The sequence below is a fragment of the Spinacia oleracea genome, chromosome 3 (genome assembly GCF_020520425.1).
Source record: "Spinacia oleracea cultivar Varoflay chromosome 3, BTI_SOV_V1, whole genome shotgun sequence".
NCBI classification, from domain to species: domain Eukaryota; kingdom Viridiplantae; phylum Streptophyta; class Magnoliopsida; order Caryophyllales; family Amaranthaceae; genus Spinacia; species Spinacia oleracea.
The window spans coordinates 47,341,104-47,413,192 of NC_079489.1; the positions used below are offsets into that span (position 1 = coordinate 47,341,104).

The 72,089-nt window shown below is 37.7% G+C and overlaps 3 protein-coding genes and 2 non-coding genes across 6 annotated transcripts; 1 reads left to right on the top strand and 4 right to left on the bottom strand.

Moving 5' to 3' along the window:
* Positions 1-9,032: 9,032 nt before the first annotated feature.
* On the bottom strand, positions 9,033-17,462 carry LOC110786179 (GPN-loop GTPase QQT1). Of its 2 annotated transcripts, XM_021990712.2 has the most exons (10): positions 17,226-17,462; positions 16,156-16,200; positions 15,968-16,047; positions 13,060-13,134; positions 12,844-12,947; positions 12,576-12,732; positions 12,392-12,479; positions 10,225-10,297; positions 10,005-10,135; positions 9,033-9,297 (listed from the first exon to the last, which is right to left on the bottom strand). In XM_021990712.2, exons 1-10 carry the CDS (start codon positions 17,315-17,317, stop codon positions 9,234-9,236), a joined length of 909 nt encoding a protein of 302 aa, XP_021846404.1. In that variant the 5' UTR covers positions 17,318-17,462; the 3' UTR covers positions 9,033-9,233. The 2 variants fall into 2 exon arrangements, with proteins under 2 accessions (XP_021846404.1, XP_056696236.1); XM_056840258.1 differs by having other exon boundaries at positions 9,033-10,135; positions 17,226-17,461.
* Positions 17,463-17,500: 38 nt separating this feature from the next.
* TRNAP-AGG (transfer RNA proline (anticodon AGG)) lies at positions 17,501-17,572 on the bottom strand. The gene has a single exon. It is a non-coding gene; the product is annotated as a tRNA-Pro (tRNA).
* A 2,469-nt stretch (positions 17,573-20,041) lies between these two features.
* Positions 20,042-24,601, top strand: LOC110786177 (F-box protein At3g12350). The gene is made up of 2 exons (XM_021990710.2): positions 20,042-21,122; positions 23,845-24,601. Exons 1-2 carry the CDS (start codon positions 20,226-20,228, stop codon positions 24,289-24,291), a joined length of 1,344 nt encoding a protein of 447 aa, XP_021846402.1. The 5' UTR covers positions 20,042-20,225; the 3' UTR covers positions 24,292-24,601.
* A 937-nt stretch (positions 24,602-25,538) lies between these two features.
* LOC110786178 (LIM domain-containing protein WLIM1) lies at positions 25,539-27,230 on the bottom strand. Its single transcript, XM_021990711.2, has 5 exons — positions 26,839-27,230; positions 26,398-26,494; positions 26,258-26,298; positions 26,058-26,144; positions 25,539-25,975 (listed from the first exon to the last, which is right to left on the bottom strand). The coding sequence occupies exons 1-5, from the start codon at positions 26,974-26,976 to the stop codon at positions 25,775-25,777; spliced, it is 564 nt and encodes a 187-aa protein (XP_021846403.1). The 5' UTR covers positions 26,977-27,230; the 3' UTR covers positions 25,539-25,774.
* Positions 27,231-31,664: 4,434 nt separating this feature from the next.
* Positions 31,665-31,771, bottom strand: LOC130470969 (small nucleolar RNA R71). The gene has a single exon (XR_008931679.1). It is a non-coding gene; the product is annotated as a small nucleolar RNA R71 (small nucleolar RNA).
* Positions 31,772-72,089: the final 40,318 nt, after the last annotated feature.

The following is a 72,089-nucleotide window of genomic DNA, read 5'->3' on the forward strand; positions in this document are numbered from 1 at the left end:
TTGAAGTTTTGGTTTCCGTTTTTTCCTCCTTGATAGCCAACATTTTATTTCTTGTTGTTCGATTGATTTTCTTTGAAGCTTCCTTTTCGTTTTCCATATGATTCTTCTCGAAGCTTGATAATTCTTTCTACGTTATATGCTCGATTGTACAACTCTTGGAAAGTGGTAATCCTCGAACTCGAGAGACGATCACGGATTTCAAGGTTTAATCCTCCTTCAAAGCGATTCATCCTTTGCCTATCAGTAGTCACCAGGTCAGGGGCGAATTGAGCGAGTTCGTTAATTGTTGAATTTGACTGCATATTCCAAAACATTCTTCTTCCCTTGACTCAATTGGATAAATTCTGACTCCATTTGCAGTTGCAGAGAATGGGGATAAAACTGTTCCCGCATAGCTTCTGTCAGCTTTTGCCAACCAAAACTAGGCTCATTTTGGATTCCTTTTACACTTTTCCACCAAAGGTTGGCTTGTCCTTCAAGTAAAATACGGAGTAGTTGACCTTCCACTTCTCGGGACATTGTGTGGCATCAAATAACTTTTCCATATCGCTAATGCATTCTTCAAATCCGGTAGGGTCTGGCTTGCCATCATAAGTAGGGGGATTGTGAGAAGCAAATTTCTTGAACATGTTGGAGCATTCTTCTTGCTCTGACCTTGGCTTCTGGCGATTTCCTTGCAGAAGTTCTGACATTATCAATCTCTTTAGGTCCATTCGATTATCGCTTGTTTCTCCTGGGGTGTCCTCGAAAATGGGATCCTTGCTCAATTCTTCGATTATTTCTTTCATTCCTTCTAGTGTTAATGTTGATTTTTTATTACCATTTTCATCGTTAATGTCGTTATCATTCCTAGTGTCGTTAATTGGAATATTCTAGCTTGAAGCCATCGTCGATCTGATCGGAAAAGATATAAGGCTTCAGATAATTCCTTCTTCGTGAAGACTAGACTAAGATATTTTTGCAAATCATGCATAATAAGGAAAGCATTCCCGTTCCTCGTTCCAATCACTCACGCTAATAATTAAATTTAAACCATTTTACTTCTTTTAATTCCTTTTTAATTATTATTAAACCTACATTTGACCCTAATTCTTTTTATAACTATGACAAATTTGACATAAAACCCGTAGGATTTTAGTCAATGGTCGCAGAACCTCCGCTTTGATACCAAGCTGTAACGCCCCGACTTCTAGACATCATTAATTAGATTAATTATCTTTAATTAGCAGCGAAAACCCTAGCTTAGTCAGAGCATCACATGTCGTATCTCCCTCGCGGGAAATACAAGGCGACATAAACTTTTTAGTTAACTAAATATTGTTGAGTAACAGTAAATACTCTTAACTTCGATTAAATCTTAATATTGTAATTTAACTCAATTCTTGAAATTAAACTAGAGTTTAATTAATAAATTCGTGGTTACTAGTGAGATACTTATTCTTACTATATGTCAAACATTGACTTGACTGTCACATCCTAATACTAAGGCATCCCGTAGTATTCATTGTACCTAAAACATAAAAGCAACATCGTGAGCCGAGGCCCAATAACATACTACCCTAATAACGTAAATTCATTTCAATTCATTTCATTTACTTTCCAATCAGGGAGAATAGAATATAGTAAAACACTCTCATGAAATCATGGCAGTAAAACATCATTTATACTTGAAGCTTTAATAGTTCCCATTATCTTTCATAAAACATTCATTTTTCTTGGTAACTGACAAGTTAGCCTTGTGGGACGTCCCCCACCTTGCGATAGTCCTCAAGGAGCACTCTCCCTTGTTGGACACACGCTCGTACCCATGTAGTTTCTTTTTTTTTTTTAGCTTGCGGTAACCCTCAAGGAGCACTCTCCCTTGTTGGGTGTCTCGCGGTACGATGGTACTTGCACAACCTAGAAATAGTAACCCCACTAACTGCCAGGACCTGTTACACTTTTATTTATCATGTTTCGTATCTTATTCATAACTCAAAAAACATCCTTCTTTAACATCACATTTGAATATCATCATTCATAAAACACACTTATAAACACATTTTATATCCCACAATCCAATAAAAAACATATCATTATAAACACATTTCACAATTTTTGTAAAACACATTTCAAAGGGGAATGTGGGTGTTACCAATAGATGTTACCTCAACCGTAGTTTATACCTCCCGTTTGATGGACCGTTCTTCCTGAGGTCCAAGGACCAGTTTCTTTCAAAAGGTTTATTAAATTAGTATTAAAACAATCAATATTTCCAAAATAATATTTCAAGTTTATATAATCTATTTGTTTCAAAATAATATTTTCTAGTTTATAGTTTCCTAAATCTACTTAAGGAAAATACATTACAAAATCCATGAAGAAAACTCCTTAACAACTAGCCAACCAAACAATTTAAACATATACTTTGACTTTTTGTTTTATATATAAACAAATTGGAAACAAAAGAATTAATTAAAAGAACAACCTTATTGTTTGTGACTTTTGGTTTCAAAAACCAATGGGTCTCTCTTGATGAACAGAAGAGCGAAGGAGCAGGAGGAGAAGTGGAGAAGGGACTAACGCTAGACGGCGGCAACAAGCAGGGATGAAGGTCACCGCTTCTGGGAGGTTAGGTGGAGGTGCTCTGGTGGTGGCAGGGTTGCGGGGCGGTAGTGAAGGGAGATAGCTGGGCGAAGGAGAGAGAACATGGGGGTTTGCAGGCCGCAAGAAGGTGGTTAGATTTTTGGGGGGTGAGAAACGGCAACAGGAGGCCGGTGAGAAGGGTGGTTGTTTCTGGCAAGAATAGAAGGCGGCAGTGGTGGTGGTGGTTCAAAGCCGAATCGAAGGTAATAAAAATGGTTAAAACTCCATTGTTTTTAATGGTGGTTAAAGTTGATTGAAGATGAAGTTAAATTGATGTTTTCTGCTTCAGTTTGCTAGCTATTTATAGTGATGAATGATGTTGGATGACATCAGAGATGAGCTCAATTGAAGCTCCATTTATTGAGAAAAGTAGAGTTTAATTGATTGACAAATGTGAAGAAGAATTCAGAAATTGATGACCAAGGTATTGAAATTCTGATTAGTGTCATGGAATTGATGAGTCATATTGAGATGAACAAGGGTGGTGACAATTGGAAAATGAGCTTTGACTTCCATGGAGGAAAAGGGAAAGTGGCGTTAAGAAGAAGAAGGGAGGAAGAAAGAAACTGATTTTTGGTTTCTCAATTGAAAAAGGGTACTTTGGTAATTGCAAAATGTTAGGAAGATTTATGAATTTTACTCCACTAATTGAACATTAATCGCAAATAATTATAAAATAAATTTAATAATAATGTTACCATTAAAATATTTAAATTTTCAAGTCAAAATAGTTAAAATTGAAAGTTCAAAAAGTAAGATTTAAAACGGTTTTGCGCTAATAAAATAATTAAGCATAATTAATCGACTTTTAAAAATTCGGGGTATTACACTGACACCGAGAAATACCTCTGAACGTAATATGGATGACCAATCTTATCTTTTGTTCATGAGCAGGTATCAAGCGACAAAGGAATTAGGAAATGCACACTTGTCCCTAAGGACAAGTGGAAGACTGAAGGAAATAATGTCCTTGGTCCAAGTTTGCATTTAATGCATTTATTGATATGTCTAATAAATGTGGTCCAGTATTAATTAAGTAAGTTAATTTTTCAGTGAGATCAAGTGATCTGAATGCCTAGCTAGAGGTCGCTTCAGTGCAAATGGAATTAATATTATTAATGCCACAACTTTGACTGAACCCGTAGGGTCACACAAATATATAGTACGTGAACGGATCAAGTATTTAGGTGAATATTATATTCAGTAAATACTCTAATTATGGATATTGGAAATGATGGATGTTGGTTTCAGTGGGAGCTAAACAAACCATTAAAAAATAAAGAAAGAATATTTGCCGGAAATGAAGATATTACCGGAAACGGAAATATGGTTCATAACGGAAATATAAATATTGTCGAAGTCGAAGATATTTCCGGAAACGGAATTATAGTTTGTATCGGAAATATTATCGAAAATAGAAATATTGCCGGAAACAAAAATATTATCGGAATCGGAAATGTTGTCGAAATCGAAAATATTGTCGGAATCGGAAATATTATCGGAAACGTAAATATTATCGGAAACGTAAATATTGTTAAAATCAAAAATAAATTCCGGAATTAAAAAAACGAATCGGAAGCACGACGAGCGATAGGCCAGCGCAAGGCCGGCCCATCGCTCGACGCGCGGAAGCCCACAAGGCAGCAGCGTAGCACTGAGCACAAGGCCTAGCGCCAACGCAAGCACGCCAGGCGCAAGGCCCAGCACCTAGCGGCAGCGCACAGGCCCAACGCCCAGTGCACGGCTGTGTGACTATGTGGGTACGTTGTGTGTGCGGCACAAGGCTTGCAGCGCCAAGCTTGCTTGCTTCGAAAGCAACTTGGGCCACAAGTTTGTGTTGGCCGGGCACCTAAGGAGTTTTAGGGTTTTGGGATTTTTCCCAAAACTACCTAAAATTACTTCTAGGGTTTTGTGCATGTTTCCTAAAGTCGAACTTTACTAAACCTAATTAATTAGGGTTTTGGAAATTTTAGGGTTTTCCTATTTCCTATATATATGTGGTCTATGATCATAATATACACACGAGTTTTTCATACTTGGTCTATCACATTAAAAGTGAGATCCCGAATTAATAATACCTTAGATTAAATCCTAGTTGGTTGAACCTAAGGCGGATTAGAACGTGTTGTGGATTATCTACAGAGGGACGGCGTTTGGCGTTCTAAATTGTTCCTGTTCAGTTCGGGAGCAGCTAGGGAAGGCACGCATCACAAAGTATGTTTACTAAATTATGTTGATTGATTATGTGAAATTAATTTGGATTTTGGCAATTATGGTTTTTGCGCATGATATTGGATTGTTCATAACCTAACAAATTGGACCTGGTCTGGTTCTGATCTGAACATGATATGGACAAAATGGTTATGATCTGGACATGATCTTGACAAATTGATTTTGATTTGGACATATGAGTTTTGATTTGAAAATAGATCAATTATGATCTGGATAGGTCAATTATGTTTTGAACATATTAGTTTTGATCTGCACATGATCTGGACAAATTAGTTCTTATCTAGACAAGATCTGTACATATTGGTTTTGATCTGAATATATTGAAGGAAATAATGCCCTTGGTCCAAGTATGCATTCAATGTTAATTCTAATAAATGCGGTTCAGTATTAATTAACAAGTTAATAATTCAGTGAGATCAAGTGAGCTGAATGCCTAGCTAGAGGCCGCTTCAGTTCAAGTGGAATTAATGATATTAATCCACAGCTTACTCTTGACTGAACCCGTAGGGTCACACAAATAGTACGTAAACGGATCAAGTATTTAATGGCATTAAATACTCCATCTATGGATATTCGGAATCGACGGATCTTGGTTTCAGTGGGAGCTGAGATCGTCACAGGCAAGAAATGAATACTCCGGAAACGATGATATTGCCGGAAACGGAAATATGGATCGTATCGGAAATATAAATATTATCCAAGTCGTAGATGTTGCCGGAAACGGAAACATGGTACGTATCGGAAAATATTATCGGAAATGGAAGTATTGCCGGAATCGGAAATATTACCGGAAACGGAAATATTGTCAGAATCGAAAATATTATCGGAATCGGAAAATAATTCCGGAAACGGAAATATTAAATATTTGTTCGAAACGGAAATTGATTCCGGAATCGGAAATATTAAATATTGTTCGTATCGGAAATGAATTCCGGAATCGGGAATTTAATCGGAAGCGCATCGTACGAATAAACATCGGACGAGCTTGCTAGACGCAAGGCCTAGCACGAAGCTAGGCCCAACGCCTAGCAAAGCCCGCGCGCGACCAAAGCAAGCAAAGCCCAAACGCGAGAGCAAGGCCAGCAGGCGCGCGCCCCTCGTGGGCTGCGAGCACTTGCTGGGCCTGGGCTCAGCGCGCGCGCGCGCATGGCGCCCCTCGTGGGCTGCTGCGCCTGCGTGTGTGTTTGTGCTTGCGTACGAAACCTTGATCGGTTAGGATTCGTATAAGATTGATTCCCTAAGTCTACTAGATAAATTAAGTGATTGAATCTTAGATTAATTCAGATTCACTAAATCGTTTCCTAGTAGGATTCTAATATCCGATACCCATGCCCTATAAATAGGTGATCAATGCTCACAATTTATATCGAGTATTCAAGTATTAAAAATGATTTTTGAGAGCAAAAATTCAGTCATACAATTGCCTATATGTGCCGAAAATTCTAAGTACCTTAAGGGCGATCCTAGTTGGTCAAGCTTAAGGCGGATCCGGACGTGCTGTGGACTATCTACGGAGGGACGACACTTGGAGTCCTAAAGACTTGTTCTTGTTCGGTTCGGGCGCAGCTAGGGAAGGCACGCAACAAAGAGTATGCATCTAAACTATGCTAAATGATTATGTGTAAATAATATGCTTTCCTGGCTTTATGGTTTTTCCGCATGATTTATGAATTGTCATATGTATCATAACCTAACATATATGGTTTCTGATTTGGACATGATTGGTCAAATCGGTTAGACATATTGGTTCTGATGTGGACATGATCTGTATAGATCGGTTCTGATTTGGATAGATCGGTTTTGATCTGGACATGATTTGGATATATCGATTTTAAGGTGGATATGATTTGGATAGATCGTTTATGACCTAGACATGATCTGGACAAACCGATTTTGATTTGACAAATAGGTTATAAACTAGACATGATCTGGACAAATCGATTTTGATTTGGACATATAGGTTATGATCTGGACATGATCTAGACATATCAGTTTTAATCTATATAAATTGGTTTGATCTAAATATATGGGTGATGATCTGGACAGATCGATTAGACAGACCTAGTCTGATTTGGACATGATCTAGACAAATCGGTTTTGATTTAGACATGATTTGGACATTTTTTGCACATTGTACCAAATCTCAACCCTTTAATTGTAAGGATTAATCTTATCCGTTTATTCATGATAAAAATGTTTTTTTTTTAAAAAAAGTAAAAGAAAAATTAAACAAAAACGGCTTATTGTTATCAATCACAGGGGAAAAAAAACTGATTCATCAATCTATATTTTTACTGTTAAAGATTAAAACAAAGCATATTATCAATTTACCAAAGCACCCTAATTTCAAGATATGGTTTATGCACCCGGGTGCACAATGCTCACTGTGCACCCTGTTTTTAAATGAACATATTGTCCATACTCAAAGAACATATAGGCAATGAACATATAGTTCAAATCCATAGAACATATAGTTTAAATATTTCACTAGTACATGTACATTGAAATCATTCACAATGTTCATTAGATTTTCAATAAATGTTCAACAGGGTGCACAATGAGCAGTATGCACCCGGGTGTATAATCCAAATTGCGCCCTAATTCTCAATAATAATCTTCGTAAGGTACTTTACTCTATCACTCTCATCAATAAATGATTAAAATTTTGATTTTGCATTAAAGAATATTATTAAAATTTTGATTTTCCCATTAAAACATACTATTACATGAAGAAGAATCCAAAGCACTTTGCATCAAATTAATTGCAGAAACAAGTTTTTAACGAGCATCGTAAATGTCAAATATCAATAGATTAATTATAGTTGAATAAAATTTCCATTCATCATTAACAGATTTGGATACAATTAACAAATGGCGGTTAATAGATGAAATTAGGGGTGCTTATGAGCTCCCCAAACTCGCGAGCTACTCGAACCCGACTCGGTCAAAGCTCGGTCAAAACTCGACTCGAATCAGCTCGACTCGAGCTCGAGATCGACTCGAAAATTTAACGAGTCGAGTCGAGCAACTTGATACTCGACTCGAAAAGCTCGAGAAGCTCGAATTATATATAAATAATAAAAACTGTTATAAAAATATAAATGTTTTATTTTATCATTTTTATTAATCATTTTATGTTTTTTAATTCTTTAATAAAAATATTTTTTTTCTTCCTAAAATGGATGAATAAGTTATTAAGGACAAAAAATAAATCTAATTCGTCCATATGGATTACACTATTTGGCAGTCAAAATGTCTTCTACCGTTACTCCAACGTTGGTACATAAATAAGGGAGGAAAGAAGGAAATAAGTATATTCATTTTGTCCCACATGGGTAAATAAGTGAGGGAGGAAAGAAGAAAATGTTATATTAACTTTGTCCCACATTGGTAAATAAGTGAGGGAGGAAAGGGGAAAAGGGTATAAGTATTACTCTTTGAGTATGAAAGTGTACAAATCACTTCCATTGGGCTTTCATTTGGGCTAATGGATATATTGATTTGGGGTATAAACTTACTTTTTATAAGATTTAAATTTGATTTAAGTCGAATTTAAGCTCAATTTTGGGTTTTCAAGTCGACTACGAGTTGAGTTTTAGCTCGAGTGCTTGTGTTTTCGAGTCGAGTTCGAGTTGAGTTCAAGCCGAGTTCGAGCTTGAGTTTAGTTTTTGAGCTCGGCTTTGAGTTTTCGAGCTGATTTCGAGTCGAGTTCGAGCTCGGGTTTAATTTTCGAGTTCGAGTTGAGTTTGAAAATTTTAGGCTCGCGAGTTTTCGAGTCGAGTCGAGTTTGACTATGAGTTTTCGAGTTCGAATCGAGCTTAGCCAAACTCGAGCTCGACTCGGCTCATTAGCATCCCTAGATGAAATGATCAAATGAAAGTTACAATTGGAAAATGAAGGTAAGGGTAATTTATTTTGAAAGTTACAATTGAAATTTACAGTCTTATTTGATGTTACCTTATAAGTCCATGCTGCATAATAGGTCACCATTACAAAACCACAAATTGTCACCATTACTGACAGCAAATGATGTCTTGGCCTAGTGGTTAATACTGAGGACCTGTGTATAATAGGTCTCAGGTTCGAATCCCCTCGCCCCCATTTGTAATTTATATTGCCCTTGCGGCTCATTTGCACCCAAAAAAAAAAAAAACTGACGGCAGTCTAAAGATATCTTAAGTGTACAAGAATGTTCTCGATAAAACAATGCGATAACGGAGCTCAAAGTGCCTTATATCCAACACAAAATACAAAATTCAGTACAATGCTTCACAAACATATACAATTGGTACATCATTTTCTCTGCCGTCTGTTTTTAGCAATGAAGCTCCAATTAATTTGTCGTTCACAAAAGACCTTAAATTCCAGCAAGCTCCCTATGCATTCGAGTCATTATCAACTTCATCATCCTTGATATATTTTTCTTGTACTGCTGCCACTGTGGAATACTTTGTTAAGCAAAACAAACTACAATCTGCCATATCATGGAAATTATTCAAAGACTTGCAGATACTTTGCCACATATTTGTGACGAACCAAAGAAGATAATGTCACACAATAGAAGGAAACAACATTGTCAATAAAAAGAAGATAATGATGGCAATAACAATGACAGTAAAAAGTTTGATAACAGAACTCTTCTATGACCATAAGTGCCCTCATTTAGTCACTGGACATTCTCAACATTAGACATCTCATTGCTAGGAAGAATAACAAAAGAGTTGATCAACAGCTTCCCCTCCCCAATCCAATCAGTCCCATGAAGGTGTAGAAATCTTCATAACTACAAGTTAACTTAAAGCCAAGAAGTACTAAAAAGTAGCCTTTAATTAGACACCTTCTTCCAGTCAACTAGGTCTTTTTTTTTTGACGGGAGTCAACTAGGTCAATAGCAGCTTAAAGTTCCCCTAACTACTGTGCGAAAAAAGTAAATTCTAGGATCCATGTTTTGGACGACAGGCCAGCTAATTGCAATGAAAATTACTGTTGGTAAAAGCAAGTCATACCTTGAAGAGGCCACAACACGACTAAATAATGTGTAGCTTAAGCCCAACGTCTACACCTTTTTCACTACTCTCTAACTTTGCTCAAATGACTAGAACTACAAAAAATTTAGAACAAAAACAATGAAAAAAGAAAAAGGATATCTGTAATAATCCCAGTCAACTTGGCGAACTGCAATTTTACTATATTCTACTGCACTTCCATCTATGCCAGCAAAGATGTACCCATTGGTCTTGTCGATCAAACTCACAAGGTTTCCAACGCTTTCTTTATCCTGCAAAGGTCACAAGCACTGAAAATCATATCAAATACGGAAACAAAACGCAGCATCAATCCAAGAAGCATATGGAAACAACAGCATGCCTGTATGTCCAAAGTTGTGAAATTCACAAGACTGAAATCTTCAATGACCTCACATAGCTCCTTTGTGAGCTTCCTGTATTAAGTTTACATGTATAAACTTCAGGTCTTAGGTAATTAAGAATAAAATAAGAAAAAGTCTGATTTACCATACAAGGAATAATTTCAAAATGTTTTCTAGTATCCTTGAATACGAGAAAAGGACCAACTTGAGCTTTACAAAACGAGAAGATCCAGCAAGATTATTAAGAAGTTGAGTTGGATGTGAAAATACAAAGTTCAATTAACAATCTCGACACTGCCCATTTAATGGCTTTGTAACACACACTAACACACCCAGATCTACACATGCAAGCTAGATCCATGATTACAAGTACGAGCAATTCCCTCCAATCCTAATTCAATCATTTTCTTTTCCACTACCCCTCTATTCCATCAGAGTGGTCACTAGATTTCCACGCACCATCAATGAAAATATGAGTCAGTTAGGGTATTTATTATATTTCTCCCAACTCTATATGCTTCATTAATTTGGTTAAGTAACTGGATAGAAAACTCATAATTCTCAGTTCCGAACACACACTACTCTCAATTGTATGTTTGGTTTAATTCCTAAACCTGCCAAGCTGGATAGCGTCGTACCAGCCTTATATAAGCTTTAAAACCCACGTCTACTAGGAGCCTGAAAAGCTGAAACAAATAGAACAAGGCAGCAAAGAAATCTAATACAAGTATACAACATCGAATCAAAGATCTTGATACTTTGACCCAAAACGAATTCTAAATCAACTAGGAATTGAAAAGCAAATCCTACCTTACTTAGGGACTATAAAACTGAAAAACAAATCCTAAACAAACTAGGAATTCAAAATCACAAAATACGAGCTAAAACCACGAAAAAGTCACACAAGCGAGTGCCAAAATCATGGTAGCTAAACAACATGACACTTAAACACTAATTCAAGAACCGTGCTGCTGCACGCATCAGTTTGATTGAGGATAAAGTACAGCATGACTCCTAAATCATAGAGCACATGAAACTTTTGTGAACCTATTTGGAAGGTCTTGCTCTTACTAGTTTGAGGCCTTAGGTTTTAATAGGAGGAGATCTTAAAAGTTACAGTTCTTTGTTTTTCAAAAAGACTCATTATTAAGCACGATGTTTATACAGCAGTTCTTGAATTCTTTACATTTCATTCAGCAAATAAACTGTATTACAGTTACGCTAATTCCAAAGGTGCCTAATACATAGCACTTCTTATTTCAAGGAGTTTTGTCCTATAGTTTGTTGCAATGTATAAAAAGGCTCAAGGCGCACCAAGGCACATTGGAGTGGCCTCTAATAAAAATAAGAATAAAAAAATTGTGCAAAAATGGTGTCCGCCTCAGTGCGCCTCTGTGCGCCTCATCAAAATCGCCTCGCCCGGACCATAAAAGGTGCTGGCTCCAAATGCCTTGCACCTAGGCACGCCTTTTTATACACTGGTTTGTTGTTAAGTTATTTACAAATCATCTCTAACTTTTTAACCAAACAAACTTCAGAAAAGTGATTAGTGAAGTGATCCACCAAACTCAGTGAAGTTTCGTTCCAAATAGGCAGACTTCTGATAATGTTATCCTCGTTACTGAGCTAATCAAGGGATGCCCTAGATCTAACGTCTACTAGATGCATGATATAAGTTAATCTCAAGAAGGCTTATGATTTAATTGAGTGGTCTTTAGTCTTTACTTCAAGCTGTTGTGGTTTAGCAAAGGTTTTGCAGGAAGTTTGAAAGAATTGCCCCTTGAAACCTTCCTAGTGAATTTATCTTTGGTAGAGTACTAATCCAAGGGGTCAGCGTATGGGGGTATGGAAGTTTGTTTGGGTTGTGGGGATTTAATTGGGTGATTTCTGCTGTATTATGTCTAATCCATTATAGTTGATTAAAATTTTCATTTCCAAAAATAAATAAAGCAAGCTAACAATTTAGGATTTTACTTTGCAAACTTTATTTGAGTTGAGAAGAATTAATAAACAAATTGCAAAAAGAAATAGAAAAAGGTACAGAAATCTGCAAACTTTGTACTGCATAAAACATCAAGAAATAAACAAAAGAAGCAACTCAATCTCCTTTCTAAAGCGTAATTCATAATATATGTGACAAAGAAATTTCACAATAAACAACTTTACCTGTACTTTGCAGCACGAGGATCTTGATCAAGACAGTGTTGCAAATATGATAGATCTTGTGCGTCGGTGTAGAAATCCAGGTTAAAAGCTGCCATACAGCAATACAAACTTGTAAGAAACATGGGAAGCCCTATTTTCAAGAATTAGAAGTTGCCAATTAGAAGAGTGGAGCCCAAGGAAATACCTAATTTCCCATAGCTTTCAATCAGATCAATTTTAGAGAAAACATTTACATGAGGAAGCTCCATATGAAGCATGGTTGACAATGACAGTAGCAATGCACTAATATACTTCCCGGGATCACTGCAGAGATGGGCATCAACCAAATGCACGGCAGTCAGCTGCAAAATATTTACAGAAAGTAAGGTTCTGATAATTAATCTCGGTTATAAAAAGAACTTAGTTTATACTAGTATATAAGAATTTAAGGATGCTACTATGATGGAGCATACCCTAAGATTCAACTTCTTTATAAGTTTCATTATAACTGCCTTCGCACTTGAATGCAGGAAAAACAGCTCAACTTGGCCAGGAAAATCAAAAAGCAGATAGTGATCTGAAAAATAACAATATGCATTCAAAGAATCAGAAAGAAAAGCTATGTCTTTTTCACAGATTGATGACACCAAAACTAATATGGAAATAAATAACAAAAGAAATCATACAACCTTTTAGGAGTGGCTTCAACTTGGACTCGAGCCAATCGATGTTCTTCTCCAAGTAATCCATACAATACACAAGACCTACAAAATGAATGGAAGTAAAGGCAAGAAATAATAATACAATAACTATACAATATAGATCATAGAAGACTAAGTACATTCATAAAGTCTAAATGATGAGTCGCGACCAAACCGCCTAGGGGTGAGCAAAAAGTCAGGGTAACCTAAATCGGAACCGAGTAACAAATTGAGAACCTAAAAGTTAGGAACCTGTTGCCAGAGGATCAGATTCTCAATTTTTTGGAACTTACACTGTACACCGATTCCAATATTGAGTACCCGAAATCAGGAACAACAACCAAATAAAAATGTTGAATAAGCCCAGAATATAAAGCAATTCAAGCTCATTTTTAAAAAATATAAATATAGAACTACAATGTAAGTCCAAACTATAAAAAAATCAAACCCAAATCATAAATTAGTTTTTTAAAAATAAATTGGCAACAATTTATTTAAATCTGTAAAATGACAGGAACTGGAACCTGTTGCAATAGGTTCCAATTCTGGTCCTCAATTTTAGGAACCTGTTGCAACAGGTGCGTTTTCGTTTCCAATTTTCAGAAACCTGCTCCAACAGGTTACGGTTCCGGTTCCGGTTCCTGAAATTTTGGCATGCACCTTGTTATGCTCACCTCTAATATTTCATGCTACAATTCAACCAAAAGAAAAGCTGGAGGGGGCATGTCGGATGGTAGTATACTAAATATCAAAAACATGTGAATAAGTTCACCTTCTAACATCTCACTGTGGCTTTCCCTCCCATCCTCACAAGATAGGACCCCATTGCAAATCTTCAGGCTTTAGCAATAATACCTTTAATTGTCAATAACCTTGATCTTCCCTCTCGGAAAAAGCTAGAGGCATGGACAGTAGAAGATGTGGTTTTTCCAACCATAACCTTAACTCCTGGAGGAGCTCCCTAACTCTTTACCTATTTGAGAGACTTCATAACAAAGAAGCAATGTGCGGTATGGAAGTGAAAGCATCATGCACCTTAGCTGTATTAACTTATCCAAACTGCTTGCTGCATACTCTAGTGCTTCAAAATCTCAATGTTATGTTGCACTAGAAATTAAAGAAAAGAAAAAGAATAGAGAAGAAAAAAGACACAGCTATGTGGAGAAGAATAAAGAGATGGTCCCTAAGAGTTCAAGACCGTGCCTAGAGGACGAAAATTGAAGCTCAGAAGGCCAGCTTTGTTCCAATGACCGAAACCGGCCATCAGCAGAAATGAAACATAAAACAAAAAAATCTCCAGCAGCTAGAGAGACAACCGCGAGGGTGAAAAAGCAAACTGGAAGTTTTAGAGATTTAAGAGACCACAAGACAGGGAAAAGAAGTTGCTGACTAAGGAATTTGGATCTTATGGTATGGGTTAGATTTGATCTGGAAAAATCTTGGCGTTCTTGCTGTCCTCCTTTCTTCCCCAGTTTATCCTGGAGTGCACCTGTGGACCATTCATTATTCATGTATTGTTGGCTAAGAGGCGCATGTGCCATAGCAGTTCATGCTTCTTACAAGGCTTGACCAAGAAAAGCGCTTGCACATGCCTTCTAACCTCACTGTACCTAGATAGCTGGAGGTCCTCTTGCACCTTGTGGCTGACGAGAAGGCAAACCTCAGGTGTGCAAATTCGAACACCAGTGGATAAGCAAAGTAGAGGTACCATGAAAAGCAGCATCATAAACAACCAAGTGAACTCGCTCTTCAGCTAAGAATGGGTTCGATAACACAAATATGCATAGACATACCTCTAAACTGGAGAGAATTTGTTTTGTTCGTCCTCCAACAAGCATACAAAGAAAATTGAGTGTTTAGAAAAAAAAAATCTAAGTTATAAAAAAATCCACTATTATAATGACCACGCAGATTTGAAAGTAAAGGAGAACGCATCCAGAAGCAAACTCGGAAAAGAATACCCCATAAAGTAGCACCAAGGTGTTAATATGTATGCTAATGATATCCCATAAAGCCTCCTGGCCTGTAAATCTATTCTAAATAATTGTATCGCCTCTGAACATAAACTCGGAAGACAGAAAAATTCCCCAAAAAGTACAGATGTGGCAAAGAAAAGGCAAAATGCCACTGCATTCCATGATTCTAAGACAAGTTCTTCCAAAGATATGCAGCCAGCATAAGTGGGAGAGAAGTCTCCCATATCCCAGCTGTGAAGAGCCTGAAGACACAAGAAACATTAGGTAAAATACAATTACTGGGAGGCCGAGTTAACAAACTGTCATATTCATCCCAAACACTCCACACAGACTTGAACCTTCTTTGGGACCTCATTTCTCTAACTCTTTACTTGACCATGGAATCCTCACAAAAGCTAATCTTATTTCTCTAACTACGACCATAGAGGTAAAAAAAAACCTTGGATACAAAATTTAAAGGGAATCCTTACAAGTGTGTCTAACGTCTATAACATTCATCCATTCCAATGGAGTTCATAGCTTCTCTTGACACTCAATGCCAAAATGATCCGGTTGATGGAGAATCAACATAGCCCCTTTCTACAAAGGAGGTTGTCTAAAAAGCTTATTAATCGAAAAATCTCCCTTCGTTCCACAAACTTAGCACTATCCTACAAGATTGTCTCTTTTCTTTCCCTAAAAGCCAAGGCAAAAGGCCAAAAATGCTTATTGGATCAACAATGAACATGAAAAGAGAAAGCGGGGATTGGATTAGTGCATCGTCCTGCCCCAAGCCCTTCATAAGCATAACCCCAATCCATAGGATATAAAAAATTTATAAACCACCAGCTAGATATTCCAAATTTGTTCAATGTAAACTTTTCAAAATGGACTTCATATTCAAACCATAGAGTGAGCAAAATATAAAAAAGTAAGCTGACCTCCATTAGGCCCGAGTGAATGTTCATTCATCACATCGTTAAGCTTGATCAAATCCTCAATATTAACAGCACAGTCATAACTTCAGTTCATGTCAAGGAAATCATTTACAATCAAAATGAAATGACCATGATTACTTCCACATAAAAAGAAAATTGAAAAATTGTGCCATTGGTAATAAACAGGATACGGCAATGCATCATTGGCAGGGTCCAAATTGATTATAGCAACCTTCCTGCATTTGGAAACAGTAAAATTGTTACTTGTATAGAAAGCTAAGAACCAGAATAACAATAGCCAAGCAGTACTTCTATCCAAAGCTTGTAATGAAAGACAAATCCCATTCATACAACTCCAAGGAAATTAAAGGAAATCTAGATATTAACAGGACAAAAAATAGTAAAATTAGGGGTATCCCCATTACCATACTAAGATATGTAAGGTACAAGCTTGCCATGAGATTACAGAGTGAGGCAGGTATAACGAGTTGAAAGATTTGGTAGGATAGTGCACATGAGACATGGGTCATGACGCAGAATTGGCAGCAATGTCGTCCACAAGACAATAAAGTAGTACCTCAGAGATTCAAGTGAAAGTTGCAATATATAACCCCGAGACAGGGTGTTGCTAGAGTCTCATTGATGCATGTTTGGGTCCCTCCTCCATATATCCACCAAACTATAACCTCAACATAGGATGTCCAAATCTCTCTCACACAAGCAATGTTAGAAACAACAGAAATAGAGCATCACAATAACGATGTTCATAGATGTCCAACTCAGTTTTTTATCACCCATTATAACTTCTAACACAAAATCAGTTTCAAATAACTCTATAAGAATAATTCAAGGCCAATTGAATGTAACCATATTCTTCCAGGTTCATGTGCCATCACGACGCACCCGGCCCCGAGTACTCAGCAGGCAATTACAACGTAATACGGAGTATCTTAACTAGTAATATACGGAGTAATCTACAAAATCCGAGCAATCACCAGCCGTACAGAAGCATTAAACCCATTAAAATCCTCAAAATGAATTTTTTTGATATTGCTGAATGGGAAGAAAAAGGCTTTATCATCCATATTACACCCACCAAGTAAAAAAAAATAAAAATCAAACTTTTTACAATTTTCAAATGCAAAATCAGGGACAAAAGTTCAAATAAAATAACCCAATACGATTCATGGGGGGTGATTATTGGCATGTTCAAAACTAAAACAAATAAAGAGGGGAAAAAAAAAAAAAAGGTATATCATACCGTCCAATTTGGGGAAGAAATTGAGACATGCCATTGCAGTAAGTAGTTTTACCGGATCCTGGAGGTCCGATTACAACTTGCCCGAATACCATGATTGATTACTTTCAGTTAAATACTTAAATGTAATAAATAATTGATGTAAACTTAGAGGAGTTGATTAGAGTGGTGAGTTACGATGGCTGTGAAATCGAAGAAGGTGAGAGCCAGGACGAACAGAAAGGGTTTGGAAGAAACGAAATAAGTAGGAGCGAAGATGAGGCAAAAAAAAACTTATAGGGGCATTCCGAGAATTGAACTCGGGACCTCTCGCACCCTAAGCGAGAATCATACCACTAGACCAAATGCCCTTTTTACCTTTTGCTGTAGAAATTTTAAACATTAACCTATATAATGTATTGATTTGTAAGGAAAATTGATTCTTAAATACAATCTTTGGCCAGTCTCAAAACGGGCCGAAAGTTACGGAGTATTTAACTAAGAACTAGTTATTGCTCCGGGCGATGCTCCGGTGACTATATGTAATTTGAGAACTAATCGTGATAAAATTTGAGTTAAATAAAAATAATTACAATAGTTTGATATTAAATACTTACATATAACATGAGATAAATATTTGATTATAATTTATTTTTATATTTTATTTATGTAAGGGTGATTCAATATAAAATTTGGTTAAACATCTTAGTAAACTAAATTTAAATTTAAAATGGAGTAGTCTTTTATTATGTGTAATACTCTCTTTTTTATTGCTCTAGGTAAACTTACATGAACATGCCTGCTAAAAAACGTAATTATAAATGAACCTAAATGAAAAATTTAAGTATAGTTTAGTTTCATAAGAAAATTATTAAAATGTATAATTATGGTAGGCATTAAAATTTTAATGCAAGGTATTAATAAACATAACTTATATGTTTGTGATTGCTTAAATATCATAAGTTGTATTATTGGATTAGCGGTTAAAGTTCTAACTTATGAACATGAAGTCATGGGTTCAAGCAATTGATATTTGCATTTCTTCATCTTTTTGTAAGAAAATATTATATGTCAATGTGGTTATGTCATGTCACTTGCCATCTAATGGGGGCAACATGTAGGTCAATGTGGTTATGCCATGTCACTTGCCATCTAATGACGGCGACATGTGGCGAGATGGCATGAAATGCCATTGAGATTTAATAATAGTATAGATAACACAAGTTTTTGTATTAATCTGTTTTTAAAGGGCTCGTTTCAAATGTGACTTACTAGCTCAAGTAAATTGGTGACGTGGCATTAATTATGGCCGTTTTAACTTTTTTTCTTTTCTTTTCACCCGGTAACACCCCCTTTCCTCCCCCATTCTTCTTCGTCCTTTGTACTGTTCTATCAATTCAAAGAATGCTTTTTAGAGAAATAACTAGTTATTGCCCGGGCGATGCCCCGGTGACTATATGTAATTTGAGAACTAATCTTGGTAAAATTTGAGTTAAATAAAAATAATTACAATAGTTTGATATTAAATACTTACATATAATACGGGATAAATATTTGTGCATAATTTATTTTTATATTTTATTTATGTAAGGTGATTCAATATAAAATTTGGCTAAACATCTTAGTAAACTAAATTTAAATTTAAAATGGAGTAGTCTTTTGTTATCTGTAATACTCTTTTTTGTATTGCTCTAGGTAAATTTACATGAACTGGCCTGCTAAAAAAACGTAATTATAAATAAACCTAAATGAAAATGTAAATGAAAAAAAAATAAAGTATAGTTTAGTTTCATAAGAAAATTATTAAAAGGTATAATTATGGTAGGCATTAAAGTTTTAATACAGGGTATTAATAAACATAACTTATATGTTTTTCGATTGCTTAAGTATCCTAAGTTGTATTATTGGATTAGTGGTTAAAGTTATAACTTATGAACATGAGAAGATTATGGGTTCAAGCATTGATGTTTGCATTTCTTCATCTTTTTGTAAGAAAATATTATATGTCAATGTGACTATGCCATGTCACTCGCCATCTAATAGTGGCGACATGGCATGAAATGCCATTGAGATTTAATAATAGTTTAGATTTTATTATAATTGAATTTTATGGGTATATTCAGGAAGGATTATATCCTAGTTTTGAAGTTTGATTACATGTTGCTTGCTTGCTTTTTCCTTAAACCATTGATAAATTGAGTTTAACTTTTTTAGGTTTTTCTCCGTTTACATTGCCATTAATAGGCCCATCATGGCAGCAAGTAGCAACTTCGCCCATATTGTCTATAGGAAGAAGGAGTTGCTCTTGTTCGATCAGTAAATAGAGCTCGAATTATCCAAAAGTTGTATCTTCGACGTGTTTATTCAAGGAAGGGCCGGTACTCCTAAGGTTTGGTCCTCACATATGTCTGATATAGTGATATGTTACCTATCACTCCACTAAACGATAAAATAGGGATAAGATAAATATTAAAACAGGTGTCATTTTTTAAAGAACACATGTCATTTTGAAAAATGGATGCCATTTTTAAAAAACGATGCCATTTTTAAAAAATGGATGTCATTTTCAAAAAAAATAATTTTGTCATTTAACGTTTGTCTTTAGCCTATTTTATCATTTAATAAAGTGATATGTATCCGATATTGATTTATACTTCCTCCAATTTGACAGCTTCTGGTTCTGGTTCTGGTTTTGCCTATTGGTTCTGCTTCATGCTTTCAAAAACTGCCACAACACGTGTACATCCAAAATAACAACCAGACCACTTTCGTGCACCCTATCGCCACTTCCTTTAAAATTACCTTTTCACCCCTCTACTGTAGAACTTGATCCGCATAGAAAAAAGCACAAACGGAGGATCTTCCCCAACTATCAGCATCCATTTCTCTCTCCTCCTCAAATACCAACCAAAATTCCATCAAATTTCAATTTTTTGTGATTTTCAATCTATCATCATCTTAACTAAAAAAATCTTAAAAATCTCACAAATTCAAATCAAATTTCCCTTTTTGATTTCAGTTAAAATGGCGAATTGCAGTGAGTTTTCTCCGTTTACATTTTCAGACTTCCCAGAAGACGTGCAACTGTGCATCCTATCGTTCTTAACGCCGTCAGACATCTCCTCCTTCGCCTGCACCTCGAAACGGTTCGTGCCTCTGTGTCGATACGACGGTGGGCGGGTTTGGTACGCCATGTGCGACCGCAGGTGGGGTTCGAAGACCCAGATCAGAAAATGGGGCGATGGGAAAATCGGGTTCAGATTCCTCTACAAGACCCTATCGGAGTACGAGAATCTGATCGGGTTTTGGCGTCGCAGCGGTGGAGTTTCTGGCGGTGTAGGAATATTCGGCGAAGCTCCACTTGTGTTCTTCGAGTGGGGGGAATCGTGTGTGATGGGGTCTAGGATATTACCCTCTAAGGATGGGTCTTACAATGTGATCAAATCTCCGTTTATTCGGTTGAGTTTATCAGGTGATGGGCAGGCCTTGAATTACCTCAAGAACAATACCCAAGACAATGAGAAGGAATCAGTTTTGGGTTCGGGTTCGGGTTCAGGTTTGGATTTGGTTCAAGTGGATGTGAGTTTTATGGGGAAAGGTCATGTGGTGTTGGAAGAAAGCAATTTGAATTGGGGGAATTCAGGGGGTTCTCCAAATGGGAATGTGAATAAGAACTTCGACAATGTGGTTGTGGGGAGCCCAGAGGTGGAGATTGGGTCGCCCCCAGACCGGATGATGTCGGAAATGTATCAGTATTTTGCCAACCGGAGAAGTCCTGGGGCGGGTGGGGAGCGGGCTTGGAGGCGGCAGAGGAGGCGGGAGAAAGAGAGACAATCGAGGAGGAAATGGGAGCCTGAACATCTTGTCAAGATTGTTAATTGCTCCCCTTCTCCTTCTCGCCCTTTGCAGGGACTGTGGAAGGTCTGCTTTTCTAATTCATGTCTATAATTTGTTTCCCTCTTTATATGTTTATGTTACAACTTTTGGTGATTATAGGAACACTATTGACTTGCTATACTATATTAGGATATTAGCATCAATAAGTACTCCTTACAACTTTCTGATTACTGTGATAGATAGTTGCTAGCAATAGTTCAGCTTCGTGCTATATTAGGATTAATAAGTATCGCATTCTGATTATTGTGAATTTGTGATACGTAGTATCTAGCAACAGTTCAGCTTCGGATTATAGTTTCTCAAATTTTACTTTCGTGTGGTGTGGCGTACATGAGCATGTTGATCGTTACTGTGATTTTATTTTCTGGTTACATTTGCAGTTGTGTCCTATTCTCTCATATAGGCCCTATTTGGTTCATTATTAGTAAAGGAAAGGAAGAGAAAAGAAAAGGAAAAGAAGGGAAGGGAAAGAGATTTCATTTTCCTGTGTTTGGTTTAAGAGAAAAAAAATGAACGGAATAGAAAGGAAATATAAATGACAGCTTTTAATTTTCTCTTTCCTTCAAAATTCCTCCAGTGAAATTTTTATAAAGAGCTTCCCTTCCAATTCTCTTCCTTTCCTTCCCCTTCCCGTATAATTATTTGTACCAAATACAGGAAACATTATTTTTTCTTTCCTTTCTTTTCTTTTCCTTCCAATTCCTCCCAACCAAATAAAGCCACGTTTTGCTGGACGTGTTAACCATGACATACATTCGTGTGTATTTCCTGTCATTTGCTATGATGAAGATAATTTTGGGTGATGTTTAGGTCACCTCGTTGCTCTGTCCTTTTTTGGTTAAGGTGTTACTTGCCAAGTTAAATATGCTTTTTATTCTAATGTTACAGCATTCCCCCTTTCCCAACTTTGAAGTATACTTCCTCGGCCCAGTAAGTATTTTGGTATTTTATGTTTTGACTGGAATCACTGGAGGATACTTCAAGCAATGTCAAGTTTTGAGATGCCACTTATCCATTTGTGAACCTTTGGTGACTGATTAATATTCCATACAAGACTTTTCTCCCCAAAATATTTTTTAAAAGAAAGAAAGAATGGAATATAATAGGAAATTTTGTTCTAAACTGCTTTGTATATACAACTTTTTTTAAGTGTTTTTGTGCTAATGTTTTTTATACTACTTTGATATCACCCTTGTAAATTACTACCTGTAAGTTCTAAAAACAACCTTCTTTGTCGTTCATTTGGTTACCCTTTTTTTTATTATTTAAATATGGTATGTACTTAGTTAATGTGTTCCTAATTTGATATTATGTACTTTGTTTGGTGCGACAGGAATGTGGTAAAAAGACAGTTGCCATTACCAGAAAGTTAGAAGTTTGGTTGATGATGCTTACAACAACATGGTTTTTCAGAAAATTAATTTTCAGTCTTTTGAAACATGAAATTGAACTGCCTTTCTCTATTCTCTATTGCGAATGGGTTCTTTCCCTTTATACATGCTTCCCCCCTTATTCTCCGTACTCATGATTTTTTTGATCCGAAGAAAGTGATTACGTGTTCACCTGAATCTCCACCTATGGGTTTGCATTACGTGTTCACTTTGATCCGAAGAAAGTGATTTTTTTCTTTTTCTTCTGGTGATAATGTACATGCTACTAGTTGACCTCCTTAGTTGCATTACCACAAACTTGGTTGCATACATGTATAAATCTCTTTCAGAAGAAGGCTGCTGCAACTGGTAGTCTGTTTGCATTTGGCCTCACCTTTTAGTGGAGACAGGAAGAAGAGAGAGAGGTCTAGACAGATACTAGTAATATGAGAGGGGAGAAAAACGAGATACTCAGAGTGCTTGAGAGGGGTGGAAGGTGAGATAGAGGAGAAAAGGATGGAGATAGTGAGTATCAAAGTTAACCAAAACACAGGCAAGGGTAAAAATGGCAAAGAACTGAGGTAGAAGAAGAACTAAGGTAATGATTTGGACGTAAATTATGATATCTTCTCCTCTTTCATCCTAGGAAATTATGTTCCACCTTATTGGAGAGGGGGGGGGGGGGGGGGTGGGGGGGAATCCTCAAAAATGAAGGTTTTTTGCCCCTTTATAAAACCCGAGGAACTAATTATGATATCTTGTCTGTGCAAATTGATGCATCTCTGTCATTCAAAGAGACTTATCAGTTATCATGGGGTTATCTGTTTGCATTGCTAAATACCAAACCAAGATAAAGCCTGTATGCGCCACTGTGATTTAAAGTTGTTTCTTTTTGTCAAGTTTGTCAACAGAGTCTTCTCAGAGAATAAGTCACTAAAAGGTACATCTCTGAAAAGAAGGCACTTAATATGAGATCAGCAAAGAGAAGACCCAACACTTATATTTATATTTCGGTGCTTCTGCGCCAAATTGAGATGATAATTTGTAAGAGAATAGCATTCAGAAGCATCATCTGTAAGCTTTTCTGTAGTTTTTGGCTTCGAGTGTTATATACATTAAATTATGAAAGTGACTCAGTGTACACTCATGCGAACAAGATTTCTCTTAAGTATATTATATTACGATGCAAATCCATTTCCTGCAGGTGCTCACTTGCTCTTATTACCAATTTCCTTATTTCATTTTGAGATAAAATCAAGATAACTACTTATTACTTTGCTTTTCTTTTCTTTTCTTCGTTAATCTTTGCATTTATTATGTAAGGTTTCCTCATAGAGCTGCTTAGTTGACATTATTCTTCTATCTTGATGCTGCAGGGTCTATGCAAGGACACGAGCCTTGATTTCTATCTTGTGGCATACGATGATATTGGAGGTGTTGCTTGTCGAAGAGTTGGGGACTCTTTGAAACCCTTGTCTGGTTATGCACCTGTATTTTGGACTTCAAATGCTACATTTATTGATTCCCCACTATCTCATGAAGAAGACTATGTGTACAATACACGTATGCATCTTGGACCTACAGGTGAAATAGAAGATGATATTATTGAGTACTCACCTTCACGTATTATGTACATTAACTCAAGTTACGACCTGGTGATTCCTGACTTGACTGGGACTTCTGCAAATCCTCGGCATGTGGAGGGAAGAGTTTGGCAATATGTTGATGGGACATTTGGGTTTGGAGTTCTTCGTAACAATTTTATTGTGGACCTGAAGCATATTGCCCAAGATGACTATCTTTTGGATGCTGCTGAACTCTAACTCTGTAGTGGGTGATCCATTCTCTGGATCCAGTTGTGGCAGAGTTCAGACCAAGATTAGTGATTTAGATTCTGCAGCTTGTAATGTAATTCTGGCTGTGTTAACATATTTCTTCTTTTGCCTAGTGGCTTGTATGTTGTAACATATTCTTGTACATTATTCGAGGGCTATTTCCCTTGTTTTATTATTTAACCCTCACCATTCTTTTCTTTGCTGTCATTTGGATCATGACATGTGATGATCTTCTGGTCAAACTTTGTAATAACTTTTCCAAATTTCCAATAAATCTAATGACAGCATTTTCAGAACAGATTGATGTATACCCAAGCAGTTGACTGTGAATGTTTTTACAATGCACTTCAGCTTCTATTATATGTTATGATACAGAAGATGGTTGGTATCTTAAATTCTTAATGGTTGCTTTAGTAGGCTGTATTTGTTACTATACAGTTGTAATGGTTATGAATTTGCAAGTAACTTATCTGATGAAGTTTGTCTTAGATAGGTAAACATTACCATGGTCATTGTGATGGGGATTCATAGCAAAATTACATGTATATGACTTTACTAACATTACCAACATTATACATCATCGCTTCCCTTAAAGTGTAATGCCCTTGCTAAAACTTTCCTGTTGGTGCTATTGGAAGACTGGAACCCGAGGTTACAGAAGCTGATCCACATATCAGGCAATGATCAGTCAGTAATTATCATTTGGCTGGATACTGAAGTTCTTTACGAGTTGTACCAGTTGCTAAGGTGAGTTAAATAATCATAATCTACGTGTCATTCTGACTTAATGATAACCAACCATAATCTGCTGGGCTGTATTTACTTTTGGGTTGATGCAGTATTATTGGAGAATTTCTTAATCTACTGATTGTTGTATTTGTTCCTGTATAGTTCAATTTGACGTAGGACAGTTTAGTGAACGCCTGCACTGGTAGTTGAAGCTTAGCTTTCAATATTAACTTTTCAAGATAGAATTTAGCTGTGATGTCACTGTCAGGTAGCTGCTGGTATCTATCTGGTGGCTCCTTTTCATTGTTTGATATTTGAATTTTGAAAAGACTTTATCTTCAAAATTCAAACAACATTTGGCCACATTATGTAAATCAGATGTACCTAATAAGGTTACTTACTATGGATCCTAGAACAACTGTTAACTGTGCAGCCTACAATTTGTTTATACTCAGATTCAGTTTCTGTTAGAGAACAAAACATATAATTGCGTAATGCAAAAAAGATATTGGTAATTTCAAAACTTGATTGAAATTGTGCACTGTCGTTTATCGTACATTCTATTGCATAACATGACACAACATCACAACACAAGTCAACAAATTATAACTATAAAAAACAGCAAACTTGGATGTTTTGGATCTCTTTTATTGGAATCTAAAACTGTTGAGAAAATGGAGGTCTGATGTCTGACATACAAGGCATGAAAAGAAAAGAAAGACAAAGAGCAGAGTGATAATAATTATACTTGTCTAGTTTTAGTTGAGTTCTCCAGGTCACCCTCAAGCTGGCTAAGGTTTCCCTTCTCCTTGATGAGCTGAGCATGGTGGTGCTTGCAGTACAAACGTCCGTCATGGCCAATGTAGTTAGAGGGGCTTATTGTGCATCCTCCTTGGCAGCACTTGAAGCAGCTTTTATGGTACGCACTGCCGTTCACCGTCACCTTCACAAACCAGAATTACATTCTTTCACTGCACTATTCTTTCAGCCTTTAAATATTGAAATCCTATTACAATGAACATTACCTTTTCAGTTGGATACGCAGTCTTGGAGCATCCCACACATTTATCTCTAGTTCCACCAAACATGGAAGACACTTTGCTTGGAGGTTTCTGCGCGTAATAATTCATACTTCCCAAATAAGAAATTCGATATTTTGTATTATAAAAAGCCTTAAAATTTGAATAGGACTTTTTTCTATATATATATATATATATATATATACCTCTGTGTCTACAGTTCTTTCTGGTTTTGTTTTAGGAGTGCCTGAAACCAAATTTCAGAAGTTAATAAAGTAAGCCGAAATAGGAGCTACCATGTATTTGTTATTTGTAGCAGAAAATGGAGAGTGTTAGATTAATATACCATCAAAGCTTTTGTCTAAACTGCCAGTTCGCTTGAAGAGCTGATCAAAGTGCGGCCTGCAGTACAATACCCCTTCAAAGGAGTTGTAATTGCTAAGCTGCAAACTCAAATTTCATTTCTTAGTCAGACCGCACTTTTGAATACTCATTTCTGATCTGCTTAAACACAACCGCACGCATCAAACTAGAAAGTACTTGCTTGCTTGTAAGGAATTCATGGATTAATTAATGCAAAGAGGTCAAAACTTAGCCGATTTTGTATGTAACTTTTTAATTACACAACAACACGCTTCGATGCAATGGTTTAATAGACTGATAAATAAAAAGAAATCAGCTAAAACGACCAATACTCCATCCAGATCCAGGATGGAGATGAGAGAAATCCGCGCAATTAAACAATGATAAAAAATGACTTGTATATGACAATTTCGAGAGACAATACCTTGAGGGTGCCCTTGCAATGGTGGCAACGGAAGCAAGCTTTGTGGTAAACCTTATTGTCGGCGGTGAGCTTATCAACAAGGTAGACAGTTTTATCACAGGCCTTACATTGAGGGTTAATGCTTGTAATTGTAGCCATTCTTAGAGGATTCCTACAATTTCAGAAGAAACTAAATGAAGGTAATGCAATGACTTGTTTGAAAGACTTTTGAGTTTAATTGTTCTGCCTTAGCTATAGAGCCTATATGGAATTTGGAAGAGAAGATGAGGGAGAACAAGTAGTGGTGGGCCTGAAAGGGGATTGCGGAAACTAAAAGCACAAGGTATTATTGATAAACCAGTCATCTTCTCCTAATCATTTTGTCCGATTTTCAAGCACCTAACCACCGCTGTCATTTCCCCCTAAACCATCAACACTATTTCTATAAATATTACTCCATTCGTTTCTATATATTCTTTCCGTTTCTGTTTTTGGCCTTCCTAAATGTTCTATCCAGTTGGAATCAATACTATTTTTTCCCCAAAATACCCTAATATCCCCTTCTATTTACCGAAATACCTTAAGATTATACCTTTATTCTACTCTAAATTTCTCAACCCCCATTATTTAATTCATTTAACCTTTCCCATAAACCCACCCTCTCACCTCCTTTCAACCGTCCTTATCACTCATCTCTCTTCATTTCTCACCTTCTCCCTATCACATTTCTCTCTCTCTCTCTCTCCTCCAAAACCTCTGGTTTATGAAGAACTCTAAATGTTCTTCATTTCTCTCATTCTTCCTCAAATGTTTTTCTCTCTCTCCTCCAAAATCTCTCCTTCCTCCTCTCACGTTTTTGTCTCTCTCCTCCATAAAATCGGATTTAGATGGTGAAATTCTAGATCCCCGCTGCTACTACAACCACAACCACACCTCAACCGCCGCCACCACCACCCTCCGAAAAAAACTTTAGATCAAGAATTTAAAGCTCCTCCAAATATGTATTATGGCTTTAGATGGTGAAATTCGACCTTGGAATTTTCATGGTCGAATTTGACCTCTAAATCCTCTAAATTGTGGGATGATGGTGAATTTGTAGGTTGATGTTCGAAATTTTTGGGTTGATGTTTCGAATTTTCTGGGTTGACCTTTATTTCTGGGTTCATGCATGTTTTGAATTTTTCAGGGTTGATATTTGTCGAATCTTTTGTCGAATTTTCTGGGTATTCATTTATTTTTTTGTTGATTTTTATGGTTTGAATTTTGTCGAATAAATTTAGGCAAAATTGTGAAAAAGTACCTCGTTTTTGTCTCACTTTGTGGGCTAGTACCTTATATTTTTAATTTTGTCAAATAGTACATTGAATTAAAAACATATTTTGAAAAGGGTACCTTGTTGCAACATTCAGGCCCAAATCAACATTATCCGCCCATTAATTCCGTTTAATGGCACAATTTGTGAGGGAACGCGTGTAGACACACCCTCATCATCCAAACACATTCAAAGTACCAACGCCCTTTCACCTTCTCATTTACTCTCCTCTGTCTTCTCTGCTCAAAATTTACTCCCTCAACCACCATTTTCAACCAACATCATTTATCTCTTTCATCTTCCTTGCTGTTGTCATTGATTACTTTTGAAACTGTCAGGGTCCTTCCTTGTGGTCCAGAAATTGACAGTGTATGGTTGAAATAGAAGGGTAAAATGTTGTCCTTTGTACCTTGGACAAAAGTTGAGAGAATCAATCCTGATTTTCTTACCATCTAGGGCATCTTTCAGGTAATTCCTGTTATTTAAGTACATTGTTGTTCCCTTTAGCAAGAATAAGTACAGAAACTTTACAAATAGAAAAAAAATGCTAGCGAGTTGAAGCAATAGCCAGAGATTAGGAGGTACGTCACCTTTTAACAGTAAAAAATGACTGGTCTCACATGTTGAATCTGTTACATTGTGTTAGACCCCCAACATATTTTGACGGGAAATTTGCCTGGGCTATTAAAAGTGGGAAGAGAACAGAAAAATTATATCTTATATTGTTTGCTGAATGTGCCTTGGATCCTTACTCGCTCTTGGGATAGGAATGAAGCTAGTGTCCCTTCCAGTCCGATCAAGAGTTACGATATCCATGTGCACGTGAAAGGGACACTGTGAGGACAGAAGGAGCTGCTATTGAATGCAAAGTAACTGTCATAACCCTAGAAATGCTCACACAATATTAAAAAAACTTTTTCCATTAAACAAAGATTATGTAATTAAACTAATAAAAAATCTTAATTTTATTATTATTCCCATGGCCGTTGACTTCGTGTTTATGCCCAATTGATTTATTGACTTTTCGGCTGAATTTGGTGATTATGCCCAAATGATTTATTGACTTTTCGGATGAATTTGGTGATTATGCCTTGAATTAATATAATTTAGATGGTTAATTATGCTTACGTTCATGTGATTAGTTAATTAATTAGTAGATTATGTTAATTACACAGGATGAGGTCCAAAAGAGCACAATTGAGTGTTCCTACATTGCAACTTGTTAAGGCTATGAATTTGAAAGTTTGGCATGGTGGAACCTTTATAACAAAGAAAATAAGAGTATAGAATATGATGGTATGGGGGTTTACATTAAAGAAGGGGTTAGTCGGATTAGCTATTACACTATTGTAGAGGTTGTGTGATATGCATGTTTTATATAGTATTCTACCCCCGTCCCTTAGTACTTTTTATGTGTTAAATGAGCTCTTAGGAGCCATTTTTAGTACTAATCTGTGTATTTGAGTGTGCCTTGAGTTTCAGGACTACTTAGAGAGAAATTGGTCTTTTTAGACCCGTTTCAAGATGATTTAGGCCACTACTTGATCCCAAGGGGATTCGGGATGATTACTGTCGACTTACGGGAGCCTTAGATGTTCATGATTGAGCCCCGGAAGTTAGACTCGGCGTTGCGGACACATTTAGCCTTCCGCCAGGATGATCTCCCATCGCCCACCGGGCGAGCAAGCCAAAGGGACGAGCAGTCGCCCGACGCCCGACGGGCGGACTTCTGCCCGGTGCCCACCGGGCGCCCAGCAGAGCAGCAGCAGCGAGCAATCTCCAACTGCCCGACGGGCGAGTGGCGCCCGACCGGGCGCGTGACGATGTTTTCCAAAGTTTCTCCCTCCGCCCGCCGGGCAGACCTGGGCCCGTCGGGCGGATTTCGAGCTTCCCGCCCGTCGGGCGGAAGGCCGCCCGACCGGGCGACGACAACCCTGGGGCTTTTGTGCGCGCGGTTTACTTTAGTATTTCCGGTTTTTGTTGGGTTTTTTTGGGCAAAACTATAAATATAGCCCTTAGTTAATTTAGTTGGGGATCTTATTATCTCACATTCTAGTATTAAACACTTAGTTTTATTTCCCTAAGCTTAGTTTTTCTCTCTAATTTGTTCCAAACACTTAGTTTATTTTCAATCCAAAATTCAAGCTTTCCTTTGCCATTGTTCTTCAGTTAGGTATTGTTCTTTATTTCAATCCTTTGTTTTGCTTTAATTATGTTTTCAATCATGCTAATTGCTTTGTTTATTGTTAATATGCTTGAGTAGTTTAATTTCTAGGGTTTGGGGATCCATGATTAATATTAAGGGATATTGAATAATTGTGATTGTTGGCATTGTAATTAATTCCTATCGAGTGGTTTATTTCACTATACAATTAGATTTGCGCAGGTTTAATTGTGGTAGTTACGCAATATCAAATTAAGATTCGAGAGATGCAATTTGATGTTTAGGCTTGTGTCAATAGGTGGAATTAGGATTAATACGTAGCGAGAGCCCGTTATTTCTAAGTCTATGATTAGTATCGATTCGAGAGAGCATGCTAGTCTAATTACTTACTTTGTTGATTATCGTGATTGTTCGTTGTCCTGGATTGTTATTTGTTGGTGAACCTATGCCCTAGATTCCTTAATATATTGATTCATATTCGTTTAGTTATCGTTCGTAGTCTTAGTATACAAATCACCAACCAACTCTTGTTCCCAATAGTCTAGTTTAATTAATTAATTGATAGTAGAAAGAACGCCTGTTTCCCTGTGGATTCGATCTTGACTTCCCTTGCTACCTAGCTAGTGGACTTAGGTTATTTTTGATTAGGTGATACGACTTTAGCCTGTCAAATTTTGGCGCCGTTGCCGGGGAAACGGTTTTATTTTCTATTGTTGATTGCTTATCCTAGATTATTGTTTGTTACTACTCAAGGAACTCACATTCCTTGAGACCGGATCTCACATTGTTTTGTAGTCTTTGTCTATGCCCAGGACCGTAAGTACTAGTAATCTTACTCCATTCGATCCTGAGCCCGAAAGAACCTTTCGTAGACGAAGAACTTTCATTGCACAGTGTGGGAATTACTCTGATTCTGATCATACTATTGGCGATCTTTTTCCTTCAGATACAGATTAAGTTTCAGAGATAGAGATGGGTGACGAAACTCCACTACCGCCACCTACCCCACGGCTTACAGACTATTCTAAGCCAAGTTTGTCCGTGCTACCAAAGGCAATCATGCCTTCTATTGCAGCTGAGACCTTCAAGATTGAGCCTGCATTGATTAACATGATTGAGAGACGCTAGTACGGTGGGGAACCAGGTGAAGATCCGAATCTTCACATACAGTCCTTCATCCAATATTGTTCCACCATCAAGCAAAAGGGATTGACTCCGGAGCAGACTATGGAGATACCTTTCCCGTTCTCTTTGAGTGGGAAAGCTAAATTGTGGATTAATGGGTTGAATCGGGAGGCTTTGAAAATAACTAATTGGGAGTTCATGGCTCTTGATTTTTATGTTAAATATTTTCCACCTGAGAAAACGGCTCGTCTGAGGGGTCAGATATTAGGTATCTCACAACAAGCAGATGAGAGTTTGTTCGAGGTCTGGGAGAGATTCAAGGACTTGCAGAGAGAGTGCCCGCACCATGGTTTGGATGATTGGTTCTTGATTCAGCAGTTTTATAATGGTCTGGGTAATGAGTCTAGATGTTTTTTAGATTCAGCTGCCAGTGGGAGATTCATGCAACTTGAGGTGCCTAGAGCTATGGAGGTGATTGAGGAGATAGCCATTCACAATGCCCAGTATGGGAATCCTAGAGGTTTATCTAATAGGGGTGGTAGGCATGATTTAAATTCTATTGAACAATTAACTGCCCAATTGACTGCTTTACACTATAAGTTTGATAATATGCAAGCAGCCAATGCTCAATCTGCCCAACCTGTTAGTGTAGCTGCTATGAGTGCCCAACCTGCTACTGTTTGTGAAAGTTGTGGAATGTCTGGTCATTATGCACAGGAATGTAGGAGCTCTGTTGAACAATGTAACGCATTTCAATCCTACAAACAAAACAACCCATTCTCCAACTCTTACAATGAGGGCTACAAAAACAACCCTCTACTATCCTACAGGAGCAACAATATCCAGAACCCTCACCAAGTCCAACATCCACCACAACAACCATACCAACCTCCACACCAACAATCCTACCAACCACGGAACAACTACAACCAACAGTCTAGTGGACCACCTGGGTTCCATAGACAACACACCACAACTCCACCACCACAACCTCAAGCCACACAGCCTGACCCTATGCTAGTAGAGATGAGAAACATGATGCTACAAATGCAAAAATCTCTAAGTGAAAAGGATGCAAAGATCGATGCTCTTACTGCTCACAACAAGATCATTGATACACAGTTGGCACAGATGGCTACTACTATTGTAGGGAGGCCACCAGGCTAATTTCCTTCACAACCCAAAAATAGGGAAACTGAAAATGCAATTACATTGAGGAGTGGTAGGGATTATGATGGTCCTTCTATGCCAGTTGAGGTTAATTATGGGGTGTCTGCTAGAGGTCTGGTTAGTGAGGAAGTCCCAGAGATAGTCATGGATGATAAGGAAGCTGAAAAGGTAGTCAATGAGAATGAGGCTACAACTGAGGTTAAGAAGGGGACAGATATTCAAGTACCACATTGTACTCCCCTTCCCGAACCGGCAACTCAAGAGTAAGCTAGACAAGCAGTTTGGCAGATTCTTGGAAGTGGTCAAAAATTTGCAGGTAACGGTTCCTTTTACTGAATTAATCTTACAAGTCCCTGCATATGCTAAATTCATGAAAGATATTTTGACCAGGAAATGTGCTTTTTGTGAGGTAGAGACTGTAGCTTTTACTGAGCAATGTAGTGCTTATTTGCAAAACAAGTCTCCACCTAAACTTAAAGACCCCGGGAGTTTTTCCATCCCATGTAACATTGGCACTGTATTTATTGATAAAGATTTATGTGATTTAGGTGCTAGTGTGTCTGTCATGCCTTTGTCTGTCTGTACTAAACTGAATATGGGTGAGCTTAAGGTTACTAATATCACTCTGCAAATGGCCGACCATTCTGTTAAATACCCCTTAGGTGTTTTAGAGGACGTCCTTGTTAGAGTAGGTAAATTCTATATACCTGTAGACTTTGTGGTACTAGACATGCAAGAGGATTCTCAAATTCCCATAATCTTAGGTAGACCCTTCCTTCACACGGCAGGGGCGGTCATTGATGTTAAAAGTGAGAAATTGACTTTGTCTGTTGGGGATGATAAGGTGACTTTTAATCTGAATAGTTCCTTAAAAAGTCCCATGCTAGAGGAAGAACAATGCTATCGTATTGATGTAGTTGATTTTATTACGCGTGATAACGTCTCCCAAGTTTTTGAAAGAGATCCTTTGGAGGCAGTGCTTTGTTATGAGTCTTCTGCAGGTGATAGCAGTTCTTGGAGTGCTGAAGTGGATGCTCTAGAGTTGGCTCTTGTTGGTGAAGGGTCCGAACCAGAGAGCACCAAATTGAAGAGGTTAGTTCGGCCGGTTTGTCCTGTTAAAGAGGTAAAGAAACCTGAACTTAAGCCTCTTCCTGCTAACCTTAAATATGAGTTTTTAGATGATGAACAACTTTGCCCTGTGATCGTCAGTACTGCACTTAATGTAGACCAGTTATCCCAACTTCTTATTGTGTTGAAAAAGCACAAAAGGGCCATTGGGTACAGTATTGATGATTTAAAGGGGATTAGCCCTGACTTTTGCATGCATAGGATACATATAGATGAAAATCATAAACCATGCATCCAACCCCAGTGTCGTTTGGACCCTGTCATGCAAGATGTTGTAAAAGCTGATGTTATGAAATTGCTTGATGCGGGTATTGTATCCGCTGTGTCTGATTCTAAGTGGGTGAGTCCTGTTCAGGTAGTGCCTAAGAAAGGGGGGACAACTGTGGTGAGAAATGAAAAAAATGAGTTGATACCAACTAGGGTAGTCACAGGTTGGCGCATGTGCATTGATTATAGGCGTCTGAATGTTGCTACTAAAAAGGACTACTTTCCCCTCCCCTTCATTGATCAAATGTTAGAAAGGCTAGCCTGTCACAAATTTTTCTGTTATCTGGATGGTTATTCTGGTTTCTTTCGAAATCCCATACATCCAGACGACCAGGAAAATACCACCTTCACCTGTCCCTATGGTACCTTTGCATATCGTAGGAAGCCCTTTGGACTGTGTAATGCACCCGCTACTTTCCAACGTTGCATGATGAGCATCTTTTCTGAGTTTATTGAATCTATCATGGAAGTGTTTATGGATGATTTTAGTGTCTACGGTACTTCTTTTGATTCTTGCTTGTTAAATCTGACTAAAGTTCTGAAAAGATGTGAAGAGTGTAATTTAGTCTTAAACTGGGAAAAGTGTCATTTCATGGTTACTGAAGGGGTGGTCTTGGGACATTTAATATCTGATAAGGGCATTCAGGTGGATCGAGCTAAGGTCCAAGTGATTGAACAATTGCCCCCTCCAGTTAATGTGAAGGGCGTTAGAAGTTTTCTTGGTCATGCGGGGTTCTATCGCCGTTTTATCAAGGATTTTTCTAAATTTTTTAAACCACTTACCCAGCTCCTCCTCAAGGATGCCCCGTTTGTGTTTACTGATGCTTGTCTTGAGGCCTTTGACAGGATTAAACAGGCACTGATTTCGGCTCCCATCATTCGTTCTCCCGAATGAGATCTTCCGTTCGAGATAATGTGTGATGCAAGTGATTATGCAGTTGGGGCAGTTTTGGGTCAGAGAAAGGAAAAGGTTTTGCATGCCATCTACTATGCAAGTAAGACCTTAGATGAAGCTCAAGTTAATTATGCTACTACCGAGAAGGAGCTTCTAGCCATAGTCTATGCCTTGGACAAGTTTCGCACCTATCTGATTGGGTCCAAGGTGATAGTCTATACTGACCATGCGACCCTTAAGTATCTGCTCTCAAAGAAAGAAGCCAAGCCCAGGCTTATTCGATGGATACTACTGCTACAGGAGTTTGATCTGGAGATTCGCGATAAAAAAAAGGCGCTGAGAATGTTGTTGCAGATCACCTGTCTCGATTGAGATATGATGATGGTAAAGTTTCTACACCGATCGATGATTCATTTCCGGATGATCACTTACTTGCACTTGCCAGTCAGTCACCATGGTTCGCACATTTTGCTAACTACATTGTAGGGGGTATTCTTCCGGCCGATCTTACATATCAACAGAAGAAGAAATTCCTACATGATGTTCGGTTCTATTTTTGGGATAACCCTTATTTGTTTCGTGAGACTGCTGAAGGGTTGTACAAGCGTTGTGTTCCGGAATGGGAAGTCCAAGGTATTATCAGTAGGTGTCATTCTTCACCTTATGGTGGTCACCATGGACCGGCAAAGACTAACGCTAAGTTGTCACAATGTGGTTTTTACTGGCCTACTATGTTCAAGGATGCACAAGCTTTTATTATGGCTTGTGATGCGTGCCAGAGAGCCGGCACTATTTCGAGGAGGTATGAGATGCCACCGAACGGGATCCTTGAGGTTGAGGTTTTCGATGTGTGGGGAATCGACTACATGGGACCATTCCCATCGTCCAAGGGTAACTTGTATATCCTTGTTGCTGTAGATTATGTGTCCAAGTGGGTGGAAGCCGTTGCCTCACCTACTAACGATGCTAAGACAGTCATTTCCCTGTTCAAGAAGGTCATCTTTCCTAGATTTGGGGTTCCGCGCGCTTTGATTAGTGATGGAGGGTCACACTTCCATGAGAAGCATCTGGATGCGCTCCTGCGCAAGTATGGAGTTTATCACCGCACTGGGCTAGCATACCACCCTCAGACGAGTGGTCAAGTTGAGGTCTCCAACCGGGAGATCAAATCTATCCTTGAGAAGGTGGTGGCGAAGTTTAGGAAGGATTGGAGCAATAAGCTAGATGATACTCTATGGGCATACAGAACTGCCTTTAAGACACCTATTGGTACCTCCCCGTATCGGTTGGTGTATGGCAAGGCATGTCACTTACCAGTAGAAATGGAGTACAAGGCTTATTGGGCAATCAAACAGCTCAACATGGATGCAAAGTTAGCCGGTGCGAAGCGGTTACTTCAATTGGGTGAGCTCGATGAATTCCGACTACAAGCTTATGATAGTGCCCGGATTTATAAGGAAAAGACCAAAAAGTGGCACGACAATCACATTTTGCATAGAGAGTTCGCGGTGGGAGACAAGGTTCTACTCTTTAACTCTAGGCTTAAGTTATTTCCTGGAAAACTTAAGTCTAGGTGGTCTGGGCCGTTCACCGTGACTATGGTAAGCAAGTTTGGGTCTGTTGAAGTAGAAAATGATAATGGTGAGAGATTCAAAGTCAACGGGCAACGTCTCAAGTTGTACCATGATGGGGATACTGTAGGAGTGGTTGAGGTCCATCACCTCAATCCCTCCGCCTCATAAACTGCATATTCAAGGTAACAAGGTTGAGCGGGACCTAGAAATAAACCAGCGCTTTGCGGGAGGCAACCCGTATTTCATTGCTTTCGATAGTTTAGTTTCATTTTGTGTGTTTTGTAGCTTTTCCTTTGCTTTCGAGTGGTGAGGAGAGAGTATTTTTACGGCTTTTGGGTGTTTGATGATGTAGAGGTTTAGCTCCTAAGTGCGAAAAAGATAGAAAAAATTCGGAAGGAGAAAAGTCGCAAATGGCCCGCCGGGCGAATGTCGCCCGACCGGGAGCGCGGAGAATAGAGGAAAAATTCGCTCTCCGCCCGTCGGGAAGACCTGCGCCCGACGGGCGGCCGGATACGGGAGAGGGTTCGTAAAATTTTCCATACGTCCGACGGGCGAGAAGCGCCCGACCGGGCGCGCGCGGAAAGTTTTCAAAGTGTCGCCTTCCGCCCGACGGGCGGACCTGTGCCCGTCGGGCAGCTTACGAGCCAAATGCCCGTCGGGCGGGCATCGGCCCGGCGGGCGAGGGGAGAAAACACACGTTTAAACACATGGGATTTCTCTTTCCCCTCTCACTTTTCTCTCATCATCTTCTTCATTCTCTCACATACTCCATTAAACCCCAAACCCTAAGAACTTCAAATCTCCATATCTCCCTCATTTCTCACTCAAATTCATCAATCCACATATCAAAATCATCCTCATCACATCCTCTTCAACCTCCACCAAACAAATTTCACCCTTCCTCACTCCCCACAAAAACCCCAATTTTCACCAAAATCTCAAAAACTCAAAACTCTTCAACAATGGGTTCTAGGCCAAAGAGAACTTGTACGGGGGCAACAAGGAGACAAGAGGGGGCTTCCACAAGCCGTCCACCACCACCACCTCAGTTTGCACCGGATTCGGCTTTCCCGAACATGATTCTTACTAGTGAGGAGCAACAAACCCGCCTTGCACACCTCAAGCTTCGGAAGGTAGTCTCTACTCGATTTATTTGTCAGAAAACTTTGCATGATATGGGTATTGAGAGGGATGTTAGGAGATTATTTCATGGGGTGGGCATGAAGTATATGTTTTCCATGGTTAGGTTGACATTTAGGGATCTTACTCTTGAATTTCTTAGCTCATTTAATGTCAGAAAGAATGGATACAAGGATGTCACTAGAGTTTCTTTTCGACTGTTGAATAATGATTATGATATGCCTATAAAGGATTTTGGTGCTATTTTTGGTTTGAATGTGGAGTATAATAGGTTCCCCGGAGAGGGGCATCTCAATAGTTCTGTGTGGGGGAAGTTGACTGGGGATTTCAACCCTAGTAGCATGCAACATTTGCACGCCTCTAGCGTGCAACACCCCGTCCCTTTTGTTTGGTTCCGTTATATGGCTTTTACTATTTTCGGGAGGGACCAAAAGGAGAATGTGAGGAGCACAGAGTTGGAGGTTCTCGGGGGGTATTTGTTGGATAATAATGAAGGTTACAGGATGAATTTGGCCCATCACTTGGCCATGCAGTTGCTTACTACTGCCACCCACCGCTATTCGACCGATATTGCTTTAGGGGGATTTGTCACCCACATTGCCATAGAGGTGGCAAACTTTGCTGAGAGGGACCATGCTGCGGTCCGAGGTAATAATTTGTTGGATCTCGAGTACTTTGGGTGCCTTTACATGGTGCACTCTGAGTACGGGGAACTTCTCCCCGGTCAGATGTCATGGATGTTCCATAGGAACGCTCTCTTTACTCTCCCGGACACTACCGGGCTCACCAGTTTCGTGAGGGGTCAGCCCCATTACATATATGTAGGTGAACAGGCACCACCCTTAGCCCAGCTACAACCCCAGCCACAGCCCAAGGCCGCGCCTCGTACCTATTTCCGTAGAGGTGGGCGCAGAGAGAGGGAGGCGGGACAGAGAGATAGTCCGGCTCCACAGGGGGAGCAAGGGTCTTCAGAGGAGTTGGGGGCCATTCATGAGAGGTTGGGCAGACTTGAGCTCGGTTTCCATGAGTTCCCCGCGGATCACCAGAGGACTATGTTCCCTTTCTACGATCAGTACGCCAGACAAGGCTACATTGCCCCAGATCATCAGCACCCTTCCTGGTTTACTTATCCCGCGGAGGGGTACGGAGCCCCCGGTTCCATGGGCACCTTCACGCCTACCCACTACGGGGGGTATGGAGCGGGTACTAGCGGCCATGGTGGTCAAGGTGGTGATGGTGCTGATGAGGATGATGGCCAAGGCCATCAGTGATGCGGTTGATGATGATGGTTCGGTACCCCTTGAGCCAATGAGGACATTGTCTAATTTGGTTTTGGGGGGGGGGGGGGGGGGTTTCACATTACCTGTACATATTAGGTATGTTTTCCTTTTATTTCAGCATTTACTTGTTGTTGTGTGTTTATTTTGGCGTGTTTATTGCTTTCTAGAGTAGTTTATTGCTTTGAAAAAAAAAAATAGTCTTTTGAAAGCAAGAACATTCCCATAGAAGATATCCGATTTGATTACAAAAACACGTTCCGATGAATACAATATCATGCTTCCCTGTGCCCCTTGATCGAAAATTGTTTTGATTCTTGGTAGTTGATAATGGGAAATGTAGATATGTTAGCCATGATTTGATATTCGATTTATTTGATGCCTTAACATGAGTCAACTCTGACTAACTATTTGTGGACTTGGTGCTTGACTAGTTGACTTGGTTAGGATGTGTGATAGTTTCCTGGTGTGTCATTGATTTTGAGTATTGATTTACGACTATTAGTAGTGTTTTATGACTCATATACATGCACATTGTGGAGGATGAAGGCATTTTTTCTGTTTAGGTAGCCTTCAGATGAATCTAGATACACTTGTTCCCTCCTTTTCTACCCATGTTGTTGCTTGTGCCCTTTATTCGGTGACTAGCCACATTACAAGCCTGTGAAAACCCCATTGGTTACTAGTCCCAAGCCTAGCTTGGGGGAGCTAATAGTAATGAGGTGAGGGAGTTGTGGTGTGCTACATTTTGAGCACAAAGTGAGTATTGAAAAAAGGAGTTCGTTTCATCTTGTTGTTGTTGAAAATTAGTTGAAAATGAAAGAGATGAAAGAATAAAACAAATGTGAAGGTTACCAAAAAGAAGAAAAAAAAAGAGAGATTGAAAAAGAAAAGAAAGAGAAAAATCTATTACTCTCGAAAAAAAAGAGTTCAAAGTATTTGTTCCAACCAAGTTTTGTAAATTCATACCCTTGTGATGATTGATTATAATTGTGAAAAAGGCAAGAAAGTATGGTGTTGGTATTTGTTGTTTCATCATGTGTTGAGTGAGAGAGTTGTGGTCATTATATTGTTTGATCGTGGTTGTATTTAGGATTCATGCTCCCCAAAGCCAAGGCTTTAAGCTCACATTATATCCAAATTTATCGCACCCTTACCTAAGCCTAACATTACAAGCTTTGAAGACCTTCCGACCTTTGTGCATAGAGTCATACTTATGTGAAAATAGTTGTTTATCAATGCAAGTTATGACATGACACATTCCGAGTCGACTACTAGGTTGAGTGTATGTTTTTCTAGACACACGAGTGTTGTGAGTTTGGGAGGGCATTGTTCACTTATACGTTGGGAGGGGAGCGAACGGGTACATCTTTTATCCGCCACATAAATGAGTGACGAGTGTGTGAGCACTAGTCTTGAATTCCATTGTGCATTTGTAGTTCGCTTTGCGTGACGATTGTTAAGGTGGATTGGCGATTGAATGGATTTGATTAGTTAACATTGATGCATGCTCGTTGGATTTTGCCTTGGATTATGTTTTCATTTTTGAAATATGTTGGGGGTGAAGTTGGTCTTGTGTTCATCGATGATTTCCTTGCTTAGGGACAAGCAAGGATCTAACTTGGGGAAGTTTGATATGCATGTTTTATATAGTATTCTACCCCCGTCCCTTAGTACTTCTTATGTGTTAAATGAGCTCTTAGGAGCCATTTTTAGTACTAATCTGTGTATTTGAGTGTGCCTTGAGTTTCAGGACTACTTAGTGAGAAATTGGTCTTTTTAGACCCGTTTCAAGATGATTTAGGCCACTACTTGATCCCGAGGGATTCGGGACGATTACTGTCGACTTACGGGAGCCTTAGATGTTCATGATTAAGCCTCGGAAGTTAGACTCGGCGTTGCGGACACATTTATCCTTTCGCCCGGATGATCTCCCATCGCTCACCGGGCGAGCAAGCCAAAGGGACGAGCAGTCGCCCAGCGCCCGACGGGCGGACTTCTGCCCGGTGCCCACCGGGCGCCCAGCAGAGCAGCAGCAGCGAGCAACCTCCAACCGCCCGACGGGCGAGTGGCGCCCGACCGGGCGCATGACGATGTTTTCCAAAGTTTCTCCCTCCGCCCGCCGGGCGGATTTCGAGCTTCCCGCCGGTCGAGCGGAAGGCCGCCCGACTGGGCAACGACAACCTTGGGGCTTTTGTGCGCGCGGTTTACTTTAGTATTTCCGGTTTTTGTTGGGTTTTTTTGGGCAAAACTATAAATATAGCCCTTAGTTAATTTAGTTGGGGATCTTATTATCTCACATTCTAGTATTAAACACTTAGTTTTATTTCCCTAAGCTTAGTTTTTCTCTCTAATTTTTTCCAAACACTTAGTTTATTTTCAATCCAAAATTCAAGCTTTCCTTTGCCATTGTTCTTCAGTTAGGTATTGTTCTTTATTTCAATCCTTTGTTTTGCTTTAATTATGTTTTCAATCATGCTAATTGCTTTGTTTATTGTTAATATGCTTGAGTAGTCTAATTTCTAGGGTTTGGGGATCCATGATTAATATGAAGGGATATTGAATAATTGTGATTGTTGGCATTGTAATTAATTCCTATTGATTGGTTTATTTCACTATACAATTAGACACTACTACAAAACGCGTCATTTTTCGACGCTTTTTTGGCTATTTTTCGACGCCAAAAAGCGTCGAGAAAAGTTTTCTCGACGCCCAAAGTCAGCGTCGAGAATTTGGCCGTAGAGAATTTCTCGACGCCCAGCGGCGTCGATAATCTCGGCGGTGTTTGTCGTCTACAGAATATTTTTGGGGCCAATATGCGTCGAGAATCTCGACGGTTTTTGATGTAGCTAAATATTTCTCGACGGTCATCTGCGTAGTAAAAAATTTTGCGGGTTTACCAACAGTTTTTTGCGCGAATCATTTTTTAACACTATATAGCGTCGAGAATTTAATTTAATGTTTTTTCTTAATCGTTCATTTTATCCCAAAGCAAAATCAACCTGAAACTAATTAATTAAAACCAAACCAAACAGATGCAATTAACATATATATATATATATATATATATATATATATATATATATATATATATATATATATATATATATATATATATATATATATATATATATATATAGCACGAACAACTTTAAAATTACAAATGACAAGATTATATATATATATATATATATAATACGTATTAGCTCGCTCCAAATCATATCATATCATCAAATTAAGTTTACACATGTCCAAACTATTAAATTAGCTAGCTATATATCTCCAAAACACAAATTTAATACCAAAAGGTATGAACAAAAGCGTACAGACCACTCCCTAACAACCAAATACAACAAACGCAATAAAAGGGTATGCAACATAAGATTGCACACAGCAACAATCGAACACCACACTCCTTGTAGACCTGACTGCAGCACCTGGACTCCCTGCACAACAGCCTGCACACATCAGGAGCACAACCTACACCCTGCAACAGCAAGAAGCAGCACATGTGCAGCTGAAAACAACACCAAACACCTGCAGAAACAACAGTGCAACAGCAGGCCAAACAAGACAGAAACACGCAACCAAAATAGCAACCACTACTACAAACAGCATCTACCACCTCTTCTTATAATTCCAACCTACTTGTATTATTCTAAAATGTAATCTACAAAACAAAAGTCATTCAAAAGGCTATAAGTTTAAGTTTCGTAATGTGGGCTTCATTGCCTTCATAGTTGAAGAAGATATGCATCATCCCTAGCTTGATTCCTTTCTTCCATCACTATAATCTTCAAATGCATCATGGACCTTTAAAAGAAAAATATAACTGTAAGTAATAGCTTCTTCCACGGTGTAAAGGCAAATTAAAAAAAGTTCAATATAAAGAAAGAAAGAAAGAAAGGATGACACTCAAAACTCAACAACTACTGAGCATTGTCAAGGTAATCCTAGTTTAACTAGAGGATCCCCTCTTGTCTGGTTGTAGGCACAAGACAAATATGACAGTTTCTGTAGTTTGCAGTTTCACTTCCTAGTTAAAACATGTATTTTCATAACAATTTGTAGCAATATCTTAAACAAATTGATCCACTCAGTTGGATGCACACAATATGTATCCTTCATATATATAAAGAGGATTACATTATGGATTATTTGTTCACCGCTTTGACAGAAAATTCCAACATTAATACACTAAATTACTAGTTCAACATCTGCAAACCCCATTCAAACCAAGGGAAATTATTGCCAATATAGACTTAAACAGACTACTCATCAATTATGAATTGGATTCACACAGTTTCCAGAGCAATGTTTCAGAATTTTTCCACAGATAGGAAGTTAGCATGACATGATTGCTATCCCCCGTTGAAACAACCCAAAATATGCTAATCCAAGACTGAATCTAGTAAGGCTGTACGGCCAACAACTAACGGCCAACTATACATTATAAGCCAAAAGTAATCTCCAATTGACACACTTATTAAGAGATGTGGTATACAATAGTGTGAATACACAAAAGTGAACTAACTCCAACTAATGTCTCAGAGGTGTATACGGATAATGATTCCTCCATATCTAAAGCCAGCAATAAGATCATAACAACCACTTGAGTTCTATTTTATTCTAAGCACAGTTGCCATCATAACAATCACTTGTGTTATGTTTCAATCTCAACATGATTGTCGTTTCATTTTCAAAATAGAATTGAGTCTAAAAATGTCAGTGTCTGGCCACAAAATAAAATTGAAAGAACTTTCTACAATATTATTTAAAAACACTGGACTGAAAAAGAACTGAAAAAGAATCAAACTAATCGGGAACAAATTTAAATAATTACTAGTGTATACTATACTGGTGAAAAGACTGGCATATCAAATAGATATAGAAACTTAATCAAACAAACAAAGATATAGACAAGAGGAAATAGAATGACTAAAGAGTTATGGGGTATAATCTTATCCCAAATTAAGTAAATCAAGCTATTCCCTGTCTACTTACAAGTGATGCTACAATTCAGCCGCTCAAAGCCAGTACCAGACCCTAAAATAGCCAGGTCAAGAGTTCGAAGTCCCCTTGGGGTAGAGGTACCTTCATTCAAGAAATAGAAAATATACAATAACACACACTTAAGTTTTTGGCAGAAAGCAGTCCAAAAAATCAAGTGAACTTACAAGTCGCAGTTTGTCATACCAGCCTTCTTCATAGTTTGCTAGGCATTCAAACAACTTCAACATCGTGAGGAAATATTTCATAACGTCATCATTTTGGGAGCACAATCTTTTCAAAGCATGCATGATATAATACAACCATCCCAAATTGGAGGAATGCCACCTGCTACAAGGACTTTCTTTAATGCTGCAAAACATGGATATGTAACATCAGAAAAACCACCTTAGCTCTAGAAACAAAAGGGAAACAAAGGGTCATTAAAATTTACAAGGAGCTATACAATTTGTATGCAAAATACACAGATAATAGCAGATAGCTAGGCAAAGATTGTCTCGACTAAAATTTTCGTGCTCCCACACATTGATTTTGTTTGTTTCTCTTCTCACAACGAAATGTATGACTATATTTTTTTTTTCTTAGCTTGATTCCATTGTAGTAGTGTCTGCATTCTTCTCTTGTTCACCAATCTTCTTTACACCATGAGCAATTAGTTTAAAAGGGACCACCTAATAATTTCCCATTCTTGACTATAATTTGTAAAATTTAAACCAAGGATGCCCAAAATCTCACCATATTGGTAGCAACATCCATAATTCAATACTAATAACTCAATTTCTTGCAAAAAGTGATCCCAAAACTGTATATCTCTGTCCCATTCCTCTTATTCATGTGACTGGAAACTATCCGCTAAAGGGAGGTTAGCCTAGTTACAAATTTTATTCTTTTCAAGTAAGGGTAGCTGAAAGAATACAAGAAATAATTAGAGTGGCTTTTTGTTTTAGTTTTTCTTCTAAGAAATAAGAAAATAGTGCATTTAAATTTTCCATGAAATATAATCACCCAATTACCAATTTTTTTTATCCTCAAAAAATCTAAAACCAAACTTTCAGCAGGAGAAAAATCTAAGAAAGTTAAAGACTCACATATTTGCACAACCAGCCAAGGAAAGTGTGGAGGCAGTTCCTACTCCAGAATGTACAAAAAAATAATACAAACATGATTAATCCACATAATTCTCAATATTAAAGTTAAGAAATGTCTGCACCATCTAATTTTTTTTACATTTCCAATTTAAACAACTCACATTATCTCCTACGACACTTTCCTACGAACCCATATCATGAAAATCCTTCAATGTAGGGAACTCATTCATAGTTAAAAGTAGGTTCAAATTTATGTAGCTGACAGCAAGTTTTCTACGGAAAAGTTAGTAAGTATGCAAGCTACTGTTAGTGATGTTCCATGGAAAAGACTCATCTATAACAACCTTGCTAGTCCTAAGATCCTGTTTATTGCTTGGTTACCAGTCAGCATAGACGGCTTACTAAAGACATGAAGCTACAGTGGAACATCAACATTGATAGTACTAGCACGCTCAATATAAAACCATGAGATTTCCAGATTTTTTTTTGCTTAGAACGTTTTCAAAACGTTCCTGATTTCTAATTTATTTTTCCATCACAAACGCACATCATCCAAATGAAAATATAAAATTTGCAAACAGAAAGTAATATCAGTTACAATGGAGAAATGTACATGTACCTCAGAGATGAAGATAATGAACCGGATATCACACGAATGGTAGTAACATCATCCATTTCCATTGTCCCTTTTTCAAAAGCAAACCTAAATTAAGAATACCCAATAAGCCACAAATCAGTAATTGAAGACTCTAGACAGAGATTTTGACAAATGCACAATGGCTTACCTGATCTTAAATTGATGAACCGATGTGAAGGTTAGCAAAGGATTTATCTTTTAATTTCATCAAATTAACATCAATTCCACCAAAAAAAACGTTTTAGGGAAATTAGAATCATAAGAAAAATTTTGAATAAAATATATCGAAATTGAAGAGAAATCTGACCTCTACATATTGCTTGAGCCTTCGATTTAGCCAAATAGAGAGCAAGTCCCAAATAACACAAATTTGAACCCAGAATATGGAAGAACCGAAAGAGGAGAGAGATAGTCTGAGAGAAATAGAACTACAAAGAAACTGGGATGTAAATGAACTTGCAAATCCATTAAAAAATGGAGATTTCTCAACAATGCCGGTGAGAGAAGAAGATAGAATGCGGTTAGACGTCGAAGGAGATTAAGGAGCTGAGAGTAAGAAAAGGCGGTGATTGAGATGTGAACCAAGGTTAGGGTTTCAAGGAAAACGCGCTTCCGTTTTTAAAACTCACGTGGCAACATGTGACATCTGACTATATCTCGACGCTCTTACAAGGCGAGAAATTACATCGACCAGGAACTGCGTCGAGAAACAACGCGGATCAATATTTCACGTTGACAATTTTCTACATCGTCGAGGCTATAGCGTCGAGATACCACGCCTTTTGTAGTAGTGAGATTTGCGCAGGTTTAATTGTGGTAGTTACGCAATATCAAATTAAGATTCGAGAGATGCAATTTGATGTTTAGGCTTGTGTCAATAGGTGGAATTAGGATTAATACGTAGCGAGAGCCCGTTAATTCTAAGTCTATGATTAGTATCGATTCGAGAGAGCATGTTAGTCTAATTAATTACTTTGTTGATTATCGTGATTGTTCGTTGTCCTGGATTGTTATTTGTTGGTGAACCTATGCCCTAGATTCCTTAATATATTGATTCATATTCGTTTAATTATCGTTCGTAGTCTTAGTATACAAATCACCAACCAACTCTTGTTCCCAATAGTCTAGTTTAATTAATTGATAGTAGAAAGAACGCCTGTTTCCCTGTGGATTCGATCCTGACTTCCCTTGCTACCTAGCTAGTGGACTTAGGTTATTTTTGATTAGGTGATACGACTTTAGCCTGTCATTGTGAAACATGATCTTGGGTACAACAGTGGGGAAAAATATGGTTTAGGAGGAAAGGTATTAGCTTAGCAAAGGGTAGGAAAGAATTGAAGAAGAATGATTTGTCTATCAATGAGTTGGTTGATTCAATAGACTACAATAACTTTATAACTGTTTTTATTGAGCACATTGAAGAATCTGCAGCTGTGTTGGAGACAAGGAGTTATGTTAGGGGTTATTATAGTCAGTCAGACATTGAAGACAGTCCAGAGGAGTTTATGGAGGATGATGATGACAGTCAGGGAGAGGATGAGGAAGAGGGAGATTCTGATGGAGATAGTGATGGACAAGATGATGGAAGTGTGCAGGATGATGGAGATGATGATGGGAGTGAAAATGATGGAGGGGGAGGAGATCAGAAAAGTGCTGAAACTCAGGGAGGGAAAGCAGATCAGGTGGGTGAAGAAAAGGGAGAGGCTGAAAAGAGTGAGAAAGGTGAGGGGAGGCATGAAGTGAATGATATTTCTAAAGGGGATCAAGCTTTTATGGAATATTATGATGGGTTGGATGACTTGGAAAATGATGTGTTTTTTAATATGGGCCTAAACCAAGAACTGTATTGGGATATTGGTGTAGGGAGCTCATCAGGGTCAGATCCTTTACGCCCAGCATTTGGCCCAACTTACCTAACTGAAAATCTACCCCAAACAACATCCACAATCAGACCCTCAAAACTGATTCCCTGCAGAAAAAAATAACATTAGCCTCCACCTCAAACCCTAAACGTGTTCCACAGTTTACAAAAGGGGGTATTTTGATTGATGACATCCTGTACACTGAGTGGGGAGATGAGGATAGACCAACACCTGATCTGTTTTCAGACGGTGTTGGTAAGGGTGTTGCCTATAAACAGACATATGCAGAGCACATGCACCCAATGCCTGACCCCACTCAGTGGCCTGAGTACTCCCTTCCCACCATTAGTCCTCATGGGATCAAGAGGAGTGTTAGAAGACCCCCTAAACAGAGAAAGCTGGGGGCCATGAAAGCTAAGAAGAGGAAGAGGCACAGTTCAATTAAGTGTGTCAAATGCAAGGAAATAGGTCACAATGCAAGGACCTGTATGTTTGGTACTGACACTTCCAAGGCTCCACCAAAACAGAGAGCTCTAATGATGTTGTACAGATAGCAAACGTTGTCATGTCTTGAAAATAATGTCATAAAGTTATAAAGTTACATAACAATTCCCCCCAACCCCCCCCCCCCCATTGTTGACTTGGGTTTGGAACACCATAATTTATTTTGAATTTAAAGTTTCTTATGCCATAAAAAAAGGGTAATTACCATTTTTTTGGAAAAAGATTTTTGTTTTTTGAAAGGAAGAAAGTATTCTTTGGGAAAGCGAAGGTAGCAAGTTTTCGATTAAATATTAATTTCTTTAAACAACAAATTGTGTATTGTGCGGTGGACACGAGGAGTTAGTGAAGGAAATAATGCCCTTGGTCCAAGTATGCATTTAATGTTAAGTCTAATAAATGCGGTTCAGTATTAATTAACAAGTTAATAATTCAGTGAGATCAAGTGAGCTGAATGCCTAGCTAGAGGCCGCTTCAGTTCAAGTGGAATTAATTATATTAATCCACAGCTTACTCTTGACTGAACCCGTAGGGTCACACAAATAGTACGTAAACGGATCAAGTATTTGATGGAATTAAATACTCCATCTATGAATATTCGGAATCGACGGATCTTGGTTTCAGTGGGAGCTGAGATCGTCAAAGGCAAGAAATGAATACTCTGGAAACGATGATATTGCCGGAAACGGAAATATGGATCGTATCGGAAATATAAATATTATCCAAGTCGTAGATGTTGCCGGAAACGGAAACATGGTACGTATCGGAAAATATTATTGGAAATGGAAATATTGCCGGAATCGGAAATATTGCCGGAAACGGAAATATTGTCAGAATCAGAAATATTATCGAAATAGAAAATAATTCCGGAAACGGAAATATTAAATATTTGTTCGAAACGGAAATTAATTCCGGAATCGGAAATATTAAATATTGTTCGTATCGAAAATGAATTCCGGAATCGGGAATTTAATCGGAAGCGCGTCGTACGAATTAGCATCGGACGAGACTTGCTAGACGAAGGCCCAACACGAAGCCAAGCCTAAGCCCAGCAAGCCGAGCGCCCAAACACACGTTGCCAAGCCACGCCAGGCCCAGCGCAAGGCCAGGCCCAACAATGGCCTTGGCGCGCGTGCGCTGGCTGATGCTCGTGGGCTGCGAGCAGCGCCAACTCGTGTGGGCCGCAAGGCCTGCGCGGGTTTGTGCGATGCTCGTGCTCGTGCAACGTTTGTGTTTCAATACAAATCCTAAAGCTAATGGAATTTGTTCTATGATTAAATCCTAATCCTAATAAAGATAGAATTTGTTTAATAGAGTTTTAATAAGATTCTAATTAAATAAATTAGTATCCTAATAGGATTCCAAGTCCTTTTCCATAACTCTATAAATAGGTGCCTAGGGTCACATATTTACATCGAGGATTGAAGTATTCAAAGGTAAGATTTTCAAGCAAAAATCAGCCACAAAAACTTGCCCTATTAGCCGAAATTTATAGTACCTTAAGGGCGATTCTAGTTGGTCAAGCTTAAGGCGGATCCGGACGTGCTGTGGACTATCTACGGAGGGACGACACTTGGAGTCCTAAAGACTTGTTCTTGTTCGGTTCGGGCGCAGCTAGGGAGGGCACGCTACAAAGTGTATGCATCTGAATTATGCTAAATGATTATGTGCAAATAATATGTTTCCTGGCATTAAGGTTTTTCCGCATGATTTATGTTTTGTCATATGTATCATAACCTAACAGTGGTATCAAAGCCTCTTATTATTTTCATAATCTAAATTTCATGAACATGGTTAAATTTTACAAATTTGCAAGGAATTAAAGGGGTGATTAGTTTTCGTAATTAATTGCAAATTGCGTTTATTTAATTATATGTACGCAGTTTTTGGGCAGTTTCTTCGTTATTCATCCAAATCGAGTGATTTTTGTGTCAATTCCGCATGTAAAAGGCATTCTAAAATTTTGACAAAAAAATTTTTTTTCGCCGAAACCCAGAATTCCCAAATTCGAAGCCTAACTATGACTTTTCGGAGGTTTTAGTTTTTCGAACGCAAAAGTTTGTAAATTTAAGATGTTAAATTAAGTATTTGCGATTCTTGTTGATAAATCTTGAGTTTTTTATTGACCAACAGTATATGTTTAACAATTATGAATGCCTAGACTTGTTAATTATACAACCTAATTTGTAATTGTGATTAATTTGTTGAAATTCGAATAATTTAGAATTGATTTGTTTTTCATAATTAATTAATAATTTAATTAGGTATCCATGATTAAAATCCACCATAAAAATTGTTAATTTATGTTAAATTTTAAATTTTTATGACCTAGATTTGAATCCATGTTAATCGGAAATTAATTGATTAATAAATTTCGATTTTTAGCCCTAAAATTATGAAATTAATATGATTTATTAATTTGTCATTAATTTTAAATTTAAAATTTTAAATTTTTATGAAAACGCCCATAAATGTTGCACGCACAAAGCAATGGAAGCTACGTGTTACCCTTAAGGGGTGTTGTATAGTGCGGGCACGAGACGACGAGCAATGGAGCTCGTCGCCCGTGCGGTACGAATGCAGCGAGCAACGAGCGTGACATGCACAAGGCAATGTGCCTAAGGGGTGTGTGCTACGCGTGTGGGCGATGGGGCAACGGGCGAGCAAGTGCAGCGAGCAAGGCAAGCACGCGTGGGCAGCGATGGATGCTGCGCCACACATGTGTTGCCTCGCCCAGCAGCACACCAAGGCATGAGCCAAGGCAGCGACGAGCTGTCCAGCAAGCCATGCCCAGCAGCGCGCCAAGGCGATGGGCGAGTGGGCTGCGCGTAAGCGTGGCTCGCTGGGCCTGACGCATTGGTGCGTTGTTGCTTGGGCTTTGCGGTACGATCAATCGAGTGACAAGGGGTTTGTTGCTTGTTGGACTTGACGAGGTATGGGCGCAAGCCCATGGCCTTGTCTTGACCCGATTGGTTCGTCTTAATTTTAATTTGAAATTTTCAGTTCGGAAATAATTTTAATTAATTTTATAATTAATAATTTAAATTGTTTTCTCGGATTTTAATTTTGAATATTATAATTATTATAAATTTTATTTATACTAATTATTTTACTAAAATTAAACCTTGAATTAATTTAAATTCATTTAATTCAACTGAAAAATAAAATAAATAAAATGGATTCAATTATAAATTTATATGAGTTTTAAATTTTAATTAAATTTGTATATTTCCGGTTAGACTAGAAATACATTTTTATGTTTAAAATTAGTAAAGCATATGAATTTATTGGTTTAAGTGGGAGAAATTTTAGTCATAAACTCTTGATTAGGTCTACAAATCCTTTAAGGTTAAACAACTTGATTAGAATTAATAAGGACTGAATAATTGGTAGATTATTGGTGCCCTTGATTAATTGCTGCAAATATTTATGTGATGCATACAATGTGTTTTTACTAACCAATTATGTGGGCCATTCATGATAATGAATGGGTGAATGGTAGATATTCTATATGTACTGTTTTGCAGGTTATGAAGTGACTAGTATGGCCCAAATAGGATAGAAAATATGGTCTGCGTACCATTAATTTGAATGTAATTGGTCTAAAGCACCAAATTTGTTTTTCAATTCAAATATGGTCTGCGTACCATCAAATAGTTGTAATTAGTTTAATTATAGCTTATCCTATTTGAAGAAAATGGCGCCTCCCACGGTGAAATTCAAGACAAAGTTTCCATCCATTTTCAAGACGGACTTTGAAGTTGAAGCTTCAAGATGAAGTCGGGCCATACTAGATCGCATTTATCTTATGCATGCTTTAAGTTATTTATTGCTTTTAAATATGTCTTAAATATGCATGAGGTCGAAGCTTGATTATGTTGCATGATTAAGGATTTTAGTTCACTTAAAATCTAACCAACATAGTAAGAGCCTTAAGTTCCAAACTTAAACATTGAGTTAAAAGGTGCTATGCCAAAATAACACTTACTTGGATAACCTTTACATCAATCTAGTAATAGATTACGCTCAGCGAGGTGTTACTTATTGATCCTAAAGGGGTAAGGTACATAAATAATTGTGAGTACATGTTAGTTTTGGTGAAACTCAACGATATAAGTAAGGAGTCTTTTTATGTCGTGGCAAAATCGATAGGTTTACCTAATAAGTTCTTAGACGTACCTATCAACCAAGAGTAGTTTCTAGACTATTAGCAAAAGGCTTTTGCTTACCTAAAATATTTTAGAATTGAGTTAAAATACATAATGTGCTTAATTCTTCAATGATTTTAGGGTCTTGGAATCATTTTATTCACACCTGCCAGAACAATAAATTCGAATAGAATGCCAATAACTTGTTTAAATTGCATGATTGCTTTAATTTTCAAGTTATTACTCATGATAAATGTTTAGACTTTGCATGCTTCAATGTATGTTTTAATTATTGTTTATAATTAAATATCTTGCACTGCAGTAAACCCTTTTAGAAAGATAACAGTAAATTTCCTCGATTGGTAGTGAATCCAAGAACGATTCACGGAAATGAGAGAAAATGAGCAATTTAAAATGTGCGTTTCTTTTAGCGACTTTTATGGTTGTTTTCGAGTATCAAAGTCGAATGGCGAACCAATTGGTGCTTGTGAATTCAAAATACAATGTAGTTTTGAGATCAAAAAGCATTGAGTTTAAACGCTCAGCTTTATCAATGGTTAACAACCTAAAATCTTTTTCCATTTAATTCTCGAATGAGTCTAGTCCCTAGACATTCGAATAGATCGATGCTTAGAGAACTTTAGAAGCTTCTGGTAAGATCATCTAGTTGAAACTTAATATTCAACATAAAATGGGAAGAACTTTGTTGGAATGACATTGGACATGTCTAAACAAAGTATAAAAGTCAACACTAGAGAATTCAATTCTTAAGACTATAAGAAAAGGTACAAGAAATAGGAAAACAAAGGAACAAATGAAAGGAATTTACAATTCCGTTTCTACCTAAAAGTTTATGTTTAAAGAGAAGTGACCTAGCAATCAAACTTCCTTGGTATCATATACCGCTTGAGGTTCTTACTTCGGTAATAACTCAAACTATGGAAGCTAGGCTACACTAATGGCCTACAAGTGGGAAATGAAGCATGGAAATGCTACATTAGTTGTAGGGTCATCTAGTTTGTTTTAAGTCCTTTCAAGGCTGGAACTTAATGGCTATTTTGTTCCATAATCAGCATACCTAAATTTCTGTTTCAAACACAGAAAGACTCACATTCAAGAAAAACAAAAACAATGTTTGTTTGTTTATTTGGATGAAATGGTCATTTACGAGTTGAGTCAATATGCTTGATTAAAACAAACAACTCTTTAACAATAAAAACTTTACTAGGTTCAAATCAAACCCTTGATTTGAGTTCCACTAACCTTTGGCATTGTTGCTTAGACCATATCAACAAATTAACATTCATAAGCTCTATTTTGATGGACTTTTGAAAGTTGATTGATTTCTAGATCAATTCAAGACAAGCTAGTCTTACTTGTTGAAAGTAACAAAAGATATGAACTATTGTTTGAACGCCTAGACGATAGAGTTCAAAACTAAAGAAAGATTTTAAGACTTTATTATTTCACCTAAATTTGAGTGAATATAGGTTTATTTACTCAAATGTGATATAAGTTGAATCTGTTTGGCTAGTTCAAAGATTCAGAAGTATAAATCCCACTTGGCAAGAAATCATAAAGATCTAGGTTAGATCATGTTGATGATTACTTAAGTCAAGAATGATCATCAATGATTGTGTGTAGTAAAATTCACAATCTAGCTCCATAAGATATGGCATATCTAAGTTGGAATGATCGAAGTCGATTAGTACTTGATTCGATCAATGATGGATCATAAAGACTTTTCCTATAATTTCTAAAACAAAATGCTCAACTACCACCAAACTAAACCAAATTCGTCAAAGCTATTGAAAAATAATTTCAGAATATCTTTTCATAATATATCTAAAGAGTTCCTAAACTCAGTGGGAGCTTAGTGTTTGTTATTCAACAAACTAAGGGCCAAGTATAGATATATGTTTCATTGTGATTTATTCAAATGAGACACAAAGGTATTGTTTCTACCACGAATTTTTGAGAACATAATGTTTGTTTGCTCGAAATAATGTCCTTTTGGAGATTCGTTTCCAAAATGACAAGTGGGAGAAAATAGACCTCGAAGTCTTCGAGGCGAACAACAAACATAAATGGATATTCCGGAGGCTTTTCGAAGTGCTTCAGAAAATCCAAACTTATTCTTTAAGGACTTTAGAAGTGGCTTTAAAGAATAGAAATCTCTTAGAAGACTTTACAAGTGCTTCAAGGAGAACGGAATATTCAAAGGACTTTCAAGTGGCTGTTGATATTCTATTGTTTGATGTTCTATATCCAAGTAGGCATAGAGTTCAAGTCACTGAAACTATGAGATTCTTCTATTAGATAGTGAAGAAACATAAAGTTCAGGTCACTGAAACTATGCGATTCTTCTATTAGATAGCGAAGAAACCTACAACTTGCAGTCAAACTATTATCATTATCATGTAGATTAATAAGTTTATGACTTGTAAGAGAGCTATGACGAAACCCAGATTCCCTAAAAATCGTTAGAGGCCATATATAGACTCAAATGTTTTAAATGGTTAGAGGCCATAAAACATACTCAATGTTTTGATGACAAAATTGAAATTTTGTTGATTTGCAAGAATGGGTTAACACCTATTGGTTGCAAATTGGTTTTATGGATAAAAACCATCAAACATGGAATTGTGTTCACAACACAAAGCTAGATTAGTTGCTAAAGGTTACAAGCAAATTAATGACATGGATTGTGTTGAAACCTCATGCATAATCGTAATACTCAAGTCTATAATTCAAGCAATGGTTGCATATTGGTACATATGGAAATTGGATGACAAAACATCTTCCTCGGTCAAATGTTGCAAGAAACTATGTACATGACATGTCATAGGATTTGTGGATCCAAATAAATGCTTGAAAAGGAAAGCTAGCTTATGAAATCTAAGTACAGATTTAAGCAAGCAATTGGGAATTGGAACTGTATTTTAGTGAAGTTAATAAGCATTTTAGTTTCATAAAATGTACATGATTCTTATAGATGTATAAGAAGTTTAGTGGGAGTACATAAAAGCTTAATTGGTCCTATGTGTATCACACACATATCTCTCTATTGTGAAATAACATTCAAATGCTAATGACTTAGATTTGAAATTATTCATCAATGATGGACCATGGCGAAACTTAGTACATACTGGGTATTAAGATCTATTTACAAAGATCTTATAATATTGTTTTGGATTAAGTAATGGCATTTACTAAATCAAACACGAAAGACTCCTTAGGAGATATTCGACCCATGTGAATAAATCTAAGTAAAGAATGTTTGAACTATGTATAAGCATTTACTAAGTTAAACATCAAAGAGTCTAAATGAGATTCTTAAACCTATATTATATGTCAAAGAATTTAGCTGGATTCAGTATCTGCTGAAATTGAATGAGCTAAAGTTACATGAATAGAATTCAATTGAGAATAATTCTGCAAAAGAATTTATCATGTATGATATAATATGAGGATCGCCAAAAATGTATCGTATGGCTTTAGGCATGACGAACATATACCAATCTCTATTGATCTAAGTGGAGATCAACTAGATTGAGATCAAGGAAAACTTATGGTACTCGAAAAGGTACATAGGAATAGTTCTTGATTCAAGGAAATAAAGATATGCTAAATATTGATGCTACACGTATAAACACTGGCAAAGGATCAAGCAAGATCCCTTTGGAGTTAACCATTGGCAAGGACGAGCTATAGAGCATCGTGTTTTGAAATGGCAACATGGATTGGAGACCATGAGTTGTTGCGTGGGAAATTAAAATATTAATTTCTATATTCTAAGATACAGCTGGAAAGTATTCCACATATCTATGAACTTCTTGGATAAGTAATTCCAAACAAAGCATCACTAGCAACCTATAAAGTTGAAGTAAAAGTACTTATTGCCTAAGAAGCAATAAAACAGGGTTGTTTATGTTAAAGATTTCTTCACTGAACTTGGGTAGATCACATGTCTGCTGGCTTGATGGTTCTTCATTGAAAAATGCGTAGAACCACTCTTGAAGCAAGAAAAGACTAGATCACAAAATAAACATACTCAAAAGATCTTATCATCTATCTCGAAGAACATTCAATGAAAAGGATATTAAGATTGGCAAAGCATGATAACTAAACCTATGCAACAAGTGAGAAGCAACACTCACATTGTAGCACTGGAAATCAAGCATAGCTTTGAATTCCATGAACTGTTTTAGAAGATGGGTTTGAGGCCCATGGTTGTAAAACATTGGGGTTGAACATTTATCATATATGAAATGTATTTTCATATTCCATTTAATCTTGGTTTAGTATTAAATGATGAGTCCCTTCAATTTGATGATATATTCAAGATAGACTGTCAGGACCAGTCCTGTGACTAAGAAATGTCTATCAAGTGAACTTGAATGTCAAAAGTTGAAAATGGTCCCTGGTCGGAGTTTTCTATAAAGATGGACACATAGAAAACGTTAGACGACTAGAATGCAAGATGACTAGTAGTTCTGTTTCTTGAACTATGTGGACATGGCAATGTCATAATCATTTGCATAGATACTTACTTTGGGAAGACTAGTATCGGACAGACCTATGAAACTTTACTGTAAGAGATGAAAATCCGTCATAAGTAAATTTCATTATAATTATTAGACACTAATCCTCAATACCTGAGTGATTTGAGATTACTTGTTTGAGAACTGGTTACTTTGACGTTGACCAACCGTCGCACCGTAAAAGGAGGCTATAAAGGCAACGCTCAGGTAATCACCTATCAAACGAAGTCTAATCTCAAGATCGCAAGATTGGGATTGTCCTCCCATAAATCGGGATGAGATGCTAAAAGTTGTACAAGGCCACTCGGAGAGCTAGAAACTGTAAAATGCATGGCCGTGCTCGGTGTTAGGTTATGATACATATGACATTTACATAAATCATGCGGAAACAACCATTAACCCAGGAATCATATTATTTACACATAATCATACAGCATAATTAGATGCATACTCTTTGTTGCGTGCCCTCCCTAGCTGCGCCCGAACCGAACAAGAACAAGTCTTTTAGGACTCCAAATGTCGTCCCTCCGTAGATAGTCCACAGCACGTCCGGATCCGCCTTAAGATTGACCAACTAGAATCGCCCTTAAGGTTCTAGAAAATTCGGCACTTTTATGAGCAAGATGTGTTTTAATTTTCTCTCAAAAAACTCACTTTTGAATACTTTGAAACTTGTATATAAATTATGACCCCTAGGCCTTTATTTATAGAGTTATGGAAAAGGAATCGTAATCCTAGTAGGATGCGAATTAATTGGAATTAGAATTCTACATGAATTCTACTTAATCAATTTATCCAATAGGAATAGACATTTAATCATGCACTGACTCTTGCAGATTCAGGAATCTCGCATAAGCTGAAACTCACACACACACGGCAGCCACAAGGGCTGCCCATGCATGCGAGCAGCAGCCCACGCAGCGCGGCCCACGCATGCGCGGCCTTGTGCGCGCTGGGCTGTGGCGTGCGTGCTTGCTGGGCGATGGCCTGGCTTCGTGCTGGGCCTTCGTCCGGCAGGCCTCGTCCGATGCTAATTCGTACGATACGCTTCCGATTAAATTTCCATTTCCGGAATCTATTTCCGATACGAACAATATTTAATATTTCCGATTCCGGAATTAATTTCCGTTTCGAACAAATATTTAATATTTCCGTTTCCGGAATTATTTTCCGATTCCGGCAATATTTCCGATTCTGACAATATTTCCGTTTCCGGCAATATTTCCGATTCTGGTAATATTTCCATTTCCAATAATATTTTCCGATACGTACCATGTTTCCGTTTCCGGTAACATCTACGACTTGGATAATATTCATATTTCCGATACGATCCATATTTCCGTTTCCGGCAATATCATCGTTTCCGGAGTATTCATTTCTTGCCTGTGACGATCTTAGCTCCCACTGAAACCAAGATCCGTCGGTTCCGAATATTCATAGATGGAGTATTTAATGCCATTAAATACTTGATCCGTTTACGTACTATTTGTGTGACCCTACGGGTTCAGTCAAGAGTAAGCTGTGGATTAATATCATTAATTCCACTTGAACTGAAGCGGCCTCTAGCTAGGCATTCAGCTCACTTGATCTCACTGAATTATTAACTTGTTAATTAATACTGAACCGCATTTATTAGACTTAACATCGAATGCATACTTGGACCAAGGGCATTATTTCCTTCAGTCTCCCACTTGTCCTTAGGGACAAGTGTGCATTTCCTAATTCCTTTGTCGCTCGATGCTTGCTCTTGAACATAAGGTAAGAGTTGTCATCCTTATTATGTCCAGAGGTGTTCCTCGGTTTCAGAGTTCAACTGATCAAATAAACAGATAATCATAGCCTATGATTCATCCGAGCACGGCCATGCATTTCACAGTTTCTAGCTCTCCGAGTGGCCTTGTACAACTTTTAAGCATCTCATCCCGATTTATGGGAGGACAATCCCAATCTTGCGATCTTGAGATTAGACTTCGTTTGATAGGTGATTACCTGAGCGTTGCCTTTATAGCCTCCTTTTACGGTGCGACGGTTGGTCAACGTCAAAGCAACCAGTTCTCAAACAAGTAATCTCAAATCACTCAGGTATTGAGGATTTAGTGTCTAATAATTTAATGAAATTTACTTATGACAGACTTTCATCTCTTACAGTAAAGTTTCATAGGTCTTGTCCGATACTAGTCTTCCCAAAGTAAGTATCTATGCAAATGATTATGACATTGCCATGTCCACATAGTTCAAGAAACAGAACTACTAGTCATCTTGCATTCTAATCGTCTAATGTTTTCTATGCGTCCAATTTTATAGAAAACTCCGATTAGGGACCATTTTCAACCTTTGACATTCAAGTTCACTTGATAGACATTTCTTAGTCACAGGACTGGTCCTGACAGTCTATCTTGAATATATCGTCAAATTTGAAGGGACTCATCATTTAATACTAAACCAAGATTAAATGGAATATGAAAATACATTTCATATATGATAAATGTTCAACCCCAATGTTTTATAACCATGGGCCTCAAACCCATCTTCTAAAACAATTCATGGAATTCAAAGCTATGCTTGATTTCCAGTGCTACAATGTGAGTGTTGCTTCTCACTTGTTGCATAGGTTTAGTTATCATGCTTTGCCAATCTTAATATCCTTTTCATCGAATGTTCTTCGAGATATGATGATAAGATCTTTTCGAGTTTGTTTATTATGTGATCTAGTCTTTCTTACTTCGATGGTGGTTTTACTCACTTTGCAATGAAGAACCATCAAGTTAGCAGACGTTTTTCTTGCTTCAAGAGTGGTTCCACGCATTTTTCAATGAAGAACCATCAAGCCAGCAGATAGGTGATCTACCTAAGTTCAGTGAAGAACTTTAAACAACCCTGTTTTATTGCTTCTTAGGCAATAATTACTTTTACTTCAACTGTATAGGTTGCTAGTGATGCTTTGTTTGGATTTACCTATCCAAGCAGTTCATAGATATGTGGACGACTCTCCAACTATATCTTAGAACATAGAAATTAATATTTTAATTTCCCACGCAACAACTCATGGTCTCCAATCCATGTTGCCATTTCAAAACACGATGCTCTATAGCTCGTCCTTATCAATGGTTAACTCCAAAGGGTCTTGCTTGATCCTTTGCCAGTGTTTATGCGTGTAGCATCAATATTTAGCGTATCTTTATTTCCTTGAATCAAGAACTATTCCTATGTACCTTTTCAAGTACCATAAGTATTCTTGGTCTCAATCTAGTTGATCTTCACTTAGATCAATAGAGATTGGTATATGTTCGTCATGCCTTAAAGTCATACGATACGTTTTTGGCGATCCTCATATTATATCATACATGATAAATTCTTTTGCAGAATAATTCCCAATTGAATTCTATTCATGTAACTTTAGCTCATTCAATTTTAGTAGATACTGAATCCAGCTAAATTCTTTGACATATAATATAGGTTAAGAATCTCATTTAGACTCTTTGATGTTTAACTTAGTAAATGCTTATACATAGTTCAAACATTCTTTACTTAGATTTATTCACATGGGTCGAATATCTCCAATGGAGACTTTCGTGTTTGATTTAGTAAATGCCATTACTTAATCCAAAACAATATCATAAGATCTTTGTAACTAGATCTTAATACCCAGTATGTACTAAGTTTCGCCATGGTCCATCATTGATGAATAATTTCAAATCTAAGTCATTAGCATTTGAATGTTATTTCACAATAGAGAGATATGTGTGTGATACACATAGGACCAATTAAGTTTTATGTACTCCCACTAAACTTCTTATACATCTATAAGAATCATGTACATTTTATGAAACTAAAATACTTATTAGCTTCACTAAAATACAGTTCCAACTCCCAATTGCTTGCTTAAATCTGTACTTAGATTTTATAAGCTAGCTTTCTCTTTCAAGCATTTATTTGGATCCACAAATCCTATGACATACCATGTACATAGTTTATTCCAACATTTGATTGAGGAATACGTTTTGTCATCCAATTGCTATATGTACCAATATGCAATCATTGCTTGAATTATAGACTTGAGCATTACGATTATGCATGAGGTTTCAACACAATTTACACCATGAATTTGCTTGTAACCTTTAGCAACTAATCTAGCTTTGTGTGTGAACACAATTCCATGTTTGATGGTTTTTATCCTTAAAACAAACTTGCAACCAATAGGTGTGAACCCATTCTTGCAAATCAACAAAATTTCAATTTTGTCATCAAAACATTGAGTATGTTTTATGGCCTCTAACCATTTAAAACATTTGAGTCTATATATGGCCTCTAACCATTTTAGGGAATCTAGGTTTCGTCATAGCTTTCTTACAAGTCACAAACTCATTAATCTACATGATAATAGTTTGACTGCAAGTTGTAGGTTTCTTCACTATTTAATAGAAGAATCTCAAAGTTTCATTGACCTGATCTCTATGTTTCTTTACTATCTAATAGAAGAATCTCATAGTTTCAGTGACTTGAATTCTATGCCTACTTGGGTATAGAACTTCAAACATTAGAATATCAATAGCCACTTGAAAGTCCTTTGAATATTCTGTTCTCTTTGAAGCACTTGTAAAGTCTTCTAAGAGATATCTATTCTTTAAAGCCACTTCTAAAGTCCTTAAAGAATAAGTTCGGATTTTCTGAAGTACTTCGAAAAGCCTCCGGAATGTCCGTTTATGTTTGTTGTTCGCCTCGAAAACTTTCGAGGTCTATTTTCTCCCACTTGTCATTTTGGAAACGAATCTCCAAAAGGACATTATTTCGAGCAAACAAACATTATGTTCTCAAAAATTCGTGGTAGAAACAATACCCTTGTGTCTCATTTGAATAAATCACAATGAAACATATATCTAGACTTGGGCCTTAGTTTGTTGAATAACAAACACTAAGCTCCCACTGAGTTTAGCAACTCTTTAGATATATATAATTGAAAAGATATCCTGAAATTACTTTTCAATAGCTTTGACGAATTTGGTTTAGTTTGGTGGTAGTTGAGCATTTTGTTTTAGAAATTATAGGAAAAGTCTTTATGATTCATCATTGATCGAATCAAGTGCTAATTGACTTCGATTATTCCAACTACGATATGCCATATCTTATGGACCTAGATTGTGAAATTACAACACACAATCATTGATGATCATATTTGGTCTCAAGTAATCATCAACATGATCTAACCTAGATCTTTATGATTTCTTGCCAAGTGGATTTTATACTTCTGAATCTTTGAACTAGCCAAACAGATTCAACTTATATCACATTTGAGTAAATAAACCTACATTCACTCAAATCCATGCGAAATAATAAAGTCATAAAATATTTCTTTAGCTTTGAACTCTATTGTCTAGGCGTTCTAACAATAGTTCACATCTTTTGTTACTTTCAACAAGTAAGACTAGCTTGTCTTAAGTTGATCTAGAAATCAACCAACTTTCAAAAGTCCATTAAAATAGAGTTTTTGAATGTTAACTTGTTGATATGGTCTAAGCAACAATGCCAAAGATTAGTGGAACTCAAATCAAGGGGTTGATTTGAACCTTAGTAAAGTTCTTTAAAGAGTTGTTTGTTTTAATCAAGCATATTGACTCAACCTGTAATTGACCATTTCATTCAAATAAACATTGTTTTTGTTCTTCTGAATGTGAGTCTTTCTGTGTTTGAAGCAGAAATTTAGGTATGTTGATTATGGAACAAAATAGCCATTAAGTTCCATCCTTTGAAAGGACTTAAAACAAACTAGATGACCCTACAACTAATGTAGCATTGCCATGCTTCATTTCCCACTTGTAGGTCATTAGTGTATCCTAGCTTCCATTGTTTGAGTTATTACCGAAGTAAGAACCTCAAGCGGTATATGATACCAAGGAAGTTTGATTGCTAGGTCACTTCTCTTTAAACTTATAGGTAGAACCGGAATCGTAAATTCCTTTCATTTGTTCCTTTGTTTTCCTATTTCTTGTACCCTTTCTTATAGTCTTAAGAATTGAATTCTTTAGTGTTGACTTTTATACTTTGTTAGACATGTCCAATGTCACCAACAAGGTTCTTTACCATTTATGTTGAATATTTTGTTTCAACTAGATGATCTTACCAGAAGCTTCTAAAGTTCTCTAAGTATCGATCTATTCGAATGTCTAGGGACTAGACTCATTCGAGAATTAAATGGACAAAGATATTAGGTTGTTAACCATTGGTAAAGCTGAGCGTATTAGACTCAATGCTTTATGATCTCAAAACTACAGTGTATTTTGAATTCACAAGCACCAATTGGTTTGCCATTCGATTTTGATATTCGAAAACAACCATAAAAGTCGATATAAGAAACGTACATTTTAAATTGCTCACTTTCTCTCTTTTCCGTGAATCGTTCTTGGATTCACTACCAATCAAGGAAATTTACTGTTACCTTTCTAAAAGGATTTATTGCAGTGCAAGATATTTAATTATAAACAATAATTAAAACATACATTGAAGCATGCAAAGTCTAAACATTTATCATGAATAATAACTTGAAATTAAAGCAACCATGCAATTCAAACAAGTTATTAGCATTTTATTCGATTTTATTGTTCCGGCAGGTGTGAATAAAATGATTCCAAGACCCTAAAACCATTGAAGAATTAAGCACAGTTTGTCGACTCAATTCTAAAACATTTTAGGTAAGCAAAAGCCTTTTGCTAATAGTCTAGAAACTACTCTTGGTTGATAGGTACGTCTAAGAACTTATTAGGTAAACCTATCGAATTTGCCACGACATAAAAGGACTCCTTACTTATATCGTTGAGTTTCACCAAAACTAACATGTACTCACAATTATTTGTGTACCTTGCCCCTTTAGGACCAATAAGTAACACCTCGCTGAGCGAAAACTATTACTAGATTGATGTAAAGGATATCCAAGCAAGTGTATATTTTGGCATGGCACCTTTTAACTCAATTTTTAAGTTTGGAACTTAAGGCTCTTACTATGTTGGTTAGATTTTAAGTGAACTAAAATCCTTAATCATGCAACATAATCAAGCTTTTGATCTCATGCATTTTAAGACATATTTAAAGCAATAAATAACTTAAAACATGCATAAGATATTTGTGATCTAGTATGGCCCGACTTCATCTTGAAGCTTTGACTTCAAAGTCCGTCTTGAAAATCTCCGTGGGAGGCACCATTTTCTTCAAATAGGATAAGCTATAACTAATTACAACTATTTGATGGTTCGCAGACCATATTTGAATTGAAAAATAACTTTGGTACTTTAGACCAATTACATTCAAATTAATGGTACGCAGACCATATTTTCTATCCTATTTGGGCCATACTAGTCACTTCATAACCTGCAAAACAGTACATATACAATATATACCATTCACCCATTCATTATCATGAATGGCCCACATAGCTGGTTAGTTAAACACATTATGCATCACGTAAACATTTGCAGCAATTAATCAAGGGCACCAATAATCTACCAATTATTCAGTCCTTATTAATTCTAATCGAGTTGTTTTAACCTTAAGGATTTGTAGACCTAATCAAGAGTTTATGACTAAAAAGTGCTCCCACTCAAACCAATAAATTCATATGCTTTACTAATTTTAAACATAAAATTGTATTTCTAGTCTAACCGGAAACATACAAATTTAATTAAAATTTAAAGCTCATATAAATTTATAATTGAATCCAAAAATTTAATTTTAATTTCAGTCGCATTTAAATTAATTCATGATTTTAATTTTAGTAAAATAATTAGAATAAATTCCATTTATTATAATTATAATATTCAAAATTAAAATCCAAGAAATTAATTCAAATTATTAATTTTAAAATTAATTAAAATTACGTGAACTGAAATTTTCAAATTAAACATTCAAAACGATCTAATCGAAACGCAAACACCCTACGCGTTGCACGCCCATGGGCTGTACGCACACAGCCATTGCTGGCCATGTGCGCGCAGCCCATGCGCTCGTTGCATAGCTGCTGCTGTCCCATACGCAAGCCTCCGCACAGCGCCCACCGCACGCGAGCTATCGCTCGCAGCGCGCGCGCGTTACCGCGCTCGCTGGTGCGCGAGATCGCTCGCTGGTGCGCGCGAGCCATCGCTCGCTGGGGCGCTGCATCGCTCGCTGGCGCGCGAGATCGCTCGCTGGTGCGCGCGAGCCATCGCTCGCTGGTGCGCGCGAGCCATCGCTCGCTGGTGCGCGCGAGCCATCGCTCGCTGGCGCGCGAGATCGCTCGCTGGTGCGCGCGAGCCATCGCTCGCTGGCGCGCGAGATCGCTCGCTGGTGCGCGCGAGTGATGCTGTGCGCAGCGCTCGTGGCACGCGAGCTTGCGCTCGCTGCGCACGAGGCTGCGCGCTGTTGTGCGAGGCAGCGCGCGCTGTGGCGCAGCTCGCTTGCTGCCCACACGCGACTGCCTTGGCTCGCCCCTCGCCCATGCCCATCCGTTCATCGCTCGTGGCACACGTCACAAGGCAGGGCTGCTGCCTTGTGCTCGTGCACTACGCCCTTGCTCATTGCATTCGTGCCGCACGGGCGACGAGCTCCCTTGCTCGTCGTCGCATGCCCGCATTATACAACACCCCTTAAGGGTAACACGAAGCGTCCATTGCTTCGTGCGTGCAAGTTATTTGAACGAATCGCATAAAAATTTAAAATTTATATTTAAAATTAATGACAAATTAATAAATAATATTAATTTCATAATTTTAGGGCGAAAAAATCGAAAATTTATTATCCAATTGATTTCCGATTGATATGGATTCAAGTCTAGGTCATAAAAATTTAAAATTTATCGTAAATTTACAATTTTTATGGTGGTTTTTAATCATAGGTTTCTAATTAAATTACAATTAATTATGAAAATCAAATTAATTCTAAATTATTCTAATTTTCAACAAATTAATCATAATTACAAATTAGATTGCATAATTAACAAGACTAGGCATTCAAACTTGTTAAACATATGCAGTAGGTCAATCAAAAATTCAAGATTTATCAACAGGAATCGCAAATATTTAATTTAACATCTTAAATTTACGAAATTTTGCATCCGAAAAACTAAAACCTTCGAAAAGTCATAGTTAGGCTTCGAATTTGAGAATTCTGGGTTCGGCAGAAAAATACTATTTTTGTCAAAATTTTAGAATGCCTTTTACATGCGGAATTGACACAAAAATCACTCAATTCGGATGAGTAATGAAGAAACTGCCGAAAAACTGCGTACATATAATTAAATAAACGCAATTTGCAATTAATTAACAATTACGAAAATTAATCACCCCTTTTAATTCTTGCAAATTTGTAATATTTAACCATGTTCATGCAATTTAGATTATGAAAATAATAAGGGGCTCGTGATACCACTGTTAGGTTATGATACATATGACATTTACATAAATCATGCGGAAACAACCATTAACCCAGGAATCATATTATTTACACATAATCATACAGCATAATTAGATGCATACTCTTTGTTGCGTGCCCTCCCTAGCTGCGCCCGAACCGAACAAGAACAAGTCTTTTAGGACTCCAAATGTCGTCCCTCCGTAGATAGTCCACAGCACGTCCGGATCCGCCTTAAGATTGACCAACTAGAATCGCCCTTAAGGTTCTAGAAAATTCGGCACTTTTATGAGCAAGATGTGTTTTAATTTTCTCTCAAAAAACTCACTTTTGAATACTTTGAAACTTGTATATAAATTATGACCCCTAGGCCTTTATTTATAGAGTTATGGAAAAGGAATCGTAATCCTAGTAGGATGCGAATTAATTGGAATTAGAATTCTACATGAATTCTACTTAATCAATTTATCCAATAGGAATAGACATTTAATCATGCACTGACTCTTGCAGATTCAGGAATCTCGCATAAGCTGAAACTCACACACACACGGCAGCCACAAGGGCTGCCCATGCATGCGAGCAGCAGCCCACGCAGCGCGGCCCACGCATGCGCGGCCTTGTGCGCGCTGGGCTGTGGCGTGCGTGCTTGCTGGGCGATGGCCTGGCTTCGTGCTGGGCCTTCGTCCGGCAGGCCTCGTCCGATGCTAATTCGTACGATACGCTTCCGATTAAATTTCCATTTCCGGAATCTATTTCCGATACGAACAATATTTAATATTTCCGATTCCGGAATTAATTTCCGTTTCGAACAAATATTTAATATTTCCGTTTCCGGATTTATTTTCCGATTCCGGCAATATTTCCGATTCTGACAATATTTCCGTTTCCGGCAATATTTCCGATTCTGGTAATATTTCCATTTCCAATAATATTTTCCGATACGTACCATGTTTCCGTTTCCGGTAACATCTACGACTTGGATAATATTCATATTTCCGATACGATCCATATTTCCGTTTCCGGCAATATCATCGTTTCCGGAGTATTCATTTCTTGCCTGTGACGATCTTAGCTCCCACTGAAACCAAGATCCGTCGGTTCCGAATATTCATAGATGGAGTATTTAATGCCATTAAATACTTGATCCGTTTACGTACTATTTGTGTGACCCTACGGGTTCAGTCAAGAGTAAGCTGTGGATTAATATCATTAATTCCACTTGAACTGAAGCGGCCTCTAGCTAGGCATTCAGCTCACTTGATCTCACTGAATTATTAACTTGTTAATTAATACTGAACCGCATTTATTAGACTTAACATCGAATGCATACTTGGACCAAGGGCATTATTTCCTTCACTCGGATGAATCATAGGTTATGATTATCTGTTTATTTGATCAGTTGAACTCTGAAACCGAGAAACACCTCTAGACATAATAAGGATGACAACTCTTACCTTATGTTCAAGAGAAAGCATCGAGCGACAAAGGAATTAGGAAATGCACACTTGTCCCTAAGGACAAGTGGGAGACTGAAGGAAATAATGCCCTTGGTCCAAGTATGCATTTAATATTAAGTCTAATAAATGCGGTTCAGTTTTAATTAACAAGTTAATAATTCAGTGAGATCAAGTGAGCTGAATGCCTAGCTAGAGGCCGCTTCAGTTCAAGTGGAATTAATGATATTAATCCACAGCTTACTCTTGACTGAACCCGTAGGGTCACACAAATAGTACGTAAACGGATCAATTATTTAATGGAATTAAATACTCCATCTATGGATATTCGGAATCGGCGGATCTTGGTTTCAGTGGGAGCTGAGATCGTCAAAGGCAAGAAATGAATACTCCGGAAACGATGATATTGCCGGAAACGGAAATATGGATCGTATCGGAAATATAAATATTATCCAAGTCGTAGATGTTGCCAGAAACGGAAACATGGTACGTATAGGAAAATATTATTGGAAATGGAAATATTGTTGGAATCGGAAATATTGCCGGAAACGGAAATATTGTCAGAATCGGAAATATTATCGAAATCGGAAAATAATTCCGGAAACAGAAATATATTAAATATTTGTTCGAAACGGAAATTAATTCCGGAATCGGAAATATTAAATATTGTTCGTATCGAAAATGAATTCCGGAATCGGGAATTTAATCGGAAGCGCATCGTACGAATTAGCATCGGACGAGACTTGCTAGAGGAAGGCCCAGCACGAAGCCAGGCCTACGCCCAGCAAGCCGAGCACCCAAACACACGCTGCCAAGCCACGCCAGGCCCAGCGCAAGGCCAGGCCCAGCAATGGCCTTGGCGCGCGCGCGCGGGCTTATGCTCGTGGGCTGCGAGCAGCGCCAACTCGTGTGGGCCGCAAGGCCTGCGCGGGTTTGTGCGATGCTCGTGCTCGTGCAACATTTGTGTTTCAATACAAATCCTAAAGCTAATGGAATTTTTTCTATGATTAAATCCTAATCCTAGTAAAGATAGAATTTGTTTAATAGAGTTTTAATAAGATTCTAATTAAATAAATTAGTATCCTAATAGGATTCCAAGTCCTTTTCCATAACTCTATAAATAGGTGCCTAGGGTCACATATTTACATCGAGGATTGAAGTATTCAAAGGTAAGATTTTCAAGCAAAAATCAGCCACAAACACTTGCCCTATTAGCCGAAATTTATAATACCTTAAGGGCGATTCTAGTTTGTCAAGCTTAAGGCGGATCCGGACGTGCTGTGGACTATCTACGGAGGGACGACACTTGGAGTCCTAAAGACTTGTTCTTGTTCGATTCGGGCGCAGCTAGGAGGGCACGCTACAAAGTGTATGCATCTGAATTATGCTAAATGATTATGTGTAAATAATATGTTTCCTGGCATTAAGGTTTTTCCGCATGATTTATGTTTTGTCATATGTATCATAACCTAACAGTTAGTGTTCAATTTCCTGAGAACGATGTTAATGTAGTTGGGTAATGAGTGTAATGGAAATCAGTCGATGTTCATATTTTTGATGCATTAGATAATGCTTCACAGCATATTGACTTTTACATTTTTTTAATTTCTATCAAAGTCCGATTGACCTAAAAAAGGTCACCGAAACCCTTGCGTCCTAGTGTTTATCTATCGTCAAACTTCATGCAATATGGCGCCTGGAGTTTGCCTTTAGACTCTACTTAGTCATACTAGCCTTCGCGTCTTTATTGAAATTTTGTTGGCGTGCCTTGTGGAAGATATGGCTAGAGGAAGATGATTGGTCATGGACATGGGAGCAGGCCTTCCACCCCAATCGCGGTATCCCAAAAACTTTTTAGGAAGAGTTGAATAACCTTATATCTAATATGTAATATGTAACAATCAATCTACGGACAACAACCAGAGGAACGATAACAATGTAGCTTTTATGAACTGATCATCTAGCATCTCTTTTGATGTTATCCTTTTTTATCATTTTGATAGATTATGGAAAATAAAGTATCATGTTGGACTATGCTATATAGATTATGTTTCAGGTTATCTGAAGCCAACTGATTGATGCAGCCATGTCCCACATAGAGATATTAGTTGGGGTGAAAGAATGATTGTAAGGTTAAGGAATAAGTGAAGTCTGGTTTTTTGAGGATACTACTTAAACTATTAATGTTGCATATGAATGGCTCACATGTGAACAAGTTAGGGTGCCATGGGATGTTTCTTGTGTAGCTGCTCTAGGAAGGCTGAAAATTGGAGATACATTAGCTTCCATTGGGTTGTGTTATGACTACATCAGCGTATTTTGAATGAATGTTTGTGCTTAGCTTCGAATTAATGTTGGTGTAAATGAAAGATTGTTGAAGGTCTAAAGCGGTTGGTCATGTCGGATCATTACAAAGTTAGTAAAGCACATTATTGTCGGTGTTGGTGAACTTGATTTGGAGATCTATTTGAAGGATTTACAAGACAACTTCATGGGTGAGGCTAAATTTGCCAACTCCAACCCTGCAATGTCCTTCAGTGAGATTGTTCTTGAGAAGTCAATTTGTGTTGTAATTAGAAAATCCCCCTACAAGCACAAGTGTAATTACGCTGAGGCCCTTCAAATGGAAGAAGTTCTTGCTAAGGTCGTTGATGATGGAAGAATTGGCCCAAGCAAAATCCTAAGGTCCGTTCCAAGAGGAAAGCATCATCTGATGGTGCAAGTACATCCAAGGCACCAACCAAGGGGAAGAAGTCAAATCAAGCATGAGGCAGTGATGCATTAAGAGTTTTGGGGGGGTAGTATGACTTTTTGATTTTGGATTAAATAGAAAACAACAACACATATAAATGGTGCACATATTTTTTGTAAATTAAGCTAAAACAGAAATGCTTCTCAAATGTGGTTTTTGTGCATGCATATGTTGAAGGAAATAATGCCCTTGGTCCAAGTATGCATTCTATGTTAAGTCTAATAAATGCGGTTCAGTATTAATTAACAAGTTAATAATTCAGTGAGATCAAGTGAGCTGAATGCCTAGCTAGAGGCCGCTTCAGTTCAAGTGGAATTAATGATATTAATCCACAGCTTACTCTTGACTGAACCCGTAGGGTCACACAAATAGTACGTAAACGGATCAAGTATTTAATGGCATTAAATACTCCATCTATGAATATTCGGAACCGACGGATCTTGGTTTCAGTGGGAGCTAAGATCGTCACAGGCAAGAAATGAATACTCCGGAAAACGATGATATTGCCGGAAACGGAAATATGGATCGTATCGGAAATATGAATATTATCCAAGTCGTAGATGTTGCCGGAAACGGAAACATGGTACGTATCGGAAAATATTATTGGGAATGGAAATATTACCAGAATCGGAAATATTACCGGAAACGGAAATATTGTCAGAATCGGAAATATTGCCGGAATCGGAAAATAATTCCGGAAACGGAAATATTAAATATTTGTTCGAAACGGAAATTAATTCCGGAATCGGAAATGTTAAATATTGTTCGTATCGGAAATAGATTCCGGAAATGGAAATTTAATCGGAAGCGTATCGTACGAATTAGCATCGGACGAGGCTTGCCGGACGAAGGCCCAGCACGAAGCCGGGGCCATCGCCCAGCAAGCATGCGCGCCACAAGCCCAGCCAAGGCAGCGGCCAGGCCTACCGCAAGGCAGGCCCAGCGCGCGCCAAGGGCCACGGCTGCGTGGGCCGTGCTGCGCGGGCTGCTGCTCGCACGCGCATGGGCAGCCCTTGTGGCTGCCGTGTGTGTGTGAGTTTGTGCTCATGCGTGATTCCTGAATCTACAAGAGTCAGTGTATGATTAAATTTCTATTCCTAATTGGATAAATTAATTAAATAGAATTCATGTAGGATTCTAATTCCAATTAATTCGCATCCTACTAGGATTACGATTCCTTTTCCACAACTCTATAAATAAAGGCCTAGGGGTCATAATTTATACACAAGTTTCAAAGTATTCAAAAGTGAGTTTTTTGAGAGAAAATTAAAACACACATCTTGCTCAAAAGTGCCGAAATTTTCTAGTACCTTAAGGGCGATTCTAGTTGGTCAATCTTAAGGCGGATCCGGACGTGCTGTGGACTATCTACGGAGGGACGACACTTGGAGTCCTAAAAGACTTGTTCTTGTTCGGTTCGGGCGCAGCTAGGGAGGGCACGCAACAAAGAGTATGCATCTAAATTATGCTATATGATTATGTGTAAATAATATGTTGTCCTGGGTTAATGGTTGTTTCCGCATGATCTATGTAGTGTCATATGTATCATAACCTAACAGTGGTATCACGAGCCCCTTATTATTTTCATAATCTAAATTGCATGAACATGGTTAAATATTACAAATTTGCAAGAATTAAAAGGGGTGATTAATTTTCGTAATTGTTAATTAATTGCAAATTGCGTTTATTTAATTATATGTACGCAGTTTTTCGGCAGTTTCTTCATTACTCATCCGAATTGAGTGATTTTTGTGTCAATTCCGCATGTAAAAGGCATTCTAAAATTTTGACAAAAAAAGTATTTTTCTGCCGAACCCAGAATTCTCAAATTCGAAGCCTAACTATGACTTTT

What these genes read in the sequence shown, in the direction of transcription:
- LOC110786179 (XM_021990712.2), bottom strand. Translation starts at nt 17,317, where the DNA reads ATGGTATTCGGGCAAGTTGTAATCGGACCTCCAGGATCCGGTAAAACT. An exon ending in CCTCGTGCTGCAAAGTACAG is followed by an intron (nt 10,298 to 12,391) that starts GTAAAGTTGTTT and finishes AACTTAATACAG; the next exon opens with GAAGCTCACAAAGGAGCTAT. An exon ending in GTTGACTGGGATTATTACAG is followed by an intron (nt 9,298 to 10,004) that starts ATATCCTTTTTC and finishes AAAGTATTCCAC; the next exon opens with AGTGGCAGCAGTACAAGAAA.
- LOC110786177 (XM_021990710.2), top strand. Translation starts at nt 20,226, where the DNA reads ATGGCGAATTGCAGTGAGTTTTCTCCGTTTACATTTTCAGACTTCCCA. An exon ending in CTTTGCAGGGACTGTGGAAG is followed by an intron (nt 21,123 to 23,844) that starts GTCTGCTTTTCT and finishes TTGATGCTGCAG; the next exon opens with GGTCTATGCAAGGACACGAG.
- LOC110786178 (XM_021990711.2), bottom strand. Translation starts at nt 26,976, where the DNA reads ATGGCTACAATTACAAGCATTAACCCTCAATGTAAGGCCTGTGATAAA. An exon ending in TTTAGACAAAAGCTTTGATG is followed by an intron (nt 26,299 to 26,397) that starts GTATATTAATCT and finishes ATTTGGTTTCAG; the next exon opens with GCACTCCTAAAACAAAACCA. An exon ending in AAAGAACTGTAGACACAGAG is followed by an intron (nt 26,145 to 26,257) that starts GTATATATATAT and finishes TATTACGCGCAG; the next exon opens with AAACCTCCAAGCAAAGTGTC.